The 60,948-nt window shown below is 38.4% G+C and overlaps 1 protein-coding gene across 1 annotated transcript; it reads left to right on the top strand.

Annotated features, from left to right (window-relative positions):
• The first annotated feature begins 1,761 nt into the window (after positions 1-1,761).
• LOC103661842 (rho GTPase-activating protein 20-like) lies at positions 1,762-32,532 on the top strand. The gene is made up of 14 exons (XM_008689515.2): positions 1,762-1,876; positions 3,051-3,252; positions 9,219-9,368; positions 11,757-11,798; positions 12,431-12,515; positions 16,619-16,696; positions 18,805-18,871; positions 22,303-22,491; positions 25,340-25,515; positions 26,879-27,040; positions 28,980-29,089; positions 29,619-29,808; positions 31,028-31,139; positions 32,189-32,532. The coding sequence occupies exons 1-14, from the start codon at positions 1,762-1,764 to the stop codon at positions 32,317-32,319; spliced, it is 1,809 nt and encodes a 602-aa protein (XP_008687737.1). The 3' UTR covers positions 32,320-32,532.
• Positions 32,533-60,948: the final 28,416 nt, after the last annotated feature.

Raw genomic sequence — 60,948 nt, 5'->3', positions numbered from 1 at the left:
GAGAGGCCTCAATACAGTCTAGAACGACTACCAGGACTTGTGCTCTCACCTCTACCTACTTTTTCAGGAATATTTCATGCTCCTGTACCTTCTGCCTGTGTCTCCAATCTAGCAAACTCTCCCATGTCTCTGAAATGTCACCATATTTGCATTCTGTCCTTTTAGCTGAAATGTGTCTTCCCTCCCAACACACCTCTCTCCTCGTCCCTTCCCCTACCTTCCTCCTTTCTCTCCTCTCTCTAATTAATCCCAAATTATTCTTTGAAGCTCATTTCAAATGAGCTCTTCAAAGGAGCCTTCCTCTCCACAATTGAAATCAGGTGTCAGGCCCCTCTTTTAATTTCTCATCTCCCCCTTTTTCTCTGCAGCACTTTCCAGAGTCTGGTGTTACACAGTTATTGATGGCACTTGCCCCCCTCCATCCGTGCCAGAAAACTATTTCATTCACCCATTCAATAGAATTTTTGAATTTCTCCAATGTGCCAATGTTTGTGAGAATTAAATGATAAATTGTAGACTTTTCTCTTGTCCATACAATCAAATGGGGAATAAAAGATAGGGATTCACATAGCTGATATAGGGCCTATAAGGGAAACCACAGACTTTGTTAGTAGGATCAAATTTCAGTCCTCCACAGTTGTCAAAGGAAAGACATCGTCAGTGGGAGAAGCGTGGGGGGCCCTCACAGGAAGCTGCGTGACGTGAGTCAGCTGGATTTGAATCCTTCGTGTTATGTCACAGCTGCTTGGATGGAAAGTGTCTAACCTGTCTGTGCAGCAGCCTCCTCATCTGTAAAATGGTCCGTTTTTTAGTGGACAAGGAGGGAACACCGACTTCCCAGAAAATGTTTGTAACAGACGCTGTAGGTTCTATCACACCGAAGAAGATGTCCAGATGGCAAATAGATGTTTAGCATCACTAACCATTAGGGAAACGCGCATTAAATCTACAGTGAGATATCACTACACAGCTATCAGAATAGCTAAAATAAAAAATGACAACACCCAATGCTGGTGTGGATGTGGGGAAACTGAATCACTCCTACAGTACTGCTGCGAATGTGAAATGGCAGAGCCATTCTGGAAAACAAGTTGGACAGTTTCTTAAAAAATAAAACATAGCAGCTACCCTAGGACCTGGCAATTGGACTCCTGGGCAGTTAGCCCAGAGAAGTGAAGACCGGCGCCGACACAAAACCCTGTACACAGGTGTTTACAGCAGCTTTATTAGTGACAGTCCAGACCTGCAGACAGTCCTGAACTCTTCAGCAGCCGCTGAAGCAAACTGAGATCCAGCCATCACCGGGTGTACTACTAAGAGACACAGAGAAATGAGCGTGAATACCTGCGGCAAGCCGGAAGACCCTCCAGTTATGCTGAATGGAAAAAAGGAAATCACAAAAATGTTACATACTATCTGATCCCATCTGTATTACCATTCTTGAAATGGCAAAATTATACACATGGAGAACAGATTCGTGATTGCCAGGGATTAAAGAGGTGGTGGAGGTGGAAGGAAGTTGGTGTGGCTGTAAAAGGGTAAAAGGAAGGATCCCTGTAGTGATGGAAGTGTCCGGAAGTCTCTATCTGTAAAAACCTGATGCCATCTCTCTGTATTATTTCTTACAGCTACATATGAATCTATAGTTCTCTCAAAATAAAAAAGATTACTTTTAAAAAATCAAAACGTGCAGGCCAAATCAGGGAAACAAGGATGTCAGTTTGGCAGTTATGACATGAGCCTTAGCTCCGTGACATCACAATGGCAGTGGTCTTGGGCTACCGCGGAATCCTCGGGCTTCAAGCATTTTACAGTACTCTGCCAAGTGCTGTAGACTCACTCGATTTTCAGTCCCGAGAACTGAAGACTAAAAGATGTTCGCATCAATCAGAAAGCATGCTGAACTTATAGGTGGTCATTCAAGACTTCACCGCATAAGGTAGTCTTTCTATATACTATTTTTGAGCCTCAAAACAGACTGACAATAACAGGAAGTGTTGTTCCCTTTTGTAATTCTTCTAATACATGTAACCTAATGAGTAACTTCAACGCCAGCTTCATGAAAAGTTCTCCAAGTTCATAACATTCAGTGCTGCTGAGCAGAAGACAGCAGGCTTCGCTTCTTGGGGGAGACACTGTCTTGGCTCCATGGGAGAGAATTTTCCACAGGTCTATGAAAATATCTGTCCTGTTTATGAAATAATTTTTGCGTTCTGCTCAATTTAGTTGTTTTACCTATGACAACCAGAAAGTCCTATCAGAGCTCAGTCAGAGCTCAGCCAAGTAATAGCTAAACTCATGTGTAGAAAGTTTTTGATGTTTCCAGTATTTTTGCCAATCTTTGAGAATTTTTCCCCCAGGTTTGAATTTTGATTTAGATAAGACTGGGTTCAAATTTCCAGAATCTACCATTGTCTTCATTTTTATCTTAACATGAAAGCATATTGTAATTAATTCTTCACAAACACCATATCATTTTGTTTTATATTAGGCCACAAATTGTCCTACTTGTCGTTTGCGTACCTCCTTGTAATACACTCCACCTCTTGGTTCTCCCCTTCCTAACAGCTGGCGATTAGCTTTGCCACTTTCTTCACACTCCATCCCACCTCTAAGTGGTGACACGCCAAGGGCTTTGTCCTTGAAACTGTTCTCCAGCTGCATCAGTTCCCCAAGTGACCTCATCTCTCTCTCGCTCGCTCGCTCTTTTTTTAAGATTTTGTTTATTTATTTGAGAAAGAGAGAGAGTGTGTGTGAGAGAGAGAGAGAGCACGAACATGGAAGCAGGGCAGAGGGAGAGGAAGAAGCAGGCTCCCCACTGAGCAAGGAGCCCTATGTGGGGCTCCATCCCAGGACCCTGGGATCATGACCTGACCCGAAGGCAGATGCCTAACCGACTGAGGCGCCCAGCCTCATCTCTTTCAATAGCTTTCTATAACTCGGTGATCCTTGAATGTGAGTCCTGGCGCCCTGCTTTGGGGTTGAGACTAAATTTTAGTGTTGGGTGACCCTCGACATTAAGCATAAAAGTCTCTTGCGTATTTGACCAGTAACCGGCTGCTCCGTGGTGTTTGATGGTTGCAGGCAGAGCTCTTCTGTTGAGGTGGACACCCGCAGCGAAAGCACCACATCATCTGAGGGCGCCGCCCGTACCCTGCTTATGCACAGCCCCGTCGAGCTCAAGAGAGGCTGGAGGAGGCAGAAGAGGCACCTCTTCCTGTTCAGCGATTTACTGCTCATGTCCAATACCAAGTATGTGTACGTGCTCTCGTCATGGTCACGAAATTACGTTGCCATTAACCCTTCCCATAAGAAGACAGACACTTTTTTTCTTTTTGCCAATGTTTTGATCCTTCCTTCATCCAGCAGGTGCTTGTGGAGGTCTTGTTTTGTGCCATGGCCCCCACCCCCTGCAGAGAATATAATTGGCAATGTGACAGGCAGTGTCTCCCTTGCCTGGGACTTACAGACAAATGATAAAAATAAGAGGGGGAATTATGGACTGAGATTGGTGCTTCTGATAGAAGGTAGATGGGGTGTGTGGAGAAGATGGGAACATATTAGAGAGGGGTAGTCGAGGAGGGCCTCTCTGAGGTGGCAGTACTGAAACTGCATCTATGGGAGGAGAAGCAGCCATGTTCCTAGGCAAGGTGCCTGAACCTTCTAGGCTGAGGGACTGGTACGCTACATGGGCACAACCTGACCCCTCAGAGGAAGGGGCTCGAGGAAGACTGATTTGACCGGAGCCAAAAGCGTGGGGCAGGCGATCAGATGTGATGCTGTGCTCAGGGCCCCAGTCACATAGGGTCTTCACAGGAAATATTTTGCCAAAGGATTTTTAGCTAGGGGACTGACCAAATCTGATTTATATCTCTACCAAATTTTTCTGACTGGTGGTAGATAATGGATGGATGTGTAAGCAAGAGTGGGAGCAGAGACACTGGTTAGGGGAGGCGGTGGTCCTGATGGATGCTCTCAAGGGCTCCAGCGTGGGAGTGCAGTAAAAAGGAAGGAGGCAGCGTATGTGCTGGAGACAGACCCAACTGTGTGCATTTTCCTCTCAACCCTGAACACAAATGCAACTAATACCCAGCCTAGAACCTGATGGTTGCTCAGTACATGTCTGAAAGCAGGTGGATGGAGGGTCATCTGTTTACTTCCTCCATCTCTGTTTTCATTATTCACAAAGCATCACGAAAGATGAAGAATATTCCAATAAACCAAATATCAAGAAGCTTTTTAGTCACTAGAAAACATGTGGTGCTGCTGTTTCTATTCTCTTTTTTCCTGAATTTCATAGAATATTCCGTGAACATCTAGGTTCTCTTTCGTCATTGAAATCAACCTTTCCTTTATGCTGAGTAAACAACTAACTCCAATCTGCTTGGTATCTGGTAAGAAATAGATCAGAAAGCTTAGCGAACTGAAACATGAAGGAAGTGTAGCCATCCAAAAAGAAAAAAAAAAATCAGAGGCAAAAATAGAAATAGTAAAATATATTTGCGATGAATGAAATTGCCTCCAGATGTAGCCTTGGAGGTGGTGATGTCGTGAGGAGGACGGAGAGAAAAAGACTGTCCAGGTCCTGGCAGGAGGTCCAGATGAAGCACTCTGCTCCTCCTGATAGAGGGTCAAGTCGTTATTTTTAAAATTGTAGACTAGTTACCATTCTCTTTATTTAACGAAGGTGAGTATAACAGACTCAGATGTGTGGGATGCACCCTGGGGATCCCACGGGGAGATCACAGATGCCTCGCGTAATTTCCCCACATCCCTCTAAGGGTATTGTTATCACCCACCGGCTGCAGAAATGAAAATGGGAACGCAGGAAGTCTCAGGAACGGGCCTCTCATCCACAGGGAAATGGTGGGAGAGACCCCAGCCAGGCCTGCCTTCATCCCAAGGCCACGCTCTTCCCGCCACACCATGCTGTATTCTTCCATGTTCAGCCCAAGAAACAAGCTAACAAATAGCAAACTCCTTTCCTGCTCCTTAGGACCTTGCAGACCACTCACATTCGATTTATAAGGGGACCATGTTCTCCTTCCCTTATTTTTCATCTTTGTAATTATTATAGTATTTAGGGAGAGGAGAAGACCTTTCTTTTCTTACTAGAGCCATTTATTGTCCTGGATCCTGCTTACCTCTCGGCGGGTTTTACAGAGCCTACCATGTTCTGATGAAAAGATTTTATTTAAAGACAGTGTTCTTTCTCCACTAGAGAACTACATCCTTTTAAGAGCTGAATTTTTTATTTTGATTGGTTCCCTATTACAAAAGAAGTGCAACATTTTTCATCTTCACATATTGCTTTTGAGATAGGTCTTTGTGTCTACTCAAGGTTTTTATGATGTGACAAAATCTATATCAATGTATTTAATAATGTTCTCTTTAAGAGACTCAGCTCCTGAAAGATTATCTTATATACTTTTTACAACTATTGGGAATATTAGAAAATGTAAGTGATCTCAGGCACTTGAATTTGGTTTATAAAACCAAGGCCCTTGATACAGAGAGAAGAACAGATTTTCGGAAGTCCGAGTTCAGGACACATTCAGAGCTCTTTCTGCTTGCAGATGGCTGCCCTCTCGCCATGGCATTTCCTCAGTGCCTGCGTGTACGCACACCCACAGAGCTCTCTCTCCCTCTTCTTACAAGGGCACCAATCCTACTGGATTAGAACTTTACCTTGATGACCCCATTTATGCCTAGTTACCTCTTAAAATCTCTCTCTCCAAACACGGTCATATTGGAGAGAAGGCTTTATGGTAAGAATGTGGGCGAGAAGTGGGGGCAGGGACACAATTCTGTCCATCGCAGTAACGAGCAGTACTTCATGCTGCCACCATGTACAAATTTTTGCCATAATTTTTAGAAAACAACTATGAGATCATTTCCATAGTAAATATTTGGATATATTTATGATCACTGTTAATATGAAAAAATTTATACTTTTTTTTTCTAGAAGGAAACAACTAAAAAGAAATAGCCCCTGCAATAACAAACTTATTTCATCCCTGTCATGCCTTGCTCTTAGACGGAGGATTGTGTTATGCCCTGAATCAATCTGTTCAGATTAATAATCTGAATTTAGTGCCTAGTTTTTCCAGTTTAGCCATAAGAAGGGGGTGGGGTGACCCAGGTTCCATTTTACCTCAGCTCACCTGCAGGCATCAGCTGGAAACTCTCATCTTTAGGTTGACGCTACAGAAATTAACACAAATTGGAGAAATAGTTGACTAATTGCTACCTATTTGTTCAGTCAAAATTAATGAATTTTAGTTTGTGTGTAATAATAAAGGGAATTTGAAAGTTTGTTTCTTCACAAAGAAATTATATTTCTGTAGTTGTACAAGATGTTAATGATAGTGAAAATTGTTGGGGGGTTTTTTTCATTTTTTTATATGACTTTAGAAATTTCTCAAGAATTAAGGTCAGATGGAACCTTCCTAATCACTTTTGATATTCATTAGAATACTAAATAAATTATTTTTCAAATAAAATTATTACTTCATTTTTAAGAACAGTATCTGTTTGATGAATATTAAGATATTAGTACTAGTAGAGGCCCATGAAGAATTTACAAAAAGGAAGGGACTGAACTTAGTTCTTTAGACATCACATTCCTCATATTTAGTTATTAAAGAATGTAAAAATGAAACAAAAAATGAATTTTATTTAGGTCAAAAGATGAAGATGACTATTAACTCATTATCAGTGAAATTACAAAGAGTTCTTTACAGAATGTACCATGACTCGTACTCCCAACATCTGCAAGAGAATACCTCTATCTCAGAAAAGGGAAAATCTCCCTACAATCCTATAAATTTCCACAGTTCACTGGGGCTTACCTTCTGGTATAAAGGTTGAGGTAGCAGAAAGCAAGAGGGATAGCCATCATGTTAATACAAATATAATAAAGGACTGTTTTTAGAAGTAAAAACTGCGGTTCTCCTCCTCTTCCTTCTCCTTGAGTCAGTTTACATTAGATTAGTACTTTCTGATTTCTACTGAGATAATCCAGTTGGGTCAGTGATTGAGAGTGAAGAAACACACAGTAAGACCCTAGAAGAATCCATTGATGTATAAAGCTTTGCTGTAATACATTTTAAATATTTCCAAGCTAGCAACTAGCTTTATTAATATAATGTCTTGAGGTTTTTCTCTCACTCCCCCAGATAAATCCCATGAGAAAGTCTGATGGCTCAGGACTGAGTGAAATTGAGGGTAGGTAAGATGAGAAGGGTACTTTATGGAACAATAGGTCAGCACCCACAGAGGCCAAGTGGTTACAAACATGGTCTCATGAGTTAGGCTGTTCGTGTTCAAACCCTGTCTCTTTTGGCAATTTATTTAACCTTTCTGTGAGTTTCCTTATTTGTAAAATGGAGCTAATAGAGACCACCTAGTGTAGTTGTTTGAGGATTAAATTTTTTATATTTATATTTATAAAATCTTTAGAACGGTGCTTGGCGTATGGTAAGTGCCCCAAATGTATTAGGAGGGTGGAAACCATGCTCTGAGCTTTGGGATAACTCCTTGGTTTGGAGTAGATACTCTTGGCGCTTTCTTGACCTAAGGGGAGAATTATTGAAATGGCTCTTTCCAGGTCAATGTATTTGGAAGTTTCCACACAACACCTTAGGTGTCTGTATATACACAGATACCTACATCAGAAAAAAAAATTATAAAAACAAACAGGTATATATCTATCTTTCCCATTGGTCATATATTTTTAGCCTGACAATGCCTGCTGAGTTACTATCTAGAAAAATGATTTTATCTGATAATCAGAGATCTGATATCTGATAATGATTTTATCTGATAATCTGATTTTATCTGATAATTTATATTCATTGTGTCCTAAGCTTTGAATCTAGATTATCCTTCAAGTGGGCTTCTGGCAAAATATTTTTATTTCATAAATCCCATTGGAGAGTTTCAGCTTTAATTGTTCCATGAATCGGTGGGTTCACAGGGATTTGTGCACGTGAGGTATCTTTGATCTCATTTTAGTTTAGTGTTTCCACATGTGTTTCTGAATAGTAAGGAGTCCCGGAGTGGTGCGTCCAAGTCCCCTAGGCATCCCTCACAGGGCTTGTAACTGTGTAAATCTCAAGCCCACCTGAGAGTTTAAGTTGTGAATTAACAAATTAATCCATATGGTGGTTTTCATGTTAGAGGTTAAAGAAGATTAGGTAGAAATTATCAAAAAGCAATTTCAGAACTGACAAAGTTGATCACCTTCTGACTCCCCAGAGAAATGGGAAGTATCCTTCACTCACATAGAAGACCTCCTGACCACTGATCTGGGATTGATTGATGGATGGATTGATGATTTTTAAACTGGGCTCAATCTGTAGGCTGTTTTTCAGTTTTAGCCAGAATCTAAGGGAAAATGGTATGGACAAAATTTTAAGAAGGGAAATTGAAAATAGTCCATGCTTTAAAGGCTAGAAAATATATATTTTTTTAAATAAGGTTGAAAGTAACTTTTAAATCTTTCTGATCCAAATTTATTTTTTGTTTTTGGTTTGTCTCTCTTTCTCTCTCTCTTTTTAAAAAGATTTATTTATTTATTTTAGACAGAGTGAGCATGAGCAGGAGGAGGGGCTGAGGGAGAGGGGAAGCAGACTCCCCACTGCGTGGGGAGCCTTCCACAGGGCTGGATTCCATGACCCTGAGATCACCATCTGAGCCGAAACCAAGAGTTGGACACTTAGCTGACTGAGCTACCCAGGCACCCCTGGGTTGTCTCTCTTAAGAAAAAAAATTGTATAACTATTTTTATAAATTGTGTATCAGGTACCTTTGTTCTGCCCCTCAAATACTTTTTGAAGTAAGCAAGTCATAAACAAATAATAAGCTATAATCATAAAAATTTTATGTAATAAGTAACAAATCTAACAATAATAAATGAATTAGTGGTTTTCTTAAAAAGCTCTAAAATATATAGTCTATACTCAACACTCAACATCCAGAAAAATGGCTACTTGCTGCCATTCGAGGATTTTCAGGCCTTCCTAGGCCAGACTTTGCTCAGCACACACTTTGTAAAGGTCCATGTCACCATGTGCTGTGCTGTGCACAGAGGGTAATAGAGACGAGGGAGGCATGCTTTGCCCTGGAGCAGTGAGAACTGCTGTCTTATGAGCACAGCCGCTCCCATAACATTTATGAAACAAACTAACAGAAGTCTTGTTTGGGTATCTTTCTAGGTACAAAAAAAATTTTAAGATAAAAAATAAAATACCACTGAACACCATGTGGACTGCTAACTGTATGGACAAAGTGGGGGATGCCAACATCCGCGCCGGGAGGTCCTTTGTCGTGGGCTGGCCCACGGTGAACTTTGTGGCCACCTTCAGGTAAGACCGGCAGCTTGGTCTTGTGTTTACATGGGTTAAAAAGGAGAACATTTTAATCTGATTGCACATCAAGCCGGTGACTCACTTTTTGACCTCCTGTAATGACACTTGTTTGCCTTATGCTTTCCTCAAAAAGGTACGTACGGATATGAGTAAGTAGATCACCTAAAGTGGGGACTATCGAGTAATTTCCTTTGGTTTTGACCAGTGGGTTTTTACACGGCCCCTAGGAGCCGCTTGAGGAGTTGGGTGTCCTAGGTATGTGGAAGGAGTCCAGACGGCAGGATTCTAGGTTTCCTCTCCAGTATCCTGCCCCCTAATTCCCAGGAGGTATCTGTGCTTTAAAATCACTGGCGTATTTTTCTTGAGCAAGGACTATTAAAGAGTTCCATTAAATTTGAAAAAGTGCTTTTATACTCCCAAGCTCATTCCTTTAAAAATAGTGTGTAATTATACAAATTGATCAATGATGTCACTGAATACTAGGTTGCCTGGATTGCTGTGTACAAATTATCTTAGTTGGTGTCTCTATAGAGGCGACCATCTAAAACAGAAGTATGGTTCCATCGAGTAGGGGTTAGTTGTGCAAGACACATCCTGAGGCTGACATGAGGATGGGCTCCTGGGTTTACAGGGGTCGTGCAACACTTACATCTGCTGTGTGAAACAACCACACCCTAAGTCTCGTTCTTGTTTTGCACAATGAGTGTCCATCCCATGCACTGAACACCCTTCTTTCTTCTTACCCCACTCCACCAAAATCTCGCACATCATCATAAAGGTAAGGCGACGAAAACGCTAAACCCTATAATGCAGCTGTTGACTTAATGAAAAATTTTCAAAGTCTATTGGGAAGAAGTATGTATTTGTATGCTCTCTGCACGTCTTCTTTTCCAGGACGTATCTCTGTAAAAGATTCTCAGTTCCTCTTGCTTACTGTCTTCTCCACGTTGCAAATGGAAGGAAACAGTTGCAACTGCGAATATATAAAGTCTTTGATAGGGGGGTTTCCAAGAAACTCTTTTCCCTAACAAGGAGGAAAATGTGGAAGCCAGGTTTATGCATGTTGTATTAGTCAAAAAGCTGTGTAAACATATCGAAGGCATTTCTAGCAACGCCCGGCACCTAGTGCTTTTGTTATTTGTTATGATTACTGTTCTGCAGATTGGCACGGCTGACTAGAAGCTGCGTGCACGCACACCGGCAGGCTGGGACGCTAAATGGGCGTTCCATTTTCCTGATGGGACAGGTCTTGAAACGGTGATGCAGGGGGTGGGGAGCAGTGTTGCCGGGAGGACTATAAAATGTGGCAGCCACTGTGGACAGTTTGATGGTTCGTCAGTAAGTTACAGAATTATCATATGACCCAGCAATGCCGCCTCCATGTATACACCCAAGAGAAATGAAAACATAGGTCCACACAAAAATTGATACACAAATGTTCACAGCAGCGTTGTCGACAGTAGTCAAAAAAAACAAAAAGGAAACAACCCAAGTGCACAAATACACGAAATGTGGTACAGCAGCTAGGGCCGGGGTGGGGGGCAGGGGAGAGTGACCGCTTCATGGACACAGCCTGCTTTTGTTTGATAAAAACGTTCCAGAACTAGACAGTCACCATGGTTGCACAAAACTGTGAATGTACTAAAGGTCACTAATGGTCAATTTTATTTTGTGTAATTTACCACAATCAAAAAATGCTAGTAAGTGATAAGGCCATGTCTGAATGGGCCCTAAAACATTCACAACTTTGGATATTAAATGCTGTGAAAACTTTAGCAGAGAAAATGCTAATCTTTGGTGATTTAGCACTAGCTGGATTGATCTTGCTCAGGGGATCACAGTAATGAATAAGTTTTCTAGGAACTGGTTTAACCTATTACAATCGGCTATGTGTATAAATAAATAACAATATTACAGGTGTTTTTTTCCTAAAAAGATATTCTTGTGTCTGGGCCAAGAGAGTTCCATCCAAATGCCAAATATCTTAAGTATGATTTAATTTGAATAATGATGTTCTTTATATCTGAATACCACTTGTAGCTGCAGGAACACTCCGGGGTGTAATGAACCCTTTTCCAGTTCTGGAAACTGAAGAGCAGAGTGGTTAAGCAACGTGCCCGTGATCACGTAGCTTGCATCCCACAGTTACAATTAAGTGTTCAGATTTGAAAGCAACTTTTCTTCTACTTTACAATCTACTTCCCTTTGCTTTACTACCGCTGATAAAAGAGTGGGGTTCCTCAAAAGCCCAACTAGGAGGAGAGTACGATTTAACACATCCTTAACAACTGGCTGCTGATTATTTTTCTGGACTGGTGATCTTATTTTGTTAGTATAAGTATTGTATGTATCTTAACTTTTTCTTCCCATTTTTTTAAATTGCAGTTCTTCAGAACTAAAGGAAAAATGGCGTTCTTTCCTTCAAAGGTATTTTGTCAGTATACATAATATAAATCTTTAACTCATGATAAAAGAATAAATCTCTTCAAAGCAGTGCCCCCACACCATGTTCCCTCTCCTTAGTAGAAATTGTTAGACTATCCTCAAATAATTTCTGATTTAGATGTACCCTGGCTGCTACTGCAAATAATCTGCTCTCATTTACATGCATATATTGCTTATTTTTGATGAAATTCTGGTCCTCACTCTCATCTCCCCCTTCCCTCCGACCTAATAATTGGAGCTAACATTATTCTCAAAACATACATTAACTTTTCCTAAGTGCAGTTTACTCTCCGGAGTGATGCTCTGAGCAACTGCTCATTCCTACCCTTGAAGGTGCTGGGCCTCCAGTCTGGGCAGGAAAGCTTGGATGACTGGATCTGCCACTCAGATCTCCCGTGACAAGAGCGACCTGTTGTTTTCTGAGTCATGTCTTATTTTCCTGAAATAGTTTTGCATGTTTTCTTCCAACCCATAATTTGATTTTGCTGAGTTTATTTATATGCATTTAAAAATAACAAAGTATGTTGAAAATTTTAGCCACATAGATCGATTTGAAAGTAAGCTAATAGCTAATTCATCCTACTCTGTTTTGGGTTATTATTGAATTTGACTAGGTACATCAAGCTAGCTAAAGAGAAGGACCAGCCAAAAAGCATTCCTCTCAGAATCTTCACTGAGGACATCAAGAACTGTGCCTCTGTAAGTGTTTTAAGACCAAATATTAAATTCCATGTTCTGGATTCAGATACAATGAAAGAGGTGAAGATGGAGGTGGAGACAGAGAGGGAGGGAGGGAAGGAGGGTAGGAGAGATGGGGAGGTGGGACTGAGAGAGCAATGATAAGAGGAGATAAAGGATTTAGAAAAGCACCATGGGGGAAAATGTATTTTCCCCCTCTACATGTATGTCTTTGTATACGTAAAATTGAATCCTAGGTAACATGAAGCGAGAGGAATCCATGCTACAGTACTTAAGCATGGAAAGAGTATTGCATGTTAAATGTCCATAATATTTCTCTGGATCCTTCTGATAGCAATTCTACTGGCTTGTAATGAAGTGATTTTCACATGCAGGTATTTCCCATTAGAATTAAACATTTTTTCCAACGGCCACTACTTCTGTACAGAATGGTTTGTATTGTTTCCACAGTTCTTCCCCCTCCCCCATGATGTTTTATTTGGTATAACTGTAAACTCACAGAAAAGTTGTAAATATAAAAATAATACCAAAAACACCCCATGCACCCTTTACCTAGATTCACCGATTAGTAACATTTTACTCCATTTGCTTTATCATTTATTTTCTTTCTCTGTCTCTATTATGGGTGTGTGTATCCTTATTTTTGAGGGTCATACAAATGCCTTGGCCCTTTATCCTTAAACCTAAGTAATTCCCAAGAATAAAGATATTCTCTTCTATCACCACCATACAGTTATCACCGTTAGTAAATTTAACATCGGTATAATACTTTACTCTGCCATCCATGTTCCCATTTTGTCGGTTGGCCTCAATAATGTCTCCTTTCTAGTACGGGATCTACTCAAGGGTCATGCATTTCACCTAGTAGTTATGTCAACTGCACAGGAGTTTTGAAAGGTCTTTTTTTCCAAGGAATCGCAGGGTTGAATTGAGCTCAGAGGGATGACACTTTTAAGAGAGCAGCACATTTCTATCTCATTTTCTTTGTGTTATTGGGGGGAAAAAATCAAACCAACTGTCCCTGTTATTTGTGTAAAATCTGATTTCTGAACTTGTAGTGCAGTGGCCAAGACATTTGCAATGATGAACAAGATACTCTGGGTACCTTTAAATGACATTTTTTTTTCCTGTTATACTTTACAGGAGCTCTAGATCACCCAAAATAGTATTTGAAGGTGGAGAAAGAGGTAGTTATTCCTGGCCGAAGCAAAAGCCCTGCAAATATTTTGATTGGTTTCTCAGTGCCAGGTAGATGCACTGCGTGGAGGAGGCCAGAGAGTTCTCTAGCAGCAGAGCACGCTCGTCTCTGCCCGCTTTGATTTCAATTGTGCCAGTGGGTTACACTCAGAATTTTCCATAGAAAATTACTTTGAAATTTTTAAAAATCAACTTTATTCGTGTATAATTTACACAAAATAAACATTTCTAATGTTCTTCACTCATTCCTAAGATCCAAGTTTCCCTCTAACACTTTTCATCCGAGCGAGATGATCCGTAGCATTTCTTGTGCAGATCTGGTGCAAACAGATTTTCTTAATTTCGTTTATCTGAATATGGCTTTATTTCACACTCACTCTTGAAAGATATTTTTGGGGATGTAGAATTTTGTTCGCAAACTTTTTCCTTTCAGCCCTTTAAAGATGTTCCACTGTCTTTTGGTCTTTATGCTTTTTGATGAGCCGTCTGTGATCATTCAAACATTAATCCTCGGTAGGTGATTTCTCATTTTTCTCTAGCTGCTTTCAAGAGTTTCTCTTTATTTTTGGTTTTTAGCAGTGTGGCTATGAAGTATCAAAGCAGGGTTTTCTTTGAATCTGTCCTATTTGGCATGTTCTGAACTTCTTGAATTTACAATTTATGTCTTTACCAAATTTGGGAAATTTTAATCATTATTACCTCAAATATTTTCTAACCCATTTTCTCTCTTATCTCCTCCTGAAGAGTCCAATTATATGCATATTAGACCCTTTCATATTGTTCACAGATCCTTCAGGCTCTGTTAATTTTTTTCCATCTTTTTTTCCTCTATTCTTCTCCAGACAGGATGATTTCTGTTACCTCTTTTCAAATTACTGACTTCTTTTTGTCATCTCCATTAATAAATGTAGCCTAGTCAGTAAATTCTTTAAGATATGTTTCAGATTAAAATTTTCTATTTTTAAATATTTGCAATTTCTATGCTAAGATGCGTCTATTTTTGTTTATTGTGGGCATACTTTGCTCTGTATCACTGAGCGTCACGGTAATGGCTAACAGTCTGAACGTCTCAGGGTTGGCTTCAGCTCCTGAGAACTGATCACATTTTCCTGGTTCTTCATATATTAAGTAGTAACATTTTGACTCATATGAAAAAAGAAAGTCATGTTTCTTTTTCTTTTAAATTATTTCAAAAAATAGTTTATTTTTCTGAAGTTATTTATTTACAAAGAGCCTTATCTACTGGAATTTGTCTGTTTTTGGGAACCTACAACATGCAGGAAAATATACATACATCCCTGGAATTACTGTTTTGAATATAATATGTTCCTTATGCCATGTAAACCATTATCTTGCAGACCAGATGAATTAAGGCATGATGATTAGTATTTCAAAAGAGTTTTTTTTTAACTTTAAAAAGATTTCATAGGAGAGTTTTTAAGTTTTATTGAAAGACCTTCAAACATCCTCAAAAAAGAGCAGAGCCATTACTTCTAAATTTCAAGCTAAGACCCAGTCTTGAATCCTCCTAGACAATTTAACATAGGAAGCCCCTCCTAGACAGTTTAACATAGGATATCCTTGAATTTGGGTGCTCTGAGTCCTACTGCTGGGTTCTGAACACTTTTTTATAATCCTTAAAGCTACAAATAGTTTGAAATCAATGAACACTTTTGTTTATAAAAGTCCGTTATCAAACAACTTTCAGGCCATCTGTCATATCAAGCAATTGAATTCAATTCACAAGAAGAAAAATATAATGAAAGGACAAGTAATGAATTATGAAAGGGTTTCTTTTAACTTTGTTTTTAATATTTTTAAGGCCTGTGAGTGTCCACTTGTGCTGTTTGTCTTCTTTATGCACAAAGGACACAGGCCTCCTTGCCTAATAATGGTATAAAAACTACGCATAGGGGCACCTGGGTGGCTCAGTCGTTAGGCGTCTGCCTTCGGCTCAGGGCATGATCCCAGCGTTCTGGGATCGAGCCCCACATCAGGCTCCTCTGCTGGGAGCCTGCTTTTTCCTCTCCCACTCCCCCTGCTTGTGTTCCCTCTCTCGCTGGCTGTTTCTCTCTCTCTCTGTCAAATAAATAAATAAAATCTTTAAAAAAAAAAAACTGTATGCATAGTAAATGTTCTTGGTTACATACTGTCTTATTTTAAAATGTCTTTTGGAATTCAGATAGCTTTATAGATATCATCTCAGATTCCTATTAATTGCTTTCAGATAATTTTCCGTAAACCGTTTTCCTAGTTGTATGGAGCAGTTTGTCAACGTAAGATGTGATAGAGGGCTGTTATAAGTAACTACTGAGTTGCGAACCGAACATAAACTTCTAAACTATTCAATCTCATTTCCTAGACTCATTGGTTTTATTTGTCTCAACAGAATTCAACAAAGAAAGTACTGAGTAAATAGTAGTTTTTAAAAAATGTCTTTCATAGCCAGTTCCTGTTCTGATTTTGCTGAAACTGAGTACATAATTGCAAAGAAATAAAGCCATATGGTAAAAACACAATTCAGGGAGAGAGAAAAGTATCTAGCTCCTCCTTTTTAAACTGTCTCCCCCCTCCATTTTGGAAATAGCCTTATGGAGCTGAGGGTCAGCCCATGTCCCCTCTTGGAACTCTGTTTTTCTCTTTCTTGCTTAAGTTGCTATATTTTGTGTGCCACAAATCCTCGAAGGGAAATATATGTTTTACTGAAATGTTTCCTACTAGCTTCATGTTATGTAAAGAAATGAAACTGTAATTAAAGGTGTGTGCTCTACGTATGTTTTACTTTGTCATTATCTGAAAACAAGCTTTGCCTTTAGAGTATGGATAATAATTTGGCAATAATTATTTGGTCATCTGCTTTAAATTTTTAAAAATTTATAGCAATTTTTCTTGTTTCTTTTTTACAGTCTATAACTGTAACAGTAACAAATTCAGACACAGCAAATGACATTATCAACATGTCACTACCAGTGCTAGGAATAACTGTAAGTTGCCTGCAGGCTATTTTTAGTTTAAAAACCAACTTTGACTTTTGAGATTTCTGTGTGTGTGTGTGTGTGTGTGTGTGTTCTGCACCTCCCATTATAAGACAGCTGATATTATTATAGATATCATAGTCATATTTTGTCTCCCCAAATTTAGAAATTGAAGGCAGCAAAGCTATATTATTAGCCTATACATGGTTGCTATTCTTGTATTCCCATTTTAAATTTTCTGCATATTCAAAATCAAAGCATAAAATTGGGCTATAATTTTAGAGTGCTAATAACAACATGCAGTTTATTGTATATATTTTATACACAGACATTAAAATATTTCTAAGTTTCTAAATACTTCCTCCTCTATTGGACTCTTCTTTCTTTGTCTTCGTTCCTGATTCCCCCCCATCCCTATGTACCCCGGTTATCACCCAAGGGCTCAGTCCCAGTTTGATGAATCCTAAATTACATGTTTTGTTGTCCATTTTGACATGAAGACCACATGGCTGGAAGCTACCTCCTCCTGATGCGGGTCCTTGGCATGAGGTGGCTCACACCCCTATAAGCTGCTATAGAAGACAAGCTCTGAATAAGACCATGGCTCTGGGGGCACTTGCGTACATATCACTTTCCTCTTGTTTTGGTTTTAACTGTCTGTTCCTTTATGCTTTGATGGTGCTGGTGTGAGTTGATTTTTTTTTTTTTTTTTGGTGAAAGAGATGGGTATATTTGAGGATGAGGTTTTCTATGGGAAAAGAGAGAGTGTTAGTCAGATGGACAGAACTGAAGGGAGCCCTTGTAAAGCACAACTTCTTATATAAAATCCTCTGTAAATGCGAAAATGTCGTGCTATTATGGCATGACATAATTACAAGATTCGTATTTAAATTCTATCTGACCCAATGGTATAATAAAGCCCCTTAAAAATTCAAAGCAACCAGAATTTGGCATCAGAAATTAATGATTTCTGTACAAACAAAACTTAATAATACATCTGAAAAAAATTGAATTTATATGTACTGAGTAAAGCACATCTCTACGTTGATTTCTAACCTGTATGATATATACACCCTAAATAAGAATTAAATCTTGGAAAGAGATTTAGTGGTTTTAGGGATGAAGTTGGGGAGATTGATAAATGATATAGTTCATTTTATTTCATGTTTGTGATTTTCCTTTGCATAAAGTGATCAATCTCACTAGACAAAGAATTTGTATTTTAATGAAGAATTGGGGTTATTTGGCTTTACATATGCCTGATTTAAGGGATTCCAGCATAGCATTTCCAAACCCTACCCTACCTTATTAGCTCTCCCTTCTTATTTGCAATACAATTTTGAGCATAAGATTTAGCTGTGTGTGTGTCTGTGTCCATACCTATGACCTTCCTTCATAAGGGCAAGACCATGACTTTTAATCAGGAGTCAAGGGCAAGCATAGTACCTATCACCAACAACTCCATTTCACACATTTTTGCTTTAGTCTCCTGGAAGACTCAAATAGTTCAGCAATCTTTATAATTTAGACTTGTTTGTTTCAAGTGGGATTTCCAGTTTTACTGAGCAGTAATTCTGCTGGGAGTAATTGTTTTCTGCATCTGACCTGTGGTCTAGGTTACAGTCCTTGTCCTTTCTTTCCCTGAAGTGGGTCTAGCCTGCACCAAAGCCAGTGGCTGACTTCAGTCCACTATCTCCTCGAGGCCTCTTGGGCATTTGTCTCCTTTGGCTCAGGGCTGCTGACCTATTGATGCCTTTCGAGTTACTTTGCTCAAGAATGGTCATACCAGGGTATATGGCTCTCTGGACAATAAACACGTCTGGGCAGGGACATTTGGTGGCAAAAGCCAACATTATCCAAGGAGTCTAGAGACAACGGAAGGCAGGACTCTGAGATTAGACCTTTCCTCCTTAGTGAAGAGGCACAACTGTGATTTCTTATGCCATGGGCCACCCGCACAATGAGGGGCTGATTGTACTGTAGCTACCTCCATGGACCAAACAGCACTTATGCTGGCCCCAATTCCTTCCTTCTGGAAACATAGATATGCTAAGGATATGTGTTCTTCAAGTACTGTGAAAGATTCGTTATGATGCATAGTTCTTTTTGTTTCCAAGGGCTCCGAGAAAGACCACCAGCTGTGGGTGAGTTCTGGCAAGGAAACGGCCCCATGCCCGCTCATTGGTAAGTGTCAGGAAAACTCTAAGATGGGACTGATTAGGTTCAAAATTGTAACTCTGCATCTCAAAGTAATGGTTGTTCTGTCTTAAGCTTAAATACCCTTAAAAGTGAAAATCACACGCAATATTCACTCACACATTTATTAAATAATTACCAGGTACTTACTTTTCCCCAGGCACTGATGACATCTCTTCGTTCAGCAGCTTATGGCCTAGTTAGGGAGAGAAATGTAAATTTTTTTCTTTTCTACTTCTTTTTACCTAACAGAGCTATCCCCAAAATTTTTTGTTTATTTATTATTTACTTACTTATTTACCCACTTAGGTGTGAAAGCAAAATGGATTGGAATTTCTTTTTCCCATATATTTTTCATATTCCTGTCTTGAATTCTAGTTCGTAACTACTAAGTAGCCTCTATTTTGTGAGAATCCTCTAAAATCCAGTCATGTCTCTGAGTCCAGGTAGAGGTATATATTTAACACCTGCACTGTGCCCAGAAGTTTTCTCAGCATCATAAAGAAAATGAGATAATCACATTTAAATTCCTCAAGTCTTCACTGACTAAACTAACCTGCACTTTGCTGTTTCTCAGGCTTTTTCCATCATTGCGCTTAAGGCTATTGATAAACAGATTACACCTCTCCTAAAATAGTTATTGGCACAAGTTCCCTATTAAAAAAAAAATCTTTGGATTAGCAAAATTGTTCAGTGTTTACCAGAAATAGAGGGATTAAAAACCAAGAGAAAGAGGACAGGCTCTGTAGCAGACCTTGAAGTATAGTAATGTGTGGTAATGGTGACACAGTGATTTCTGCTAGAAATCTTAGAGCATTCCCTCTTACATTCAATTTTTTTATCTTTTTAATAATCCTGTGAGGCGGGACACCTGGGTAGCTCAGTGAGTTAAGAGTCTGCCTTTGCAGAGAGAAGAAAATATTTTCCAGTGTATTCTGTTTTCCTTCACATACAAACATTCTTCAAACCAAATTCAATGAGGTCGCTATTTTGTTTTGTTTTTTAAAGATTTTATTTATTCATTTGGGAGGGAAAGAGAGCATGAGTTGGGGGTAGGGGGGAGAGGGAGAAGCAGACTCCCCGCTGAGCAGGATGCGAGCCCAGGACCTGGAGATCATGACCTGAGCTGAAGACACTCAACCATCTGAGCAACCCAGGCACCCCGCTATTTTGTTTTTAATATAAAAAATTATAGGTGAATTTTAAAACAAACATACGACTTTTAAATTGATTTGTAAGTGGTTAGAATAGAAAAATATAAAGTCTTTTTCAATTAGAAATTAAGGCATTATTAACAGTACAATATTGTATTCTGAAACTGGGCAAATGATATTGTGGGGATATAAATATAACATCAGAAATACCTCTGGAAATACAAAATTCACTGATTTTTTATTGTTAGACGTGACGGTATCTGACTATAAATATAACATGCATTTTACAGACTTCATGCTTATAATTTACATTTGATTTTAAAAGCCTTATATGAGAATCAGTTGTTTTTATCCTATAGACATATTTTATATGGTTGTATGCCACATGTATATGGATGTGGACAGACAGAGAGACAGGGGTATACAGTCCTACTGAGAATTATGAGTACCTCTCCATCTTGGTGCTATGCTTAGGTAAGAATCAGTACTTGCTTGCATAGGAATCTTTTATATGCAGATTGGCAAAGAAACCCATCTATGTACAAGGGAAAATTTATTTGAAGACTTGGAATTACAAAGCCAATTTCTCAAACCTGGGATCAAGAGTTTTAAAATAAAACAACAAAAAAAGAGTTTTACAGCAAAAAAAAAAAAAAAAAGAGTCTGCCTTTGGCTCAGGCCATGATCCCAGGGTCCTGGGATGGAGTCCCGTGTCAGGCTCTTGCTCAGTGGGGAGCCTGCTTCTCCCTTGGCCTGCTGCTCCCCCTGCTTGTGTTCACTCTCTCTCTCTGACAAATAAATAAATAAAATCTAAAAAAGAAAATAATCCTGTGAGGCTGTGACTCTTTCTCAAGTTATCTAAAGAATATTTTCAAAAGATCTGGAAAGCTAAACAACCAGTTTCTTTCTATGAAATGTATATTCCCAGTCTTAGACTAGAGAGAGTCACCAAGCGCACAGCCGTGGACAAAATCCCCCCCCACCATTTCATGTTTTGTATTAATGTTGACATCTTTGTAAAAGTCGGTCAGCAATAAAACGGAAACAAGTTAAGTACTTAAATATAGTTATTTTAATAAAATGCACTAACGTAGGTAGAACAACGGAGGTGCTAATTTCGTAGACTTTGAGCAGCTTCGCACACCAAGGCAGCTCCAAGGAATCCGGCGGAGGGCCCGTCGTTCATGATGATCCATTAGCACACTCAAAATGCATGTTTATCTCCTGGTTATCTTGGTGATTTGGCTGGGCCGCTGTCGGAGAAGCTGCTTTTTCCTTAAAAGAGGGAAGTGACTGTGATTCTTGTGAACAGAGCACCGACACTGCATCTAGGACAGATGAAAAGAGCAGAAGCTCCCCAAGTCACATTCGGTAATAAATCAGAAATGACAGAAAGAGAATTTCAGTGTATTCTTAAAAAATGAAATCCATATCATAGCACAGGGTCTTTGAGACTTCTACAGAGAGGAAACAATTTAAAGCATACAAGAGCAAAACAAGTCACTTGGCAGGTAACTCTCGATGACTCCGGGTGCGGTTTTCCACTGTGCCAACACCATCTTGTACTTTGCTTCTGGGTTCCCAACACCGCGCGGCCTTCCCTCGGATGGTCGCCTGGCAGGACACCCTTGGAGGAAGGGCAGCAGTGGGAGGGAAGCATAAAGGCGACCCATTCTACTGCCCTTGAGTAGCTCCGGCTCTAGAATTGACAAAAGGAAATAAAAAAAAGAAAAAAATCTGTTCAACTGACATTATGTGAGAGAGAATAGCAATTCTCAATATATATTCCAATTATTTAAAAAATATTAACCCCCAATGTTTATTAATATATTTACTCCGATTCTTATAACTTTGTGTGAGGGCAAGCATTTCAAAGGATGAATGTAAGGCTCAGAGGGGTCAAGTAATTTGCCAAGATGTATAGATCTCATTAGTGTCAAGGCAGAAACTAGAAGGCCTTAAATATTCTCAGATGGAAACACAGCAAAAGTCAGTGTTGTGCAGGGCGCTGATGAATCTATGTATTCCAAGCAAAGTAACATGCTTTAAGTTTCTTCTTTTTAAAATAGCTTTTCCTTGGGCACCTGCTTTTTGCAGGGTGTCCCCAACGAGAATGCATATGATGCGCGCCCAGGAGGCACAGCCTCTTTTATCCAGAAGCCCCAGGAGAAGAGCAGCATACGCCAGTGTGATGCATGCACCCACGGTAAGGTGGGTTTGAGGACAGCCGTCACCGACAGCCTAAATCTATTTTTTTCCATATAGGACACGAACATCCCTATGGAATTAAAATGAGCCATCTTCCATCTACTACACTGCTGCCACAGACACCGGAGGACTCCATCTCTCCTTCCACCCTCCAGGAGTCCCCCCTTCTGGAGCAGGACATCGCAGAGATGCAAGGCCAGTTCATCCTGAAGCCCAGACACCTGACCCAGAACCAGCAAGGGAGAGGTGAGCTCTTCCCTTTCTTCAGGTGCCTTCTCTTGGCTCATGTCTCCACCCTGGACCACAAATTCATGTCACGGAGCTTACTCTCTCTGTGGGGGTTGGGGAGGAACAATATAGGCAAGAACCCAAAAACTACACAGAATCAAGCTTAGAGAAACCCAAAGGTCTGAAATCAAAACCCAACTCACTCTCTAGGAAGGTTGTTTGTTTTCTTCTAGGTAGACCATTACTCCTTCCTCTGTATCCCTAGAGCACTTTCTACATAGAATTATGTGTGTACACATCTTTATGTCTTATTAGAGCACAAGCTTTTTGTGGCCTGAAAACAGGTGTTCCCCATTCCAGGGTTTTGCCTAGTATCTCAGGCCATCACAGGATGGGATCAAATGACTGCATGGCTTAGACACACCTGGAATGGAAGAACTCAGTGGAGTAAAGAGTTAAGGAACTGAATTGGATTTATTCTGTGCTAAGCCTGAAGTGGCCTTGGGGTTCCAGGTAGAATTCAACTCTCAATTCTGCCCCTATTTTCCATGTCTGCTTCAGAGCTAGGTCAAGGCTGGAGCTAAACAGAATGTTTATGGTCAGGGCTTTTTAATCGTCCTCCTTGCTATTTTTCCCCTAACGTTCCATTATTTTCCCACTAATATTTCTTTCTCTGATGAAAATGTTATTAATCTGTATTCATATTTGGCCCAAAATAGAAAGTATTTTATTGTTATGATTGTTATTCTATGAGCACAAAGTTTCAAAAATTTAATTTTTCAACATTCATACCCTAATTCGAGCATTAGGAAACATTAACCCAAATCTTGCCAGGACTGTTTAAGAAAGGATAGGTTTCTATAAAGATAGCTTGTTTAATCATTCACATTTTTCATGGCCATAGCATACATTTTTATTAGTCACAGAGGCACCATGAACTCTAACACCAAATAACGTACATTACAAAACATCCCGCGAAGCCTGAAAATACCTTTGAGAGAAAGTATACGACTCAATGTCTGCTTGCTTTCTGTATATAGTCATAGAGTAGCTAGATACATAGCTTTCTATCAAGGGATGCAATATTCTGAAGAGCATTCTTCTTATTAAAGCTGAATAATGGTATGTATTTGGGTAGTTTTAGAAATAATAAAACTAGGGTAAGAGTAGGGAACCCAGGTTGCTTACAACTACTCAGCTCATATATTAACATGTATCTGAAGCAAAAGCACACATCTTGACGTGCAGGAATCTCCTCCTGGATTTAAGAACGTATTTCTGTCTCCCTTCTCTCCCTTTAAAATGGCAGGGGTATCAATTTCAGGGTAGGAAGAAAGGGCCTTAGTTAAGCAAAGTGGTGGCAAGCCTTCATGATCGCCTACCTTCTAGAGGTTGCAAGATCAAATAGAGAATGGGAGTGATGTCTGCTTTGGGGGGAAGAGACGTCTAGACTGCCTTAGGCCCCCTGAGCTAGGAAATTACTTTTACCAAGGCTGCCATGAGCCATGCCGTGTGCCGAGTAGCACATTATGTTTAGTTCAATGAGCTGTAGGCAGCAGTATTTATGTTAAAGTTGAGCAAACCGAAGCTTAAAAATTTTTGAGTAATCTGTCTAACTAAGTGGCAGAACCAGGATGCTTCTGGTTCTTAGATCCTGGTCTCTCTGATCAGGCGCCATGAGTGTTGCCACCCACATGAGTGGACATGGTGACGCACTCACAACATCCCAGAAAAGCCAAGTGGACAGTTGGCTAGGGGTGTTTGGTGAAATGTTGCTCATCTGTTTATGCTTCTATACCTTGGCTCCTCTGTGGACTTTTAAAGAATTCAGCTATTTAAGCAGATTATTTAGGCAAATGTTAAGGTATCTTACAAGGGAAACACTCCTGGCTGAGCCGTAGAAACCTGAACTCAGCTTTTCACTGCCAATCACCTGTTCTTTGTAAAGCTCTTCTTCTGCATTTCTTTGATAGGGAGTGTTGGGTAATTCTAAATCATCTCTGGAAATTGGGGGTAGATAAATGCATTCATAATCCCTCATTGTTTTTCTTTTTGTATGTTTTCTTTCAAGCCTTGTACTTGTATGTGTGTACATACATGTATGTTTGAGTGTGTGTGAGGAATCGTATGCAGTTCATTGTGGATTAGGCTCTTTTCAGTAAATATCAAACATATTTTACAAAAAAAAAAAAAATCGCCTCTGGGTAGCTCAGTGGGGTATCACAAGAAAACACAGCCACCTGGAATCTTACCACATCGCCAGCACGTAATGACTACTTCCCAGGACCCTGACTGCAGAGAGTCACCCTCGGACACGGCCCAGGGCACAGGCACCAGAGGCTGGCTGAGAAGTGGGGTCACGCAGATGGTGTCATGAAAGGCAGATCCTTTTGATGGTAGGAAGTTGAGCACTCAGAAAGCCAAAGAGGCAATCTAAGGCTGGGAGGAGACTCACTGTGAAAGCAGATGATCACCAAACTCAGCTTGATTTGAATACCAAATCTTTTAAGCCTTTAAAATCGGATCTGACACCAGATGAATCCACTGATCACACTTACCCATAGGAAGCAAACAACTACAAGTTGAGTACCTCATGATACAGGTCGACGCGTGGTAGACGGCACTGGAAGTACTGACCCTGAGTCTGATCAAGTCTCCAGGCTTAACCCTCAGTTTGCAGGATCTGGGGAAGAACACATTCACCATGAGGATGCTATTAGCCAATTTCAGAACATAGAGAATTTTATACAACCAATGACTCCGTTGCCCTCTTCTAACCATTGCAGTGAACATACTCTAAAATGGCAAGGGTGAGAATAAGGTTAAGTGAATTAAATTACTACTACTAATCTCACTTCTTCCTTAGACTCAGGCCAGAGTACAGTTAAAAGGCGTTCTTTCAGAAACTGGGCCTTTTGGCGGAGCGCCAGCCCTTGCCAGGCCGACCAGTGCACAGCGCCACCTTCTGCAAAGCCAGGACAGCTCTTCGGAGTTTCCCTCACGGATGTGTGTGACAAGGACAACTTGCCCTCTGCAATTCTGGTAAGTCTTCTCATTTTGGTCTTCTACGGCCCTCCTGAGGAGGAGAAACTCTGAGAGGCCAAGTGTTCTCACCCAAATCTATCCCCAAATGGAGAAATCATTGGACAGCCCCTGACTTTGGCTGAGAAGCTTTGTTACTATTATTTCAAAGAACAGAATCCGATTTAGGTACTGCGGAGTCATGAGGCAAATACAACAGGAAAAGACATTCTTCTCCATTCCACTCGTTTCTTATTTCCACCGAGACCCATGTAGACCTGTTCAGATTAGTCAAAATGGACTCTGTGTATGAGTCTCTGAGCACCCACCGCAGCTTCCCATTCTCCCTTCGTTGCCTTCCTGAACTCACATTAGTCTCGAGTCTCCTTCAGCTGAGTCTAGTCAGTCTAACAACTGGAAACATCTCACACAAGCATAAAGACGTCCTCTGGCAAATATGAATCCGTTAATCCTAATGGAATATGTCAAACGAAAGCCACAGAGTTTGGCCTGTGTTGTCTCAAACTGGTGTACTGAATTGTCAGTGTTGACATTTATTGAGTATCTGGTATCTCTGCAAGCACTGTACTAGATGTAGGGAATGTTCTGCGAGATATGAAGAAATCTATCACGTTAGTTCCATGCTACTTACTACCCCAGTCCTTGCATCACAGCAAATTTAGGGGGTAGCTAGGATTGTATCCTCTGCTCTTCACAAATGAATTAGAAAAGCCTCAGTACAGTATGTATGTGCCCCAGGTCACACAACAGATAAGTAGCATAATAGATTTCAGATCCCCGGCATTACCTGACTGCAGCCCTTACTATCTTTCTACACTGCAGGGAGAGGACATGGAGATTGAGCAAAAGACAATGAAAGAGTCATGCGAAGGGAATGTAATCAGAGAAGGAGAAGAGAGTTTTTGAGCCTGATTTTAAAAGAGAGAAGGAAATAGAGGAAATAGGAATGGAATATACAGCCACTTAAAGAGAAATAAACAAATGGGAAATGAGTATAGCAAAAAGATTTCCATACTTGGGGAAGAGCATCTATGTAAGGGAATAATGAGAAAAGAATGGTGAAGTAGGAAACAGTGATTCCACAAAGGCCTTGGAACAGAGAAGTTTGATTTAAAAGTGTAAATTCAGTGAAAAGGGAAATCTGATTTTAAAAAGTGTTTAAAATGTTTCAGTGTATGACTGTAAAATGGATTTTTGGGTAGAAAATACATAGAGACACTGAAAAAAAGAACCCTAAATTGACTTTAGTCCTTCCCGCTCTAAAACATACCATCACATTCCCTCGCTCCTTCAAAAAGGAGGCAAGCTTGTGCTCTGGGCTTGTGGATATGAAATGCCACATACTTTACTTTTCTTCCTACAGGATATGCTTTGCTTTATCAATCAAAAAGGGCCACTCACAGAAGGCATCTTCAGAAAATCAGCCAATATGAAATCATGCAGAGTCCTAAAGGAGAAACTAAATTCTGGGGACAAAGTGAACTTGGACAGTGAATCTGTTCTTGTGGTAGCATCCGTCTTAAAGGTACGGAAAGTTCTAGCATTATCCACACATGAGTAACTGAAGCTATGATTGGTGTACTTCATCATGACTGCCCAAGTACCGTAATAGGCACAATACATTAAGAACCTGACAAACTGAAAAACACTTCACAAAATCAAAATTTAAGGAAGCTACTTTAAGGACTTTTTAAAAGGCCCCATATGTTAGAAATATTTGGTTTTCACCACCCTCCCCGCCTTCACTCCTGAAGACTCCATGCAAAATACTAATACCAATATGACTACTAGTAATAATAATAAATTTCAAAATATACACTTACACATACACAATGTTTACCAAAGCAAACATCCTCACCACCCTCCTAATGAAGGCAAAGTTTCCGAAAGAAAATTCATAGTAAACATTTGAAAATAGTTAAAGTTTACCATAGTAAGCAAATATTTGCTTTATGATGAGTCAAAAAAGGCTCAGTGAGGCCACCAAATCATTCTTAACCATCACTCCTTCCCCTTTCTTAATGCCTTTTACTATATAAGTTGTGTAGGAATGACTTCACCGTTGGTGCCTTTCACCTTTACCATCCTTGGCATCCTTTTGTTAATATTTGTTACGTCTAGCCCACCATCCAAGGTTATAACTACATGGTAACCAGCACCTACCATTCGCCTCTTCTTATAAATCTAACTTTTGGAGTAGATGCAACAGACAAAATTAATTTGGAATTCTGAAAAGTCAATAGATTTACATAAAACATAGATTAATTTTGAAATGATACAGCTAAATCACAGGTATCCAGTTACACTTCTAAAAGGGGAACAGAGAAAGAAACAGAGAAATACAACAAAGAATTTCATCCATCCACCTTAGCCCTTGTTAACAGCTCTGAACAAAACTACGTTAATGTAGCAATGACTACAATCTTAGACTCTCGGCCACACTTGGGTTTTTCCTTGTCCCCCACTAATGTTCGATGATATGGTAAGTAGCAAAGTCCAGAAATGACTTAGTTAACCACTACTACACTGGGGCCGTAGTAATATACACTAGTAATATACATACAGGCATCAAGAGACAGGGGAAGAATGATGATAAAGTAGGTATACGAATGGCAAGATGTCGCCCTCTGTAAGGTGCACACATGGAATTGATTTTCTAGCAAGAGTTAGTAGGTTCTTTCCTATTTCCATGTTATAAGGACCGACTAGGAAGAGGGTAACCACTTGTGGGTATAGTTCTTAGACAGTTCTAAAGTTTTCTCTTCCTAAAGTTGGCTGATCTTGCTGTGGAGAATCAGACTCTGCAACCTTGGCCTTGATAATATCATGTCAAACTAGCTGGAGAATTGGCCTTAACTAGAAATGAATATATCTTCAGGACCACAGTGAGTTTGCCATTAGAGTCTCGACTTTTATACAGTTAAGAAAAGGAAGAATGAAGCAACTATGAGAGTAGCTTTCTTCCAAGGAGCACACATACCTCAAGTCAGAAGACCCAGTTCTTTCCTAATATGTGTGCAAGCGCACACCTGTTTGTGTTTTGTTGCAGACATTTTCTTGCTAGAAATAAGAGCTAGCACTGAGTCTAAAACAAGCAAAATGCGTACGTGTATTTCTGTCTAAGAAACTAATAGGATTTAGGATGGTCTATAGCTAGACCCTGTCAGTTTGTGGTAGTTTGCAAAAAAATAAGTTGCAGATGATAGAAGGGAGCTTTATCTTCATTGCCACCACAGGCTAAGCTCTGCTTTTATGCTTCTAAGTTTTAGTTGGAGAAAATTCAAGCACCTGCCTCTGCGTGTGCAAGTCAATGGAGGGTGAGAGCTGAGCTCCGTGTGGGTCACATTTGAATATCTGTGAAGGAAGTGGGGGCTGAACTGAGTTTTTTAACTAAATATTTTCTCTGTAATATTTCCAATATATATTTTCTATAATATATATATATATATCTTTATCTCCATAAGGATTTTCTTCGAAATATCCAAGGAAGTATATTTTTATCTGATCTCTATGACAAATGGCTTGGTGTTATTGATCAAGGGAACGAGGAGGAGAAAATAATTGCGGCCCAGAGGTAATGATGCAATAATTACTCTACTCCGCTTACATCTCAAAAATACAGCCAACATACTATTAGGAAAATATTGGCTTACATTTTGCAGCTTTGTCCACTAAAATAATGGCCAATGCCAAAGAGTTTCAATTCTTCACACCCATGGAGGCCAGCTTCAGAATAGAGGCATGCCTTAGGGCTATTATTGTTCTTCTCCTGATCTTACTAATGTGGGATCCTTGGCCATTTTACACCTTCTGAATATATGAGACTGGTAGACGAAATCCACTGGTCTCAGAGAAATGCTAGAACATCACCTGCCAGTGGTATGACCTTAAGTTTGTCAAACATTTAACTCACCAGAGAAGTTTTCATCTGGTTCAGGAACTGAACTCACGGAAACATTTTTGTATACATGCATGCCTGGAACTCTGCTACAGTGGGTTGTCTACCAGACCTACAAAGACGTACCCTGTTCCCTGTCTCTGTATTTCCAACCTCCTAAGTGGAATCACTTGCCTTACTTAAAAGTGCATTTTTCTGACCTTAGGCTTTTAGCCCAGCTGCCAAGAGCGAATTTTGTTCTCTTGCGATACCTTTTTGGAGTGTTACACAACATTGAGCAACATTCCTCATCCAATCAGATGACAGCTTATAATTTATCAGTGTGTATAGCCCCAAGCATTCTTTGTCCACCTAATTCCTGCAGCTTGGAATTGGAAGATAACGTCATAAGAAAGGTAATGAGAGCTCTCATTTTTGTCCCATGGCGGGGGGAGGGGTAGAATCCCTACTCTGAACCGGAAATGTGCTGTAGTAACTCTGATGGATCAGCTTTGTAAAGTGTACATTTTCAGCAGGCTCCCCTGGAATGGCAGAGTTCTTTATCCTGCTCTGGTGGGGTCTGGAAAGGGGGGTCGTTAAGCTGGAAACTCAGAGTAGTTGAGTCACTTCTTCCCCATCCAGGAGACTAAACACTAGACTGACTAAACAAAAGAGAGAGAAGAGTCACGTGATATGACAGAAAAGAACCTGGGCTTTGGAGTTTCACAAGTCAAGGTTCAACTCTCAGCCTAATCCTCGAGGGACTTGTAACCTGGGGCAAAGCCATGGTTTCCTCATTACACAATGGCGACAACACCCAGCTCCTCTGGTCATTACTGGCACGTCCTAGGTGGCTTGGGCAGTATGAGCACTCATGGCTCCAAACACATTGGCCTTCCTCTGCAAGTTGTGGCTCATTTAGAAAAATACTTGGCTACTATTTCACCTCTGCTACGTCACATGGAAACTAGTAGAAGTTTCCAGAACATCCTAATGGAACCACAACATGCCTAATAAGATGACAGCTCCTCCCCAAACTCACACAGAGCCAGCACAAGGCAAAGCAATGCATGAGGAGGGCCTGCTGTTAAACAGACAGACATGTTTTCTCTCCAGCTGCATGGGTTTTCCCTCACAAAAAAAACCCACAAAAATCTGTTTCCCAATTTTAAAATACTTCATTTAAGAAATGGATTTCATAAGTTTTTGTCTATACTTCATAAATTTTAATAAGATGTTATATGTCAGTTAAGCTCAATAGAACTGGAAACAAAATTTAAAAATAAAAAATAAATTAGTAAAATTTAATAAGGTAGATTACTTTGAAAATTATCCTAGTTTTAAAGATGTAATCATTGATATCAAAATATTAGTTATTAAGCTAGGCCACAAATTATAACTTTAGCCCACTGATGAGCAGTATTTTAAAATCTGTACCCAAAGTACACTGGAAAGTATCACTCTTTCTAAAAAGTTATTTCTTGGAGAACTCTGATTTCTATGTATTTTTATCAACCCTGAATTTTTCTCAGAAGTCTTTCACATATTTGTTAGATCCAAGGTCTATATACAAAGTGTGATTTATAACTATGCCATATGAAAAGAACACCCCATTTTTGTCTTTTTGTGTTACAGGTTTCTCTTGTACAATTTCTTATTGAAAATTGCCTCAGAATATTTGGAGAAGACATCACTTCCCTCTTGGGAGAGAACTCAATGAGTTGTGATAACAGTGAGAAGGCTGCAGGTACCGTGAATAATTTAATTGCCTTTAGTGAGAAACAGACAGCAAGGTTGCCAGGGTTCATGGGAGATGCTTAGACAGCGCTGTTCTGGACCTCAGGGCATCCCCAGGGCGATGACTTCCATCTGCTCCTTCTTCCGAAGGCTGGCTCACAGGTCAAGGGAGGTTTCACACTGTTGTGAGATCGAAGAAAGGATAAGATGGGGTCTCTGACTTCAAGAAGTTTCTAGCGTAGATCATAACAGCAATAGGAGTCATCATGGTACGATATGGTGTTTGGGAATTTTTTCTAACAAAATTTTAAATGGTTCCTATATATATAATACATAATTATGTATTTATAATATATAAATATATAAACATAGGATATTTATAATATATAAATATATAAACATACTATATATGTTATATATATTAGATGTGCTCTGGTTGAAACCAGAGTGAGGGGCTTTTTTATTTCCCCTCCCTCTTCTTTTTCTCAGTGGCTCTTGAGGCAGCACAGGACTCCAGTGCTCTTTGAAACTGGTTGAAAAGAACTGGCAACAGAGAAAAAAGGACTTGACTTGATGTCAAACAACCTCTCCAGAGTGTAAACTCCTGTGCCCCCGTTTACCAGCTATATTACCTTTGGCCAATTAGTCTGGCTCAGTATCAGTTTATTCATCTCTTAAATGTGGATAAAAATAATGTCTAAATCTTAGAATTGCTGTAAAGATTAAATAAGATGATGGATGTAAAATAAATTTCTAAAAAAGCTATTAACAGGACTAGGAGAAGTTTCCCTGAGACTAGAGCTAGTATCATTTGAGCCTAGCTAATCACAGCTAACTAGCAGCAGTCCATTTTATAACATAGAGTTTAGATTCATAGAACCTGGAGACACGTGTCATCAATCTCTCCGTATTTTTGACATTTCTTGGTTTTATGACATTTACCTCATTGCTTTGAGGAAATCTTTAGGAAAATACATGTCTTCAGGAATTAAGATGAGTCTAGTGCCGAGTCTGAGAATATGCTTATATATGACAACTGTTTGTTTTTCATTTCCTCAGTGACAGAAAAACCACCTCTTGAATCCAAGCCAGTGACAGTGATTGTGATTTACAAAAAGGCACAACTGCAGAATGATACCAAGACCCCAACCTGCATGGGTCCACCCAGCTACCTGTCTACAGTTTTCTAAGTCACTGAAGACTAGAACTTCCATAATGACACTTGACACTTCTTTTTTCTTTATTTCCTGTAAGATAGGAAATAAAAAGAACTTTTTCCAATGAATGAAAAATAAGCCCCTTCCAAGGAGCTAGTGGAAGGGGCTTTAGAATTTTTGAATTTTGAATTTGAATTTTTCTTTTCCCTCACCCCATACATCCATTTTGAGGAAATTTTCCCACAAAAAAATCTCCTGTCTTCAATACCTATCGTATCATATTATGTCTTTTTTGTATTGTATTGTATTCTTTTATATTGATGCAATAAAAATCATTCCGTAACTCAGTGGGTTAGACAACCATTTTATTTGTTTATGATTCATCTCAACACTTCAGTGGAGGCTCATCTGAGAGTTCTGGTCTCAGCTGAGGTCACCTGTGCACCTGCAGTCAGCTGGCAGCTCATCTGGAGCTAACCTACAAGTCTGTTTATTGGTGCTGGCTCTCAGCTGCTCCCCCTGTCTTCAACAAGTAGCCTGTCCTCCTCCATATGGTGGAGGAAGAGTTCCCAGAAGCAAGAAAGGCTTTTCAAGAGTTAATGTGGGAGAGGACTGTGCGAAGGACCATGCCAAAGACAGTGATTTACAAGACAAGGAGGCATTCATTATTTATTGAGACCACACATGATAATCAAGACTCAAGCAGCACCACTACTACACATATCCTTTGATTCATTGGCTTTTAATCCTCAGTTCTGTACACCAGCATTTCCTAAAAGGCATTCCAAGTGTGGTAGGAAGTATCTTTGAAATAATAACTGATTTTTTACCTCAGGTATTCCTTGCCTCTGTCCTTCTCCCTGTCTTAAGCTGTCTTAAGAGACAACTAAATCACATCCTCAGGGAATAGAAGCTGTAGGAGAATATGAGAGAAAGGGAGCTCTTTGCTGCTCATGAATTTTAAAAATTTAGTTTTCTAAGAAACAAAAATGATTCATGGCATCAATCCCAGAATAGTATGGAACAAATAAAGAGAGCCACTGGGTTCGAAAGACTTGTCTCAGCAAGAGTCGTATTGACCAATTCCCCAGGACCAGCGAGCAGTTAGGACATCTCAGCAGATGCGAGGATACGACAATGACACAAGGCACCAGATAAGTGCCACCTCACCATTTCACAGCCTCCTAACTCCTGGCACTAGAAGACTCCAGAACACAGACACACTCATGGGGGAAATTAGGAGATCCTGAATTTCTACCAATCTGGGAACACAGAATCAAACTAGACATCAAGTGAGCTATTTACAAATACAGAACTGGACATTTCTTTATATGTCAATGTATAGACTGAGATTGGTATCAATACATACAGAACATATGATCCATGCAGTTTTCCTAGAAAAGGTTCCCTGGTCAAAGAGGTTTGGGAAATTCTGTATTTTCCTTTTGGAAGTCAAATGCCCCAGTTTTTTCCACATTTATTTGACATTACTTGACCCTTTTGGAGTAATCCCATTAATTAATGATCCCGGGAACATACATTAATAAACACTGCTCTGAATTTATTTCTTCTTAAGTCACAGAGTTTACCATCCACTGATTTCACATACCATTTCACCTGCTAAGAAGCCATCAATGGATTACAATAGATCTTTGGATTTCTTCAGAAAAAAAAAGTCCTTTTTAAGATCCTCCACAATGCAACCTGCTCGAGTAATCGATTTTGCCTCACTCCTTCCCAGTGCAGATCCTCTGCTCTAGCGAGGTCAGATACTTCACTGGTCCCTGAATAAGTCACACCCACATTTCTAACTATAATTCTCACCTCTCCTTGGTCTCTCTGTTTCCACACACTAACTAGGTAGCCATTTGGATTCCCCACTCCCAGAAACTTCACAAAGCCTTCCTGATCTCAAATTATTTGTTCTTTATAACACATGAGCACTTGACCCTACTAGACATTGGCTCATATGCTGCTTTGCACCATTAGGAATTGCGCCGGTGTGTGCATACATTATCCAGCAAATCCAAATTCCTGTGGTAAGCAACCGTATCTTGTGTTAGTTTTACATTACTTTTACTGCCTGGCTACCTGTCTACTCAAAAAAGTGTATAAATGAATATGATCAATTTTCAAAGAGTGTAGAGATTTGCTATAGACTGGTAGCAACCGCGAGTCTTAAAACCGAAGAGGTAGAACACAACACGTAGGAAATTTCAGTGGGTGGCAGTACGACATCAGTTTGACTAATTATTTTAGATAGGACTTCACAGCCTTTTTCACAAGTTCTGGGATATACTATTTCCATTCATTATGCAAAAAATGTGATATCGGTGCAATGCATTTGGGAATAACTGCATGTTTATGTGAAATTTCTTTTAAATATCAACAATCCAGAATAAAAGGTGAAAAAAAGCATGGCTGGGCAATGCATCTGTGAGTTTTTAAGCTAAGAAAGATATTTTTAAAAAATTGAAAAGAAGAGGAGATAGAAATACAAGGAGGTAAAGAAAAGCTGAAATTGATCTAATTTGTCAATGGCAACTCATAGAAGAGATTCCTGACATAAGAAAATAGTTAATAAATGTTAGTAGTTCCCTCGGGAGACTCAAGCATAATACCTCCTTGAGAACAATTTATTTCTTAATTTTGAGGAAAAGATCCTGGGAACTCTGATAAACTGTAAAAGGACTTAATTCCCTAATCTAGAATGAATGCAAGGCAATTAGACGTTCTGATATTGCCCTTTACCATACCTGGGAGTTGAGACGTGTGTAATCATCAGTCGATCCACACTTAGTGAAAGTAAAATAAAGGTACTTAGAATGACTCTCTTATTTTATTCCAGAAAGAAAGCTACTCACAGGCTAACAATATCAGAAAACTAATTCTCACGAATGGTTGGGATTAATTACCATGATAATTACCACTCAACTTTTATTCCACAAAAGCAACATGTAAGAATTTGGTGAACAGAAAATATATTGGTACAAGAGCCCACCTTTTCTCAGAGAGCACTGAACAATGCCTTCCTTTTTTCTTTCTTTTTTCTTTTTTTTTTTTGTAATTCTTTTCCTGCTAGCTGAATGGGCCAGTAAACACTCTGAAGATTTATAGTGGATGATGACTCTATTTTTCAGTTTTGTTTTGTTTTACTTACCCATAGCATAATTGGGGCTAAGAAAAAACTGGTTTCCTTATGGTCCTGGGCCTAAATGTCAGTATTAATTTAGTTGGCTTAATCTTTTAAAGAATGATATCATTTCTTTCTCAAATAAAAGAAACAACTAGAAAACCAAATTGTCAAAGTTATAATTTCCTAAAATGGAAAAAGAGAAACTGCTTTGTAAGAATGGGAGTTTTTCCAAAATGTAAAAATATAAAGCTAGTTGGAAAAGAAAAAACAAAGCAAAACAATACCGTCTTCAGGATGATTACCTCTGTGGAAAGGAAGAATGGGATTAAGGAAAGGGGAAAAAAAGAAAGTCCAAGCACACATATATTAATTTAATTTCTTGAAAGATTTAAAGATGCTAATATTTAACCACATGCTTCACACTTAAGAAAATGTTATAGGTAACTTTATACATAAATTTCCACAACATACCCATGCATACACACACACACGATTTGTATATATAAATGTACAAAACATTGTTAAATGAATAAATAAACTACACATTTTTTGCATTTAGTTTGTTGATAAAACCATTACAGTATATGATTTTCCTTCTGAAGTATTTTTTAACCTATTCATTGTTTAAGCTTTTGTTTTTTTCAGATTTTCTAACCTGTAGGATCTCCGTTACTAGTTGTGGTAGTTAATATCTAATTAAGTTGCATAGTAATCAGATAACAGGGTTTGAATAACTATGGCTCTTTGTGACAGAGTATACAGTTAATGCTATAAATATCTAACGTGTTGCATGCATACTCTAGGAGAATGTGTGTCCTCTGTTGAGCGCTGGGACATGTAAATTCGCAATTATGGCATATGTGTTACCCAAATTCTCTATATATTCTCCAAATATGTAGTTTCTGAGAGAGGTGTGAAATTTTGCCATTATGCTTATATGAGCTTTTCAATTTCATTTTGTAATTCTGAGTTTTTGTAGTTGTTGGCTTTTGGTGTTTTAGTTTAAGTCTATATTGTTAGGTACATACAAATTTATAATTTCTATAGCCTTTTCATGAAGTATGGCTTATTTGCTTTACTCTCACATTAATGCTCGACTTCATATTCTATTTTGACAGATATTGTTGAACCAGCTCTTTTTTGGTTCATATATGTTTAGTATATTTCTTATTTTTTTCCTTTTTGTATTTTCTGTTTAAGGGTGTGTGTGTTTGTGTGTATAGCAGTTTGTCTTATAAGCAGCATAAACTGATTTTTTTATATCCACGCTGATAATTTCTGATTTTTAATAGAGTGATTTAATCTATTTACATTTATTACCATTATAATGCACTTTGAGTTACACTGACTACCTTATTTTATATTTTTATTTCATCAGAGATTTCTCCTGGTTTCTTTTTTCTTCCTTTCCTAATTTTTGTTGGATTGATAAAGTTTAGGATTTTCTCTATTAGTTTTACTTATATATATTAAAATTTCTCAGCTATTATGTCTTTGACTACTTTGCTCCAATATTCCTCTACTATCTTTTACCAGAATCTGCTAAAATTTTATGAAACAATGATTCTCAAAGAACACTCCGTATAAACAACTCTTCCAGTTTTTCTCTTTATACTGCATCCTGGGTAAAATTCGCAGCTCTTTCTTCCGGTTTATTAATTCTTTAACTTTGGTCATTCTAGAGTTTATTCTCTTAGTTTCATGTCTTTTTTTCTTTTTTCATGCCTATACGTTTTCTAGGATTACTAATCAGATCTTTTTCCTATTCATACAATTTTATATTTTTTCAATAAAAATCATTTCAAGGGCCCCTGGGTGGCTCAGGGCGCTGAGCCTAAAAGTCTTGATTTTGGCTCAGGTCATGATCTCAAGATCCTGAGATGTAGCCTGGAGTGGGCTCAGCAGGGAGTCTGCTTGAGATTCTTTCTCTCCCTCTGACCCTCCCTCCTCTCTCTCGCTTGTGGGCTCGCTCTCTCAAATAAATAAATAAATAATCTTAAAAAAAAATAAAGATTACTTCATTCACTTTCTGATTTTGGTACCAAGAAGTAGGGTACTGCTGCGACAAATACCTAAAAATGTCAAAGCAGCTTTAGAACTGGGTAAGGGGTAGAGGCTGGAGGAATTTTGACGGGCATGCTGGGAAAAGTCCACATTGCTGTGAAGGGACTATTGGTAGAAATCACAGATGTTGAAGGTGATTCTGGTAAGTGTTCAGAAATTAAAGCAAGAGCTTCAGTGGTAGACTCTATCTTCTTAGACAATATAGAACTGATCAGAAACAGAATGTTAGAAATATGGATGTTGAACATCTTTCTGGTGAGATCTCAGATGCAAATGAGGAACACGCTGTTGGCAAGTGTAAGAAAGGATATCCTTGTTATGAAATGGCAAAGAACTTGGCTTACCTAGTGTTCTAGTGTTTTGTGGAAGGTCGAACTTGCAAGCAATAAGATTGGGTATTTACCTGAGGAGATTTCTCAGAAAAGTTTTTTGTTTTGTTTTTTTTAAAGATTTTATTTATTTGACAGAGAGAGAGACAGCCAGCGAGAGAGGGAACACAAGCAGGGGGAGTTGGAGAGGAAGAAGCAGGCTCCCAGCAGAGCAGGGAGCCCCATGCGGGGCTCAATCCCAGGACACTGGGATCATGACGTGAGCCAAAGGCAGATGCTTAACAACTGAGGCACCCAGGCGCCCCTCTCAGGAAAGTTTTAAGGAGGCTGTTTCCTCCTGACTGCTCATAGTAAAATGCAAGAAGAGAGAAATGAGTCAAAGAAGGTATTAAGCAAAAAGAAATCAGGATTTGAAGATGTGGAAAATTCTCAAGTTTCCCAAAATCAGTTAGTCATTTCTGGTCTAGCACTTGTGCTCATGCTGTTGCCGCCCCTACACGGTTCCCTCTTTGTCCTCTTCCCGTCCAAATCCAACCTATAGTGTCAGCTTCCCAACAAAGTCTGTCCTGATTTGTTCAGTCATGTTGGTATTTTCTCTTGTGAATTTCTATAGCTTTGTAATCATTTTCATGTATGTAACGTTCGTATAATCTTTAAGGCACATTAAAAAAAATTTTACATGTTCTGAAACTAAAGTACCCCTCTGTCTATGTATATAGACAGACTCTATATGTATACATGCATATTTTGTTCAGCAATTCTCTGTCCACCCTCAAATGTTCTTAAATGGATAACACATGCACAATTCATGGGTTCTAGAAAATGAGGAAGTAGGAAACTGGACTTCACAATGGTTCTCAGATGATCCTCCATGTAACCTCCCGGAGCAACCAAGAGCAGGGCTTAAAGCAGTGGGAAATTTAAGTAAACCAGTGGAGCCCGGCTCTGGTCACTCCTCAACTTTGAATAAGCAGCTCAACTCTATCTCTATCTTTTTTTTTTTTTTTTTGGTACTTTTTGCTTTATTACTTTGTTTATGGATCTGAGCAAAAGGTTTTGTGAACCTGAAAGTATTGGTATAAATGTGTTGTATGTTTTAGATTTGTCTCTCTCATTAGCACACAGGCTTCGACATCCAAAGGGACGGGCACAGTTATGGTTAGATAATTGGGTCAGCTCGTTCTTGGTTGGTTTGTGTGCACAGACTACATCCACAGTTATCATTCTTCTTAATCTTTTCAAACAATTCTGTACCAATCTCCTAAATGTTAGCTCCTCATTTTCTTAAAAAAATGATGCCTTAGGCCTCCCAGAATTAACATCAATTATTGCTCTAGTATTTCTTTATAGACAGCAAGTTTTAGATTTCTTTCCAAAGCACATGCATGGATTTTATTTTATTTTATTTTTAAAGATTTTATTTATTTATGTGACAGAGAGACAGCCAGCGAGAGAGGGAACACAAGCAGAGGGAGTGGGAGAGGAAGACGCAGGCTCCTAGCGGAGGAGCCTGATGTGGGACTTGATCCCGGAAAGCCGGGATCACGCCCTGAGCCGAAGGCAGACGCTTAACGACTGCGCTACCCAGGCGCCCCCCCACATGAATGGATTTTATTTTATTTTATTTTATTTTATTTTATTTTATTTTATTTTATTTTTTTAAAGATTTTATTCATTTATTCGACAGAGAGAGAGACAGCCAGCGAGAGAGGGAACACAAGCAGAGGGAGTGGGAGAGGAAGAAGCAGGCTCATAGCGGAGGAGCCTGATGTGGGGCTCGATCCCATAATGCCGGGATCACGCCCTGAGCCGAAGGCAGACGCTCAACCGCTGTGCCACCCAGGTGCCCCTACATGCATGGATTTTAAAGAAATCTGTAAGTGGCTATAATTTAAGATCAGAAAGTATTATCCTTAACATAAGATTAGAATTTGGAAGGAAAAAAAACACAACTTTTATTTAGAAACTTGTTATCTCGAACATAGAATTCTGTTCCTGCAGAATTTCAAGTTATATACTTAGTTTGGATACAAGAAGTAAATGCTGGAAAACTGGAAGTAAGTGAGGTTTGAAAAGACTACACAGTGAATAAATTTACATTGTTATCTACTTTCCCCCTTTTATTTGGGGGGGATGAGAGAGAAAACAAGCATACATTTTATTATAAGATATTGGCTCACATGGGCGCCTGGGTGGCTCGGTCAGTGAAGCATCCAACTCTTGATTTGGGCACAGGTCACGATCTCAGGGTCATGAGAATGAGCCCCACATCAGGCTCCATGTTCAGTGTAGAGTACGCTTGAGATTCTCTCTCTTCCTCTTCCTCTATCCCTCTGCCTGCTTGCGTGTTCATTAAATAAATAAGTAAGTAAATAAATAAATAAAATCTTTTTAAAAAAGAAGAAATGGGCTCACACAATTGTGGAGGCTGGCAAGTCTGAAATCTGTAGGGCAAGCTGGAAGGCTAGAAATTCAGGTAAGAGTTGATGTTACAGTGTTGAGCCCAAATTCCACAGGCTGGTCTGGCAAATGAGAAATTCAGGTAAGGTTTCTATGGTGCAGTCTTGAGGCTGAATTCCCTCTTCTACGGGAAACTGGTCTTTGCTTTTAAAGCCTTCAACTGATTAGATGAGGCCCACCCACATTAAGGAATATAATCTGCTTTACTCAAAGCCTTTAATTTAAATGTTAATTACATCTAAAAAAATACATTCACAGCAACACCTAGACTAGTGTTTGACCAAACTACTGAGCACTACAGCATAGCCAAGTTAACATATAAAATTAACCATCACAGAGTCTCATTACCTACTAGGCTCTGTTTTCTGACATATTTTCTTCACTCGGTTCTACTTAGTTTCACCTTACTCCACCAAATAAAATGCAACATGATTTCAGCCTTCTAAGGGTCTCCAATTTGCTACAGACCTGAAATCCCCAAACTAATGAAGATTTCAGAGAGCTCTCTAGATGACACAGCCGCAAAGACCAAAACCCCAGCAGCTTTGTGTGTCAGAGGTTTTCCTGCATGGTAGGTTTGGTGGAAGAGACAATGAGTGAAAGAAGTGGATTATGTGAGGCAGGTTGATCTCAAAATGTTAATACAGATTTGTCACTGAATTGACATTATGGATGGTGTATCATTTGTGCCGTTATTGCTAGATATAAATTTTCATGAAGTCTTGAAAGCAGTACCCTGATACATATGTCAAGACTGATGGAGTGCGGGTAAGTAAAGGTGGGTCTGAACAGCTCTTTCATGCTACATTTGGAATCTCAGTGGTCATCTCCTGAATTTGTTTAGGGCAAAACCGATAGAGCACATTTCAAGCTCTCGAAATGACATTTGAATGCACAGTTGTATAAAGTAAGCACTAAAAAATGAGATTAACCATTGCTATGCTTTATGAGCCCTGCGTGTTTTTCTTCTTTCACCATGGTAGTAATAAAACTTGCTTGTAGTAGTCTTGGCAGTTTAAAAGCAGCACATTTGTATTTCCACATTTGATTCTTCCTCCAAACAGCACGATGTGGGGCGCCTGGGTGGTTCAGTCGTTAAGCGTCTGCCTTCAGCTCGGGTCATGATCCCAGGGTCCTGGGATCAAGTCCCGCATCGGGCTCCCTGCTCAGAAGGGAGCCTGCTTCTCCCTCTCCCTCTGCCTGCCTCTCCCGCTGCTTGTGCTGTCAAATAAATAAATAAAATCTTAAAAAACAAACAAACAAATGACACAATGGATAAAATACTGTTCTACAGATATGGAACTTGGGATTCAGAATTCAGATTTCACTTGCTGAAGGACAAACAGTAAATACTGGGGTCAGAAGTAGATCACAGCTTTTTCCACTACATCATCTAGTCTGTTAAACATTCTTAATTGCTGTTCTGGGAAATAAAAATCATTATGTTTCTAAAGTAAATTATGAACAGCCCTGAACGGCTTGTTTTAAAGGTAGGGGTTCTTACACAGGAAGATCAAAAGCAACTACTTGTGGCATTACTGTGAAAGCCTCTTACTGTGAATTATCACAGAAAAAAAGTTAAATTTACATGAGTTTCATTGATTTAAAATGTAATGTAAAAAAAGCTGGAAGAAAAAAGAAATGGTGTTTTTCAGTTATGATAATAAAGGAAGTAGTTTTCTTTTGTGCCTGGTAATTGCACTGGAAAACATTAAAAAAAAAATAAGTGCAACTCAAATTTAACTAGATCTTTGAAGAAGTGGAGGAAGGAGGAGATTCATTCTGAGGATCAGCTTGATCTTTGCTGCTTTCACAGAGATCAAAAGATTTATTGTTACTTGAGAGGGAAAAGCAGAATTCAATTAGGACTGAAATGAAGGACTCTGGGAGCAGAGTAGCTGCCTTCTCAGTACTTCCTAATTGGGTATCCTGTCTCCAACCAGATACTCTTAATTGATTCTTCAAAATCTTAATTCCAGTAATTAAGCCATTTGGACATCGGAAGGATGTTAACAGAGTCCAGCAAGAGCAACAGGATTCAAAGTCATTGCAAATGACTAGAGCGGCAAAGAGATGAAGGAATTGGAAAAGAGGAAACTTTTTTCCGGGCCCTCCAAAGTTAATCTGCAATGCCTCAAATGAGTTCATTTATCATTCACAGGCCAGATAATAGGTCTCAGAAATCTCAGAACTGGTTCTCTCCGTATAAATCCATTCTTTGTTGTAGGTACAAAACCTAATTATTCCCATTCTGTCATCATCAGCTCGAGGACTTCTGAGCCCTGCCCAACTCAGATTTTGCTGACTGAAAGTATATTTAGGGGCCTGAATTATGTAGGCAGAATGTTCTTAACTTTCCTAAAACCAAACTCTCCTCACACAGTAAGTTCTGAAGCTGTTCTGTTTTTTTAAAAGCACAACCATGACAAAAGTAAATGATAAAGCCCCAACTGCATTTCGTTTCGATGACACGAACAATGAAATGTTCTCTGTTTCTAAGAGAGGATCATATGTTCTATAGAACATAATTGAAGGAGGCAAATTTTAGAGCAGTGCAGACATTTAAAATTTGGGCCATGTATTTAATTATGTTCTAAACTGCAACTACTCATTCCCGGTCTTTCGCGCTTTGCTTATCTCAGTTGACAAGCATAATCTCAATAGCCTTCACGTTTTTCTACATATATGGAATTCCAACCATACAGAGTTGAGAACTGGGAAGGAAATTAGTATTCCCTAAACACCAGTCACTTTCTTTCATAGTGCTTCATTTTATTTATTTCAGAACTTTTATCAGTATTGCCTCGAATGACCTTGCTCTTTTGCTGTGTTGTTCATTGTTGATTTTTCCCTCAACAGAATGTAAGTTCCATGAAAGCAGAGCCCTTCTCTGTCATGTGCTATTCTAGATCCCAAGCCCCCAGAGGTGTGCTTGGCACAGAGTAGGTATTCACGGTTTGCTTTGTTTTCGTTATTGTTTTTGTTAGAGAGAAAGAAAGCGCATGCGTGTGAGGGGAAGGGGCAGAGAGGGGGAGAGAGAAAATCTTAAGTAGGCTCCGAGCTCAGCTTGGAGCCCGATACAGGGTTCAATCTCATGACCCTGAGATCATGACCTGAGCCAAAATGAAGGGTTGGGACACTTAACTGACTGAGCCACCCAGGCGCCCCAAGGTATTCATGTTTTTTAATAAACTCAGGCACAGGACTAGACACATTGTGAACATTACCTCATATAATTCTCAAAGTGATCTTGAAATGTAAATATGTTATCCCTTTTTCAAACTGAGGAATCAAGGCTTAAAGGAATTAAGTAACTTGTCAAAAATCAAACAATTAGGAATTTAGGTCTGATGCGTGCTCTGTTTGGGGGCCATAGTATAAGGAATGTTCCCAAATTGGGCCATGGCCATAAGCAAGATGCTTATGGGTAGTAAACAAAGTGGCATTAAGTAACAACAGCATTAGACCGTAAGAAAAGTATTCCCTCTAAAACTTCTTTGTAATTAATTTTATTACATCAAAGATAAAGTCTCAAATTGGTGCCAAGTATGTATTTAATGCTTCCCCAGTAATTGCTACTCTCTCCCTCTCTCTCTCCTTATTTCATTTAAGGGCAGGTAAGAATACAAAGCCAGAGTTAATTTTCAGTGTATAAATTTTCCACAACTTACTTAAGGCAAGTGGTTCTGGTTTCCCATTTGCAATAGTTACATAGTTCCTTCAGAATAAAATTTTAGATAAAAGTTCTGAATTTATTTAAGGGAAATACTAAGGATAATGGTATAGGTGATAAATTTGGCAAAAACTGCGGAGATGGCACACAGTGTCCGGTTTAGAAAACCCTACTCTAAAGCAAATTTACAAAGCCCTGAAATAGAAACAAGCAAGAGAAGGCATTGCTACGATAGGGAAACTCAGACACATAAAATAATTATCTCCAAAATGCTTTAAAGTGGTGTGCTGGAGGTACAAAAAATTAACTCGACATAACTGGGGAAAATATCACTGAGATACAAATGCTGGCGTACAATTAAGTTATAGTTCCTGACTAATGGCGCCAAAAATACAGTGGAGGACGTATATGAGTAATCAGAATACAAGTAGGGACACAAAAAAGGCCCAAAAGAAGAAAAAATACATGTGGATGTGAGGAATCACAGTTCTACACCGTTAATTACCTTTAATTACCTACTGTTGTCATTAAATTTGTTAATTATAATTAATAATTATTTATATTAAGTATATATTTGTTTAAAGTTATAATATATAAATTATATAAATAACACAAATTAACTTACTTCATTTCAATTAATAATTTTGCCATGCATGCTCAGAATAATGAGTATCCCTGATAAGTCTATTATATAAAAGGAAAATAAGAACATGTAGCTTTAATCTCATTTTCAATGGTATCCAAATGGGAAATAATCCCACTTGCAAAATGCTGGGCACTCTTTCTTACAATTGCAAGAAAAGCCTTGATGGGTTTGGCAAACGTGACCTGCTAAATTGCCAACCATTTAAAAGGCATCAAATTCATAAGCCCACTAAAGCTGGCACGTCTTTAACATGGCACCAAATTGGTGCTCCCCCGAGGTACGGTGCTGCCTGAGAAACTGTCATCACTTTGTATACTTCTGGGTAACCTTTACCAGGGACTGGTTCTGCTGTTCTCTTCTTTACGCTGACATCTGCTTATAGGGAGTCTCAGGATAAATCCACGTGGTCCAAAGCTTGGGCTTTCTGCGAGGCCACCTGTCAGTCACGTGCTACTTCTCCTGCAGACAGCTTCGAAGGTGTAAGCTAATGCAGGATATCTGCTGCTCTCTCCCTCAGGAGAGGCCATGTGGGGACCTGGAGCGCGTGGGCCTGACAGCACGGACCCTACATGCAAATTCTGATCCTCCCGCTTATTTGAGCAAGTTGCTTAATTTCTCTAGGCCTGAATGTCTTAGACTGCAAGTTGGGTGAAGGAATCTTATTAGGAGATTTTGAAAATTAAGTGAAATAAAGCAAAAGAATATTCGGTGAGGTATCTGGCACATAAGAAATAAAACGTCAACTATCATTAGCTACTATTAGCCTGTGTTAGGAAGTACAAGGTTCTCTCCTCTGGGCTTTCCAGAGCCCTCGGGGAAACACGAGCCTTTTAATCTTTTTTTTTTTTTTTTTTGACAGAGAGAGAGAGCACAAGCAGGGGTTGCGGCAGAGGGAGAGGGAGAAGCAGGCTCTCCACCGAGCAGGGAGCCCGATGCGGGGGGTGCATCCCAGGACCCCGGTACCCACATTAGTGCTTCAGGCCGGCTTCACACATGTGACTGGGCTGTTTCCTCTGCTCCTACGAGTTCTCTCTCTCTCTCTCTCTCTCTCTCCCTGTACCTCTCTGGCCAGAAGAGTCAATGTGGAAGCAGGAGTACCTCCCTCAGTGACGCAAATCCCTTTCCTCTGCTACACAACCGAAGAGAAAGCCTGCATTAAAATTCAAACAGGGGCTTTGTGATGGGACGTTGATTTCTGAGAGGCGACTTTCTCGCCACACCCTCTGTAGAATCAGTCTGGAACATCCTTCTCATTTGCCACCCTCTTTAGCTGCCTGAGAGTTACCATTTAATATAATGCTTGCGCTAATCTTTTTATAGCCACGGACGGCAGCTCCCTGGAAACTTCTACATTTTGTTTCTGACAAACAGTATGTCAGACATTTGCCCAAACAAAGCATAACGAAAACGTCTGAACTCAGCCTGTGCTATTTTTGCATACCTTTTACTTTACAGCCAAGTGCTACGATGAAGACGGTGTAGGAGTTTAGTGAGATAGAGTATGTGAGGCCCTTAGACTCATTCGCCCGTGTAAAGAACAAAATGTTTAATTCTTCAGAATATCCATCTGGAGGAAGAATCAGTCCCGACCGGTATATTTTCAGGAGTGTATGCCGAGTGGGCAGGAGGCCCCCGCTTCTGTGTTCTAAGGCCCCGCCAGGCTGGCTTAGCCATTCGGCTTTCTGGGAGCCAACTGGAACTGAGACACCGTGGAACTTTTACTCAGTACCTTGCTTTTACTCTTCCTGAGGCTTGATTGTTCAAATCGCCTCGGATTCTCAACATACCAGAGTACCCTTATTATAAATTACCTCTTTGGGCGTAGGCGAGCACAAGTGGGTAACTGCTACATATACCAAAGAATCCAAATTCAAAACAGATTTTAAAAATTTTAAGGATACCAAGCTTGTCAGCAATATATGAGGTTTTTATATATCTTGGTACATTTTTTTCACTGTACAAACTCATCTACTTGTTTCAAGAGCCAACAGGTAGGGTTAACTGCCTCTAAAAATATCAGGGAAAAAAAACACTCTTATTCAGTGAATTTCTCAATGTAATGAGGCATATAAAACACACACATACATAGCATTTCAGATTTCATTTTACCCTCATCAAAATTATCTTCTCATTAAAATGACTTAAATCTTTTGAATTAAAATAATAGGAGTTTCTTATGATACTCAATATTCAATATTCTTGTCATATTAGTAATACGTGCTAACTCTAGAATTTTAAGTGGTGATATGATATACTTTTGCAAATGCATATCATTTATTGTAGCCACAGATTTTAAGCAATTTGTTATATTGGGAAGTCTCAGTGGCTTTACTTCTTTTTGTAATGTATACGTTAGGAAATTTAGTCCCACTACACTTCTGCAAGTGCTTCTTTGACTATTACACATTTCCTTCCAACATACCAAGCACTTTATTATCTCTGCATCTTTTTTATGATGTCGATGCTACCTCTCTCTCTTAAGTAAATGTGCAAGGAAAACTTCTATTCATCCTGCAGGGTCTGATCTAAATACCACCTGGGCAAGTATTCTCCATGCACGTTCTGTCTATACCTTTCTGAGCAGAAGCAATTTTTTACTTCCCATTTATTTTTCATCATATCACTTTGTAAAAACATCTAGTATTTTTATGATCTGCTCTATTAGTAATTTCAGGTCTGTCACCCGAAGTTATCTATAAATCCCTTTATGGCAAAAACTAGGTCATGTTCATAATTGCGTCTTTCTAGAACATTAGACAACTTCTCATCGATAACTGACATTTAGTACATGTTTGCTATAAACAAGAAATTTCAGTTCAGAGAAATGTGAGGAAAATTTCAGGTGGTCCTAGAATAATGGTTTTAAGAATTATTAAAATGTTGTTAAATATAGCATTAGGGTCTTTTTTGGTTTAGATCTATTTTTTCAAGTTATGACTTTATTAGAGCTTGCTAAAAGCTTTTCAAAGTAGTTTTATCAATTTCTATTCCAGGCAACAGTGTATGACAGTTCCAGTTGTTGCCTACCTTACCAACACTTAGCGTTTTCACATTATAATATACTTAGATACATTCACGCATATTGCTTGATTTGGTTTGACATCTTATTCAGCATTTTTGTTTCTAGTGTTTATAAGTGAAGTTGGACTATATTAATTAATCTCTTAATTTGATCATTTTCTTCATTCCACTTTCTTTGGGTACACTCTTCCTTTTTTCTAGTTTCTTACAGTGAAAACTTAGGTTCACACAGATTCAATACTCTCTCTGTATTTGTATATATATGTGTGTATATACATATGCATGTATGTATACATATATTCATATATTAGATACATTAGACATATATCTTAATATATTAATAGTATTTATATTATATAATATCAATCTTGTATCTTACATATTCTTATTAATATCTACTTTTTACTCTACTAAATATATCAATATGTAATATAATTAGTATATTAACATTGGCTCTATTAATAGCAGGCAAAATGTATCTTAAGGTAGAATTATTTTCTGAAGAAGTTTAAGTTCTAATGTTATATATTTAGTATATGCAATATCTATGTAACATGATACATATAATATATAATCTACTATATAATAAGATATATTAATGATATAAGTATGTCATATATATTAATTATACATAATATGTATTTAATATATGCATATTAATTATATTAGATCATATAAGTAAATAATATATAAGAATTTCAGGTGGTCCTGATATATATCTAACACATACATAAATACATATTAGATTTATATATATGAAAGACATGTTTGATTATATATTAGACTATAATTTTATATTTATATATAATTTAATATATAATATACATATATATAACATATAATTGATTTATATCATATGTCTATACATTACATGTGAATATATTGTATAATTACACCTTCTGTGTAATCTGCCAAGATAGGTGAGATTCTTTCTCACCAGATTAGCTTTCTGTGCTTATGCTACTGTGTTTTGTCCTGATTATTTTAAATAAATAGAACCCAGAAGTTCCTTACTTCTGAGACAGCTAAGATTGTTTACAGTTACCTTAATTTCTGCTTATGTTCATTTATAAATATTGTGTTGTCATTTCAATTAGCAAGAAACTAAGCTACAGCCATTCATTTTTCTCAGGTACTTACGCATCCATGTTGAAAGTCAAGTGACCAATCTCCTCTGCTAATGCTTTTGACTCTTCTCCAAGTCAGCCACAAAATTCAGAAAATCAAAGGTAAATGAATAAACAAATTTAAGATGTCTTTTTAAACTAGTTTGTTTTCCTTTTTTCTTACCTTACAACAGAAACACTACTAGAAATAATCTTTTTTTTTTGGTATATTCCATCTTTCATAATTAGCTCAACGGTATCATAAAAGCTGCAAGGGAAGAATTGTGAAATCAGACAAGTTTCACCTTTATTGGTTGTTACACTCTGGTAAAAATGTTATCAACTTAATATATTTCAGAGATTATATACTTTATAGAAAAGTACTCAAATATCCTACATAATGTTACCACCCTAAAGGGAAACTGATGTAATCCTATGTAACATATGTATATTATAGCCAAAAAGAGGATTTAACTTTCCTCCATTCTGATGTTGTTGGTTACCGATATAATTAACCACAGTCATTTATCCTTATCCTCCATAGGTAACTGATTTCCTTTCCTGTCCAAAAGCTCTGACATGAGGCAGAGCTCAAACACTGTCTACTACAAGGCAGGACAGTTTCAGAGCCTCACGAAAAGGACTGTACCAGGAACTCTAATGACGCTTTAAGAAATGCACTCAAAATACAGCACAGAAGCAGCAGTTTGAGACACCTGGAAGGAGATTGATCTCCTGACTCACAACTTGTGCTGGGGGTGTAGGGATCTTTAGGAGACTTCTCCAAGAACAAAAGAGCTAGTGGGTGCAATTTCCCTCCCTCCGCAGCCTAGATACCTGGACAACTGCGGGAGCCAGTGTGAATACTCACCACTTGGCTGCTAACACTGCATGCCTCACCCCTGCATTCTCCTGTGGACCTGCCCACTTCAACACAGCCTCAGCAGGAGTCCATCCAAAACTGTGTCACAAGCCTGGCAGCATACAAGCAGCCCTGATGGGCCAGCACCACCCCAAAAGGACTCCTGTCCCGGGGAGTGGGGTAGAAAACCACACACACCAGTTTGGATGTAGCCCCAGCAGTGGGCTGGGGGCAGACACCTGGTCTGACTGCAGGCCCCACCCACCAACAAAAGCTCCTGGAGGGACAAGGCAGGGAGAGTGCCCTGCAATTCAGTGACACTGAAGCTCTGGCAAACTGCTGGTCTGAATAAACTCAAGCCAAGGTGGGCCCTAGACTGGTCCATTAACAACACAGAGACGAAACCCTGCCCACAACAGGCAGAGAGAGCTATTCCAGATGACTGGACTAAAGACAAACACAGGTCAGCCACAATAGAAGGGCACATACAACACACATAGGAGACAGCTCTGAGGCATCAGGCTCTGGGGAACAGGGGACATTGCACTGCTGGGCACAACAGGAACTCTTCTTCATAAGGCCACTACCTTCAAGAGCAGAAGAGGCAGGTGACTTTCCTAACTCCAAGAAATAGACACAGAGAACGAGACAAAATGAGGAGATAGAGCAATATGTCCCAAATAAAAGGACAGCGCAAAACCACAAGAGAGCTAAATGAAATGGAAATAAAATGCCTGACAGAGAATTTAAAGTAATAGTCTTGGAGAAACTCACTAAATTTGAGAAAAGAGTGGAGAACCTCAGTGAGACTCTCAACAGACAGAAAACAGAAAAAAGAACCAGAGATGAGGAACTCAATAACTGAGATTAAAAATACACTGGACGGAGAAGAGGAAGCAGACTAGAGGAAGCAGAAGAATGGGTCAGTGACCTGGAGGGCAGAGTAAGAGAAAGCAAACAAGCTGAACAAGAGGGAGAAAGAATAATAATAAAAAATGAAAACAGACTTAGGGAACTTCAACAACACCATCAAGGATAACATTCGCATGAGAGGGATCCCAGGGGGCAGAAAATGTATTTGAAGATATAATAGCTAAAAACTTCCCAAATCTGGGGAAGGAAACAGAAGTCCAGATTGAAGAGGTACAGAGAGCCCCCCAAAAAATCAACCCAAGGAGGTCCATGCCAAGACACACAGCAATTAAAATGACAAAAAGTAGTGGGAAAGAGAGAATTTTTGAAGCAGCAAGAGAAAAGAAAACTGTCACATACAAGGGAAACCCCATAAGGCTATCAGCCGATTTTCAGCAAAAATTTTGCAGGCCAGAAGGGAGTGATATGATATATTCAAAATGCCTGAAAGAAAAAAACCCACAACCAAGAATATTCTATCCAGCAAGGCTGTCATTTAGAATAAAAGGAGAGATAAATAGTTTCCCAGACAAACAAAAGTTAAAGAAATTCATCACAGCTAAACCAGCCTTACAAGGAATGCTAAAGGAGATTCTCCGAAGCAGGAATAAGAAAAGCAAGGAGCACAAAAGCAACAAAATCAAGTACATCTTTAAAAAGCAAAGGAGTCACAAAGTAAAAAGATGTAAAGTATGTCACCATACGCCTAAAATGTGGGGAGAGAGGAGTAAAATTTTAGTGCTTTAGAATGGGTTCAAACTTAAGGGTACCATCAACTTAATACAGACTGCAGTATGTGTAAGATGTTCCATGTAAACCTGATGGTAACCACAAATCAAAAACTGGTAAAAGAGATGCAAAAAATAAAGAGAAAGGAATCCAAGTAATCCACTAAAAAAATCCTTGAACTGTGAGAGAAGAGGAGTATGTCCCCTCTAGACCTACTTTGTTGAGGGTTTTTATCATGAATGGATGTTGTACTTTGTCACTCACTTCGTCTGCATCTATTGAAATTATTACGTGGGTTTTATCCTTTCTTTTGTTGATGTGAAGTATGATGTTGATTGATTTGTGAATACTAAACCACCCTTGCATTCCAGCAATAAATCCTACTTGATTGTGGTGAATAATTTTTTTAACATATTGTTGGATTCAGTTTGCTAATATTTTGTTGAGGATTTTTGCATCTATGCTCAACAGAGATACTGGCCTATAGCTCTCCTTGTTTCTTTGGTAGTGTCTTTACCTGGTTTGGTGTCAGGGTAATACTGGTCTCATAGAATGAGTTTTGAAGCTTTTCTTCCTCTATTTTTTGGAATAGTTTGAGAAAAATAGGTATTACTCTTTAAATGTTTGGTAGAATTTGCCTGTGAAGCCACCTGGCCCTGAACTTTGTTTGTCGGGAGTTTCTTGATTACTGATTCAATTTCATTGCTGATAATCTGTCTATTCAAGTTTTCCATTTCTTCCTGATTCAGTTTTGGGAGGTTATATGTTTCTAGAAATTTACCCATTTCTTCTAGGTTGTCTAATATATTGGCATGTCATTTCTCATACTATTCTTATAATCCTTTGTATTTCTGTGGTGGTGTTATTTCTCCACTTTCATTTCTGATCTTGTTTATTTGAATCCTCCCTCTCTCTCTTTTGATGAGTTTGGTTAAAAGCTTATCAATTTTGTTGATCTTTGAAAAAAGAACAGCTTCTGGTTTCATTAAGACCTTTTGAAGAGGCAACTTTTTTTTTAATTTTTAGTATTAATCACACTTTATTTTTATTTGAGATAAATAAAATTTACATCACATAATTCACCATCTTAAGGTATAAAATTCAGTGGAATTAAGTGTATTCAAAATGTTGTGTAACCACCACCACGACCACTTTGTAGATTCAAAATTTTCCTTACCCCAGTAAAATACTCTGTACCAATTAAATAAGAACTTCCCACTGTTCCCTCCTTTAACCCCTGATAACCGAGCAGGCAACTTTTGAATACAGACTTAAAGAATAAGAGATGACATTCTACATGAAGACCTGGGCAAAGTATATTCCAAGGAAAAGGAATAACAAATCTGAATCTCTGAAGCAGCAACAAGTTAAGGGAAGAGCAAGAAACCTGGTATAGCGGAAGCAGAGTAACAAAAAAGGAGTAAGTAAAGCTAAGTTCATTAAGGAGGTAAGGACAAGATCATATAGGGCCTGTTTACCACAGTAAGAAATCAGAATACAATTCCAAAAAAGATTTAAGCACAGGAGTAACAAGAGGCAATATATAATTTTTAATGAGATTACCCTGGCTATTACGTGGAGAACAGAATGCAGAAAAACCAACAGTCGAAACAGGGAGACAAATTAGGTAGTTCGGATAAAAAACGATTATGACCTGAGCCAGAGCGGCAGCTGAATAGATGGTGAGAAGTAATTATATTCAAAATATATTTTGAATATCGAACTAGAATGGTCCATTTAAGAGCCCAATCCCAATGAAGCAGCTCGAACTCAGAGAACGGAGTTCTCTCATGCTGGCTCACAGGACAGCCTTAAGTTTTCATGGTAGATTAAGGACTTTGCCATAGCTTAATGGGCGCTGAATTTCCAAAATATCTGGGCTGGCCACAGTGTGTCCTCAAAGCTGGGACAAGGTTTCCCATAGCTGCATATGTGACTGGGTGGCTGACAACACTGTTCTCTGTGAGTGCCAAAATAAGCACTTCTTTCTCCTATCATTTGCCCATGAGGATCCATTATTAATACTTCATCTTTTTCATACACCTTGTTAACTGGCAGAGTAAATGATTTTGTAAAAAAATAAGTTTCCATTTCTTCATAATGGAAATCTCTTCATGTAACCCAAACATAATAACTATCATTTATTAAGGGTTTATATAAGTGAGACTACACTAAATTTCTTACATATATTATCTCATTTATTCATCTCAATATGCCTCTGAAGTAGGTATTGTTATGACCCTATTTTTTTTTACACATGAGGTAACTGAAGCCCAGAAAATATAACTGACCTGCCTAGAGCCACATGGCCCATAAGAGTAAGAGCCAATGTTCAAAGTCTCTTTCTCCAAAGTCCTTGCTCTTAACTCGTATCATATGCATAGACAAGAATATGCTATGGATAGCAAGACGAAACCGATACAAATGTTGTGAGACAGAAGAATATTCTAGCTTCCCCCTTCTCATTCACATGTTCATCCAAGTTCATTATACTTAAACAAGAAATCCCCCATTTCAGATATGTGGGGGTCTTCTGAAGATTCTTTTACCTACCAGGAAAATTTTCCTACAATGGTGGAGATTTTTTTTTTTTAATAAAAAGGAAGAAATCAGAAGTTAGAAGTTAGAAATGGAAATGATAGAGAGGAAACTATGTCTAGGCAAATGCATTTCTCTTAACAGCTCCCTTGAATCTTGGTGAAGATACAGACCCTGAGCAAGTAAAACTAGTACTCTTCCCAACACCTGCTCTCACTGTATGAGGACTAGGGATAACCAGGGAAGAAGATCCTACTCAATCTGCATCACATACTTCACTGGACCGGCATTGTTCCAGACAAATAAATTCCTTGACTACAGAAGGAGCGGTTATATTGGAATTTCAACTAAACAACAACAACGATAATAACAAAAATATAACAATATTAACAACTATGGATTTGTGTCCTTACTAAATTATTCAGAAATGTGAGGTCCAACTCTGATGTGTCTGTTGTCCAATGCTTGGTCTGTGGTATAGATCAAAAACTTTTTCTTGAAAATTCATATGAAATTTATATACAGTGAGATTCACAGAACCCAATTTTTTATTGTCAGGGACTAATTGCCATATTAAAATTACCCTCTGTCAGCTATTTTTTTTCTAGTGTATGTTGGTTTCTTATTAATCAAACTTACATATTTTATTTCCATTGAATATGGAATTCTAATTGCTTATTATTTAACCTTCACTCAAATCTTACCCTTTTTTTAATAAATTAGGACACACTAGTCTTGTAAAATATTATTTCTCATTATCTGCTAGTACATTCCTCTCTCTTATTTGACAAGTGAGACATACAATAACTCAATCTTTATGTGAAGTTATTTGATGATATCATACAGATTTTACAGAATACTGTGTATGTTATTTCTATGGCATAATTCATTTTAGTGTTTCCATCCATCAAACATAGCCTTCATATAGAGTTTCTCTAGTAATTTTTTTGCTTCTTATGAACAGACATATATAAATGAAGTAATCGCCTTACAACATGTAATTGGATTGACTTTTTTATTTGTATGTGAGAATTTATACAGTGATTTGTCTCCAAAGAGCAATTGAAGTAATTTTTAAAAATGGAAAACATAAAAATTTTAATGTGAAAACTACAGGGAAGTTTTTAATTAAGGAGAAGGCTGACATATTTTCCTGGTGATGACAACACAGACATTGTTAAATTTCTTTGTGAGGACGAGAGAAAAGATAGGAGGGTGCTTTTTTAAAGTCATTGTTATTATTACTCAAGTCAATGAGCTGTTAAGTACAAGCTTAATTATGACCTCTGTTCGTCATCTTGATACTTAATAATGCACCAGCTGCGCTTTTCCTGCTTTGTCAATTGCCTGATCTATCAGTTGACTGAGCATTCCCTGCCAAATGTGTGACCATCTTCATCTCCAGAGGAGATAGATGGTTTACCCACATGTAGCTCCAGGCAAGTGCCAACTCATTATCTTCTCAAAACATCTTGTTCCCTGGGACAGGTTCCATCAGAAATTAGGCTGGAAATCTGTTGCTCACCCACCACATCTTAGGTCAGAAGGAGCCGAGATGCCCTTCAACAGATGACTGGATTAAGAAGTTGTGGTCCATATATACAATGGAATATTACTCAGCTATCAGAAAGAATGAGTTCTCAACATTTGCTACAACATGGACGGCACTGGAGGAGATAATGCTAAGTGAAATAAGTCAAGCAGAGAAAGACAATTATCATATGGTTTCTTTCATCTATGGAACATAAGAACTAGGAAGATAGGTAGGGGAAGAAAGGGATAAAGAAAGGGGGGGTAATCAGAAAGGGGAATGAAGCATGAGAGACTATGGACTCTGAGAAACAAACTGAGGGCTTCAGAGGGGAGGGGGGTGGGGGAATGGGATAGGCTGGTGATGGGTAGTAAGGAGGGCACGTATTGCATGGTGCACTGGGTGTTATACGCAACTAATGAATCATTGAACTTTACATCAGAAACCAGGGATGTACTGTATGGTGACTAACATAATATAATAAAAAAACATTAAAATAAAAAAAATTTAAAAAAGAAGAAGAAACACAGGACACAGTATTTCATCTTTATGATAAATGATTGAGGTATATCAGATGACAGAATAATTTTAAAAGTTAAACAGTTATTTTTGACATGGATTCTTTCCAAAAGATTCTCTAGCTCCAGGAGCTAATGAAATTATTGTGTCCTACATAGATACAGCGAGGAAGCACAACAAATTCAAGTGCTGCTCTGCAACTAACAATTCTGTGGAAGTCATTCATTTCTCAGAAAAGTTGAGCTCAAATTGAATAAAGAATTGTATTTTTTTTAAAAGATAGAGAATGAAAGATTATAAAAAGGAGTATTTTAGATTCTTATAAATGGAAAGATATAAATTATTATTTTTTAATTCTAAACTATCCTTTACTAATGAAGAATACAGTAAATTCCAAATTTACTTTCCAATTGAATTACCCTTCAGCTATTTCAGGTGCTCACTATTTTTTATTTTTGGTTTTCATAGGAAAATTTAGATCATAGTTTAGGTAAAACAACAGCTTTACAATCTTTTGTTTTGTTTTGCTTTGGTCAGGTAAAATATTCTTTACTCAAAACTCAAGAGTTAGTTGTCAGTATTGTACTGACAAATAACGGCCTAGGTAACATGCACAATTATTTTTGCCTTTCAGAGTAGAAGACCTTTGTTCTTTAGCAGATACACACACACACACACACACACACACACACACACCTACAACTTGAAAACTGAGCTTCTGTTAGGCCCCTTGGCCATCTGTGTGTAGCAGAAAGCAGTAATTTGATAGGCTTTGTCATTTAGACTGACCATCTGCAATCCTGGTAACAGTATTTAAGCTAGAAGATCCCAGTAGGAAATCTCTTCAAATGTGCTTTCTCAGGTCATTCAGTGCTTTATGTTTTCAACTATTTTAAAAGTAAATAAAAGGGAAACCTTGATTATATTGGGAGAAACTTCCTTTTCCATCAGAATGACCTAAGTAAGCACTTCCGAAAATTATATCTGGATGCATACAATCTGACCTTCTGCATTTCTGCAAAAATATGAGATTAGTTGAAGATATCAATCAATAATAGGGATTAAAGTCATTTTTAACAAATACAGAAGTTGGTTTTGATAGAGTCACAGAATTAATATAAGTTTGGATATAATATTAGATAATTTTAGTTCTTTAAAATTAACATAAGTTAACATGGTTACTTTCAGTAAATTGAATCCCAGAGCTGAAATAAGTCTGCCTATGCTGCACTATCAAATATACAGCTAGCACAAGCAGAATGTACTAGAGAACAAAATTAGAAGACGACTTCATGAAGAGTTCCATGGCAAAAGTCATTTCTAGAAACTATATAGAGAACTATTAGTTTCCTCTCATAAAGATACGGTAAGAATATTTAGTTTAAGTTGTGAAAGGCTATCCATTCACGAAGGCTATCCATTCAATATTTAATTAACCATAAGGCATATTTTACAAAGGTACACTTTATGTCTAGTATCTAATTCAGTATTCTAAAAATGCCTTAGTGTCCCTCAATCTTCTAAAACTTAATATTCAAGAACAGGTCTGATTTCACTGTTTATTCTTCATAAAAATGGGAAACAGAGATAGTTGCAAATGATCCAAACTAGTTCCCTATATTATTAGGTAATTATAGAGTTACGGAAGGGTCTGTGGCTCCAGCACTCCTGCTTTCGAACTTAGTCACCGTGGGCTAGTAGATACCTCTACGCAGTAGATAACGGAGCGTGGAGCAGAGAATCACCCGTTCTTCAGGATCAGCACTCACTAGCCCTGGAGTCCTTCCTAGCAATTCCCCGACCTCTTCTACTCTACATCTGGCCTTCTTTGCTCATCCTCACCCTTAGCCAAGTTCCCTGAAGGTTACCCTTTGTCTCCTTAAATCTTTTACATATAGCTCTCTCCTCTCAACCAGACTCCCTGTTGAACTCTCTTGGCCATCTTGCCCAAATGCCACTTAACAGCTCAGAATAATAGCCTGTGTCTTGTCTCTCCTTCTAGAGTTAAAGTTCCTTGAGGGCATATACCATATCTTATGCCTCGCTGTGATCCCATGTAACCCTACAAAGTACACTCAGTAAGTTTACATTAAGTTGATCCTAGGGCCATCCAATTTCAACATAAAATTCATTGGACTGGATCAGAAAGAGTCAGATTTTAATTTACATGTTTTATTGGAGTTGGCTGCCTGAAGAGCTCTGTGGATAAAGACTGAGCAGCAGTGTCTGCTGTGTCTGTAGGACATGAGAATGATGACACTCATGCAAATAATTGTGGTCTTAGCATGAATTGGATGCGAAGAGTTGCAGCTTCTCATCTAAATGTTTTCAAAAGATTTTGTAGAAATTGTCTTGCATGAACTTTTATAGGATAGTATGTGCTCTTAGGTCATGGTCTGCTTCCATATTGGTCAAATGAATATTCATTTATTTCCTTTAGACCAACGGGGCCAGATTCTGGCCAGGAGTCTGGGAAATGGGCTGGGTATGGCCCAAAATGAATGCTGGCTTTTGGAGTGTAGGCTTGTAGGATTGCATAATACTATCCTTTATAATTACCCCACTCCTAATCTGTAATGGTAGGCCATGTAAAAGGATATTCAGCCTCCACAAAAGACTGACTCTCCATGGTTCCAGATTTCAGTAGTAACAACCACAACAATGAGAATTTCCTGATTCAGAAAAGCAGAATAAAATTCTCTAATTTTCAAAGAGTAAAAATTAATATTAAATTCCATATATTCTTACCAAGTGAATCACCCTCCAGCTACTTCAGGTGCTCACCACTGTTTTATTGATTCCTTGCTTCTAGTTTCATTTTATCATATTTAATAGCAATTATTGACATTTGTTATGACTTCTCATAAAACTGGAGGCCAAAGCAAGTGGACTCACTTGCAAAAATTCCTAAAGTAAAATACATAGTACTTCCCTCTTCCAGAATTTCCTAATCCCACATACAATAAAGGAACCTGACTGTCACTAAATGTGAGGCTTGGGCTCTCATCTCTCCATCTCACATCCTCCAACTGCACCAACAGTTAAAGCCAATCTTGATAAAAGTTCTTTATTAGTGTGTTCTCATCACAAAACACCATACTCTACACTAAAAAGCTAAGGAGTCGGCCAAGTTACCATTGGCCTTTCATCATTGTCTTAAATCTTGGAACTTTAGATTTCAGAAGACCAAACAGTATTCCATTTGGAATTACAAAGCATTATGAAACCAACTCCATTACCTAAGAAAGTAAAAGCTAATGTGACAATTGCCTACCTATGTCAAATGACCCACAGGTGCTTTAATTTCACTCAATTATGTCTCAGCTGCTATTTCTCAAGAGTTGCTGAGAAACAGTTTTTACTAAATCTACAGAGCATTTTAAAAAGGGTGTAATTTTCCTCCTACAACATGGAATGTAGAGAAACTAGCTAATCAAAAGCAGGCTCTTTACTAATGTAAGAGTGATACAAACAACATTAAACATAAAAAGTTTGATTCTTGGAGAAATATTTATGAGTTATGGGAAAAACAAACACTTAAAAAGTATAAAAAGTAATCACAGAAATTTAAAATATTAACAGCACATACAAACAAATGGGATAGCCCGTACTGTGAAATGGTAAATGGACTGGACAAAATATTATGTTCCATTTTCTCTCATCTACACTCATCAAAGTTAATATTGTGCAAAATGCTGGGCTATGCTATATGTTCCCATTTGTAAAGAAGACTTCTGCACACTTGTCAATGCTCTGTTTTTCTTTTTGGTAGGTAGAAAGTTTCATATCTACGATTTGCTTATTTCTCTGTCAATGGTTTCTACAGGCCAGTGTAAAAATAGAATGATTTGATCTTTTCAACAGTGTGCTGCTTTTTGAAAGAACTTTTAAAGAAAATTTTTAGCACTGGGTGTTATACGCAACTAATGAATCATTGAACATTACATCAAAAACTAATGATGCATTATAGGTTGGCTAATTGAATTTAAATAAAAAAAAGAAAAAATTTTTACTTCATTTGTTTTTGCGGGGGCTGGCACAGAAGTTTAGAAAGATTAGGCAAACTTTATTCAATGTATTGACATGATTTTATATCTCTTCTGGTACACTGAGGCATGAGCCATTTAAACACTCAAATGGGGTGATACTGTGGGTGATACAATGACAAACACCTTTTTTAAACAAACATCTCATTAGTGCTTAGCTTTGAGAGGAGAGTACCAAACTGAAGGCAGAACCTAAATTCCTTTCTCAGCATATGCATTAAGAAGAAATTGTTCATCTATAACCTTTAGAGTCTTCCCAGTTTCACGGCCCTGCATTATAAATATGCAATGTTTGGTTTCTCTTCTTAAAGAGTTTAAGCATAAGACACATATATACATTTCTGTCTGCACCATCCCACTCACGTCATCTCTCTCCCATTAAATACTTACATAAGGCTAATTTTTACCTGCATTTGAGAATGTTGGTATTTTGTGTCCATATGATGTTAATTTTGTAGAATATTAGGCTATTTTACATTCTTGGTAGTGGAATAGAGAAGGAGACAGAGTGGCAAACATCTTTTCCAGAACTGGATTGAAGTTCAGCTGGATCTTAGAGCTTACCATGGAATCTTGGGAACTTCCCAAGTTCCACTTGTATGAAGGGACCTCGATTCTCTCTGTTGAGATCCTATTAGGTAAGTTTGATTTGGATCAAATACATTTTGCAAGTGAATATTTGCAAATGTAAGTAATTCCATAAAATGTAAAGTTATACCAGATATGGGAGTAATTTTTAGCAAGATCTCTTTAGCAGTACACTTTAATATAACTATCATAACATTTGTAAATTGGTTTCAACACTTTGAGGTTTAATAGCATTTATCTTAATAGCTATGGCTTTGAACATACTGAGAAGACTGAGTGAATATTGATAATATAAATGTTAGAAAACTATCACTATTCTGTAAAAAATGTAACTTGTTTTAGATATATTATGCACATGCATAAGATGCTTTGCCTGCCCCCTTTTTTTATCCCATTGTTTTAATCCTGGGGATGTTTGGATATTTCTTTATGAATGTAAATATTTAAGAATTATATCTGCATTGGAGTTTTGTTTGAAAATATTCATCAGGTATCAATTATT

Source organism: Ursus maritimus, unplaced genomic scaffold, assembly GCF_017311325.1.
Source record: "Ursus maritimus isolate PB19 unplaced genomic scaffold, ASM1731132v1 scaffold_11, whole genome shotgun sequence".
Classification (NCBI taxonomy): Eukaryota; Metazoa; Chordata; class Mammalia; order Carnivora; family Ursidae; genus Ursus; species Ursus maritimus.
Note: the sequence above shows the minus strand (reverse complement) of the source record. Positions and strands in the feature narration are given on the sequence as shown.

What these genes read in the sequence shown, in the direction of transcription:
- LOC103661842 (XM_008689515.2), top strand. Translation starts at nt 1,762, where the DNA reads ATGGCAGTGGTCTTGGGCTACCGCGGAATCCTCGGGCTTCAAGCATTT. An exon ending in AACTTTGTGGCCACCTTCAG is followed by an intron (nt 9,369 to 11,756) that starts GTAAGACCGGCA and finishes TTTAAATTGCAG; the next exon opens with TTCTTCAGAACTAAAGGAAA. An exon ending in TAACAGTGAGAAGGCTGCAG is followed by an intron (nt 31,140 to 32,188) that starts GTACCGTGAATA and finishes TCATTTCCTCAG; the next exon opens with TGACAGAAAAACCACCTCTT.